Source organism: Hypomesus transpacificus, chromosome 13 (genome assembly GCF_021917145.1).
Source record: "Hypomesus transpacificus isolate Combined female chromosome 13, fHypTra1, whole genome shotgun sequence".
Classification (NCBI taxonomy): Eukaryota; Metazoa; Chordata; class Actinopteri; order Osmeriformes; family Osmeridae; genus Hypomesus; species Hypomesus transpacificus.
In genome coordinates, this window is record NC_061072.1 from 2,549,623 (window position 1) to 2,621,711 (window position 72,089).

General features: G+C 41.8%; 1 protein-coding gene and 1 long non-coding RNA gene across 3 annotated transcripts; both read left to right on the forward strand.

Moving 5' to 3' along the window:
• The first annotated feature begins 22,642 nt into the window (after positions 1-22,642).
• Positions 22,643-23,460, forward strand: LOC124476128. The gene is made up of 3 exons (XR_006957007.1): positions 22,643-22,736; positions 22,902-22,960; positions 23,155-23,460. It is a non-coding gene; the product is annotated as an uncharacterized LOC124476128 (long non-coding RNA).
• A 3,968-nt stretch (positions 23,461-27,428) lies between these two features.
• On the forward strand, positions 27,429-52,529 carry bub3 (BUB3 mitotic checkpoint protein). 2 transcript variants are annotated; one of them, XM_047032721.1, is made up of 7 exons: positions 27,429-27,510; positions 28,630-28,824; positions 28,985-29,054; positions 32,679-32,830; positions 45,136-45,294; positions 45,371-45,548; positions 51,969-52,529. In XM_047032721.1, exons 1-7 carry the CDS (start codon positions 27,472-27,474, stop codon positions 52,187-52,189), a joined length of 1,014 nt encoding a protein of 337 aa, XP_046888677.1. In that variant the 5' UTR covers positions 27,429-27,471; the 3' UTR covers positions 52,190-52,529. The 2 variants fall into 2 exon arrangements, with proteins under 2 accessions (XP_046888677.1, XP_046888678.1); XM_047032722.1 differs by lacking the exon at positions 27,429-27,510 and adding an exon at positions 27,663-27,947.
• Positions 52,530-72,089: the final 19,560 nt, after the last annotated feature.

The following is a 72,089-nucleotide window of genomic DNA, read 5'->3' on the forward strand; positions in this document are numbered from 1 at the left end:
TTGGCGTAGCGGCGTCCATCGTTGCAGACGTTTGGCGTAGCAGCGTCCATCGTTGCAGACGTTTGGCGTAGCGGCGTCCATCATTGCAGACGCTTGGCGTAGCGGCGTCGATGATTGTCAGGCGTAGCGACGGTTGTGTGTTGTTCTGGTGTGTGAGGGCACTTGTCACCCCCCATATACGACGGGCTGCTCTGAAACACAAGGTTGTAGGATCGAATCCAGCCACAGTCGTCAAGCATGTCGTGACACTGGATTATCTGTTTAGCGAAGTCAGGTATGCCACACTAGCTGTCTAGCAGTATAATCATAATGGTAACGAGCACGTTTCATTGTCAGGGGATTTATATTTATACTTAGGACTAGGAGTCTATGGCAGCCCACAGAACAGATTGGTGCGAAGTTTTGAAATTTGCCACACTGATTTGGAACGGTCTCCTGATTATCGTCAGCAAAGTTTCATGTCGATCCCTGAAGCTCTATAGCGCCACCAAGGCGTCAAAGTTGGAGGTGCGTTTACGCCCACAACTTTTGAACCGTGAGACCGTTTTTCTTAATTGAGGTAGCTTTGGATTCCATGGATGCAGACGATTCGATTGAACCCTGTGACGTCATTGTCGTCATGATGGTTTTTCCGTCATTTGTATTTTAAGAAATGCCAACTTTTTCAAACTCCTCCTAGGCCGTTGCTCTGATTTTCATGGAAATTGCAACAGATCATCTACAGAACATGCCGACAAAAACGTATCAAAATGTTATCGATGAGTCAAACCGTTCACGAATAACGCACAAACGATTTTGACAAAGAGGACGCCAAAGCGGACGTGAGGCCTTGACTCTGCGACGGTTTACCGTATGGAGTCGCAACTTTGTAAATGTCATCACGAGCATGTAATCTAATCATCTTCTTACCACAATAACCTTGATATGTCAAAATATGACTGAATTACAGCTGTTTATACTTGGGTCAAATCTGACAAAGCTCGCCACGGGAGAAACGGCTTCCTTTTTTTAAATAATGTAACCGAACACAGCATTCTCCAGCAGCGATAATAGCTCACTGGGATAAGACGAGCTGCTTTGGAACGCAAGGTCGTAGAATCGAATCAAGCCACAGTTGTCAAGCATGTTGTGACACCGGATTATCTGTTTAGCGAAGCCAGGTATGCCACAGTAGCTGTCTAGCAGTATAATCATAATGGTAACGATAAAGTTTTATTGTCAGGGGATTTATAGTCAAGAAGAAGCGGATTTATTGTGCTTGGTAGATATAACGCTGCTACATGTAGCCAGCGCATTTTGTCTCAAAATGACATTAATGTTTTTTATGAAAGGTTTTGCTTTGCTGCTTTAGCTACTGAATTTCCATATCGAATGATGCTTGGCCCTTTTGATTGCTGCTTGCAGCTTTATTTAGGGGCCAAGCAGCAGCGAAGCTGCTGTGGCACCTATTGTTTTTGTTAGTTTTATTGGTGGCCAAGCTGCAAAGCGGCAAAGCCACTTATGTGTTTCTACCTTTTCTTATTATTATTATTGGTGGCCAAGCCGCGAAGCAGCGAAGCCACTTATGTGTTTCTACCTTTTCTTATTAGGATTCCTCCGTAAGGAGGAAACCTATTGTTATTGTTAGTTTTATTCTTTTTTTTTTTTTTTGTCTTGTACCATGGAAGTCAATTGCAGCCCCTAGAACCATTTGGTAACTTTTTGTGAAATTTGGCACACTCATTAAGGACAGTCAATTCTATACTTACACCAAGTTTCATGTCTCCCATTAGACCACTCTAGCGCCACCAACGGGTCAAAGTTGGACTTGTGTTTACACACGTAACTTTTGAACGATAAGACCCATTTTAAAAAATTAGGTACCATTGGATTCCCTGGATCAAGACGAGTTCAACTCACCCTATGGCGTCAATTTCAGGTTGTATAGATTTTCCGCTATTTCCGGTTTTATCAAAAACCTTTGAAAGCCTACTCCTCCTACAATTTTTTCCAATCTTCCCCAGAATTGGCACATATCATTATCAGTGCAACCCTCACTCAGAAATTACTTTTGTATTGGATTTTCAAAACCGTTTGTCCGGTACAGCCAATCAAAATCGTCTACAAAGCAACCAAACAGGAAATTGGATCAAATCTCAGCAAATCTTTGAGATATCAACATCAAACTGGGTAAGATGACTCTGAACCCTCTTCTAAGGATGTCCACACAATTTGGTGTCATGTGATCACTGGGCGTGGCCGCAGGAAGCAAAAATGTGTTTTGGCCAATAACTATTGATTTTTTTGCCGGCAGGATTCTAAGAGACTGTTCCCACCCATCCTTCAGTCTCTTTACCCCGTTGCCTTCTGGCAGGCGTTACCTCAGCATCCGGTCGCGCACACGCAGACTGGACAACAGTTTCTACCCAAGGGCCATCAGGCTTCTGAATGGACACCGATATGGACATTGATTTACTGCACACTAGTCACTTATACACTGTCACTTTCAGCTACTGGTTGCACTATCAGTAACATTGCACTACTGTTCCTCACTGTACCTCGCCACTAGGCTCCTGTATGGTTTTTCCCGTCTTGTGATATTTTCAGGTATTTAGCTTACTCATATTGCATTAATTAATTAATAAAGAACCCCCTTTGAAGCTTATTTTAACGACGATGTTACCAGCAGTAGCTATCTCAGATGGAATCGCGATTCAAACAGTACCATAGGCTAACTGAAAATATGCCCCCAAAAACGTAAATAAGCTTGACATTTATTTAGGGGAAAATCACTCATTCATAAAAATGTCAGTGGTAACGATCATTGTCAGTAACAAGGCAAAATGCGATATAGACCTGCTGTGTGGAGAAGCTGCCCCGGTAAATTGTAGGCTACTACTACTGCTAGACTGTCTTGGTAGCGATTGCGTTCGTTGAATTCGATTTAACATTACTTCCGTTGTACGGTCTAGGCTGAAATTAATTATTTATATGAACAGATAGAAGGTTTAGGCGGTAGCAATGGAGTTCGGGGTAGTAGTGACTAGTCAGATAGTTTCATCTATTGAAATACTTTTTATTTAAGTAAGGTTAGTGGCAAACATGTGCCGCCGTTTAACTTCCTACTACTGTAAACAGCTGTGGAGATGTTTTTGTTAGCTACTAGACTAGGCTACAGCAATGCAGTGAGCTACACTGGTTTGAAACCACAGGTAATGATAATTTCACCCACAATTTCATCGTTTACTTGTAATCTAATGTCATAATAAATCCTACAAAAAAAATGTATTTGTGAGGAATGTTTATTTTAAAGATTGAAAACAGATGCATCATAGACCGCCGTAGTATGTGTTGCCCGGGCAACAGAGGCTAATGTCATGATGCTAATGCTTCAGTGAAATAGTAGACTGCTGTTTACGAAAGTAGATGTACTTCCTTAATGATATTAGCTTGTATTGTACAATACACATTACAATTGTGTGTCATATCAAAGGGACATTCCTAGGCTTACCAGGAGAAGGAGCAGCCTAACCATACGTCGCCGCCAGACCGTGTGGATTTTTTGAATGGAAGTGAATGGGACTGCAAACGAGAGACTGGCGGCGACGTGGCGGCGACGGCATGTAAGGAACGTCTACCGGCGGCGACGTCGCGGCGACGCATGTTCGAAAGTATACAAAATACTTACGCCTACTAAGTACGTCTGAGATAAGTACATTGTCACTAAGCCGTCGTCGCCAAACAACACACCTACTAAGTAGCTACATCGCACACAAACGATTAAAGGTTTTTAGAACATGTTAAAGTGATGTCAGAGTTATATGTTATATCATGGTTTGTTGTACTCTAATGATTAACTATACATAAAGATCCAGTATTCATTTTGAGCATGTTTTAAAACCTAGAATCGACTCTAGCCTGTAGTATGCTAATTGTTTGTAGGCTATTCACATTTTGAACATTTTGACATTTAATAATTATACATTGATATGTGGATATAATCATTTAAACCTTTCAAAGTGCCAATACACACATCTGTATAAGCCCGGCATGAGATGTGTAGCCAACCAGTGCTTGTTTAAAGCTGTCATAACCAAGTTCATATATGAAGGAAGAATAGATAGATACGTAGGCACTTCAGGCAGTGACAAGGCACAGAAAATAAGGATAACAGTGTATTTATTCAATAAAAAGGGCTTACAAAAAAACAGTTGGATGTGAGGGTCATGTAAATTAGTAGTGTAGGGAGTGGATGTGGGATCAGTGCAAGTGTAGAGTGTGTAGAGAATCATTATAAACTGAAAAGCAAACAGTGATGATGTTCCTGCTAGTAATAGAGAGACCAAGCATATTAGGGCACAGCTTATTAAGAACCGAGGCACAGATCCCAGGTGTACCCTTGCAGCAATCACAGCTCCTCTACCTGCCTGCCATCCTGCAACAGAAACAAAGACACAGAAACAGACAGGGAGAAGAGAACCAAACAATGCTCAGAGCCAACAATCTAACATGGTTTATGCCATCATCAGAACAGGCATAACCTCCCGATCACTACAAGTCATTCAGGTAATTGTAATGTCCTATTGACATCTGTGAACATATGCTTTCTCAAGTAGTATTTAGCCAACTGAAGAAGCTGTGCTTTCACTGAACCACAACCTAGAATAGTCTAGGTGACCACAATACAGTGTATTTGGTGCTTGTAAAGTTTGCATTCATTACAATTGTTATATTGCTTGTATTTGGTTATTTCCCAACATGTGGCAACAGTATAGTCTAGTTGTATTGAGTTTGTTTGATGTGTTTGCTAACTTGGTGGTTCTAATAAATTACTATCGAATGTAGCCTATTGCTAATGGAGTTTTAATTGATAATTTTGCCTTCTGACTACACTTTTCTGCTTAGCTCTGGTGTAGAAGTGCAAGACAGCAAATTAAACATATTCAGACCATCAGTGAAGGTTTTCATTTTTTGTGTGGACGCTACACTAACAGAACCTAGCACACTGTTATAACAGGATACCAAAGTTTATTTGTCACTAGCCTATTGATATTGCTTTAAACATGATTCTATACCATTAAATTCACAACTTTCAGGGTTAATACTGAAGATGTATTAGATAGTACCCAATTGCTGTGAAAGTACCAAGTCAATGAAGTGAATCACCAAGTACAAGTTCAAGATAAATTCAACGTATTTATTATAGATCTATACAGTGCAGGTGTCTGCACCTTTAGTACTGGTGTCTTCCAGCTCCTCAGCTCTCTCAATACCTAGATATGTTTCTGTAACTTTTTTATTTACTGGGGCAAAAAAGGCTGCAATGTCCTTTCCACAGTTCATGATGACTACTCGAAGAAGAAAAACAATGTAATGTGTAAAATGACTAGTGAGTGTGTCGACAATGTATCAATATACATATCAATGTGCATTCAGAAGGCAACAGGGGGAAAAGACTGAAGGATGGGTGGTAACAGTCTCTTAGGATCCTGCCAGCTTTCCTGAGGCATCGTGTGTGGTAGGTGTCCTGTAGGGCAGGGAGCATCCTGCCAATGATGAACTTAGCAGGCCGGACCACACTACGTAGGGCCTTGCGAGTGAGTCCCATCAAGCAGAGACTGTCTCCAGATTTTAGAATGAGAGGTGGGGACAGGGTGACACCCAGCCTTACAAGCTCTATAAATTATGATGGTGTCCAACCATCAATGTGCTTTGTAGGTGAGATGAAGGATTTATTATTAGATTCTGTATTTACAGGGAGGCAGTTGAGAGAAGCTATTAATGGAAGAAATATGATCTCTCTTCCTAGTTAAATTTACATGTTTAGCAAAATATTAGCCTAATCGTTTATACAGGTCTATTTTATTATAAGGCCTAGGCTATAAATCAGTTATTCTACTTAGTCCATAGATGTAAAGTGAAGAAAACTTAAGGCCAACTCTAAATGATCTGGCAGGCTAGTTATTAGGCCTATCTAGCAATAGATAGAATAGGCTGTTACTTTCATATGGGCTTCTCCCGCCATCCACTCTTGGAACTGGAGTCCCAATGTTTCTAGTAATAGCACCACAATAGACATTCTCAACCAGTATTTTATCCACTGCCTGTCTTGTCCTTCTGAAGTTGTTAAATTGAATAGGCTAAACATCAACATGTAACATCAAGTATAGCCTAGACATTCCAAACGAATTAGCTTTCAATTTTACGTATGCCTAGGCTACTTGGACCGTGTCCTGGCAATACATATAGAACATTATGTTACATGTTTTGCCAGGATAACTGGGCTAGACCATTGAATGTTCATGATGTTCCTGTGTGTTTATTCCTTTGACTGGGTACAACAACGCGATCAGTCAACCGACTATAAAATGTTTTTAATGTCGGGCTACGACTAGTCATCTTCTGACAATGCCTTTGCTTCGTGTTAAAAGCTCCAAAATGATGAACTGGCAAAAACTTTTTAACTATAAATTTACTCTAAAATGTAGGAAAGTATGGCAACGACGTTATCCACAAGTACGTTATCCACAAGTAGGTGCGACGACGTAGCAACTTAGCTCCAAAATGATGAACTGGCAAAAACGTTATAACTATAAATTTACTCTAAAATGTACTTAAAAGTATGGCGACGACGTTATCCACAAGTACGTAATCCATAAATAGGTCTGACGACGTAGCAATTTATCCAGAAGTAGATGTCAAACGACAGTCTCCTTAGGCAGGTTATCCATGTCCCTTTCCGCTCGCCATATCCGCTCGCCATAATCTTTTGGTCCGTGGGCAACGTTGCCGCGACGTCGTACCTTGGTCGGCTGGTTACGTTATTTTTTGGTCCCATGGACAACGTTGCCGCGACGTCGTACCTTGGTCGGCTGGTTACGTTATTTTTTGGTCCCATGGACAACGTTGCCGCGACGTTGTACCTTGGTCGGCTGGTTACGTTAATTTTGGTCCCGTGGACAACGTTGCCGCGACGTTGTACCTTGGTCGGCTGGTTACCTTATTTTTAGACCCGTGGACAACGTTGCCGCGACGTCGTCCCTTGGTCGGCTGGTTACGTTATTTTTAACGGATCTTGAGTGCAATATAGTGGTTTATATATATAAATGTAGACACTGCATGTAATTCATGTGCTGCTCAACCCCAGCATGTCATTGGTCATCAATTTTCTCATATGCAGACACATAGCGTAAATTAAAAAAAAGACAGAATGTGGAATATAATTTAGTCTTTCATTCTTTACTATAAACATGTACAAAAGCAATCAATGTGTGATGAGTAACATGATTAAGCAAACATTATTTGTATAGCACACCAAAGCTGTATGACACACAATGCAAATTTGTGCTCCAATAGTTTTGTAATACAAAATTGTTAAATGTGACCAAAAGGTAAGCGACTTTTAAGAGTTTCATTTTCAAAGACAAGTCATCACAGAATATTACAATTCTTCCTTAGCAAACCTGCCCCTCAGTCTGCCCCTGAGCAACAACTTTGCGCATGCCCATTTCAACGCATAGCTGAAACTGGGCTTCCTAAACAGTTTTTGCCGGGGTCCTACCGTCTTTCACACAATGGATTTTACCTGGAAATAAGTTACTTCAAAAGGTGAGTTTCTTTACAGACATAGTTTTAAATATATAAACATATTTTCAGAAATTGGATGGGGCATATAGGTTTGAAATTGAGTTGTTTATAGCGTTATATCAGATTCACATTGTTTACGTTAGGATTTCGCTAGCTAGGTTAAACCCTCCAGAAAGTTATTTTGAAATACTGAAAATGCATACATGTTATCAAAGTTTAGCGTCTCACAAATCACCCTCAAAAGAATCAGTGAAAATAAACGTTCAGAACTGTTAGAAGACCTTGTCCCAAAATAGTTTATTTAGCTAGCTAGCTAGCCCTGAATTTTCAAAGACGCTAGCGCGTGGCTGATCACGTTCACAGTCGGTCATGGCATGCACAGCAATGGCGTCTGTAAAAGTATCATGTCACTAATTCTTCCAATCTGTGACATTTGTTTTTGGATAAGTTTATTCATTTTAACCTTTAGATGCGTGAGTTCTAAATATTTCAGACACTTTCACCAGAGTATGTGAGTTATTTTGACAAACGGGAGCTATATAGCTTTAATTAGCTTCCGTTAGCTAGCAACCTAAGATAATACTCGTACCAATGCTACTACTTGCTAGTGTAACTTGTTAGCCTACTAATTGTACATTTTGAAGCCATACTGTAGTGTTTATCATATAGTTTTGCCCATCGGAAAATAGTTGGTTGGAATGTTCAGAATCACACATGAGCGACGCTACGCTGTGGGGCCCTGCTTTCGAACGATCACATATGTGCGATGCTACTCCAATATCAATATACTAATACTATGTACGTAAACTACATTCCACTTTCCTTTCTGTACAGGTGATCCGACCACCATCACAAGTACTGTGTCCCTTGGAAATTATGGTAAAGTAATGAATTTGAGACCGTTTATAACAGTGACAATAATTGTATGAGCCATGGCAACCCTAAAGGCTATGCTTTGAAGCAAAAGTATGACTTAAAACGTTTGCATCACCAGATGCCATACCTCTAGGTGTCAACTCTGGTCTGGTGGAGGAGAACCCATAGAGGGCCCCGGAAAACAGCTGGCAGCCAGGCAAGTGCAAATATAAGGCACTCAAAAAAATACTCAAACCATTGCCATTGTAAGGCATACCTAATTGCAAGCCATACTTAAGTTGTTCTGATCGTGGGGGGAAACATATTTGTCAAAACAACAAATGTTGTCTTACTAATGCTTTGTATACCCCATTCAGCTGTACCATCTTAGGCAAAGGTAACATTTGTTATGTACATCAATGTTACAGCTAATCTAGAAGAACCACAGTGTATGCCAATCATGCAAACTCTTGTAAACTTGTTTTACTTGTCTTTAATTACAGACACATTACAGGTTATGCTCCGGAAGATGGAGACATTGGAAGAGAACCAGCGAGAGGCTCTCCTGTTCAGGCGACCACAGGGTAGACACACTGAAGAGGTGCCAGTGATGGACTTACAGGTGCCCCAAACACAGGCTGAACTCCAAGACCTTGAGGAGCGCTTTAAGGTGCTGGAGTTGCGAAAGAGAGTGGTGTTTGGAGATCCCATAAACTATGGCTTACACGCATTCAACGTTCACATTGGTGCTGACAATAAGTTCATGACTTCTAATTCCAGACGCTGTGATGAAGTGGAAGACAGGACTGGGAGAGAAAGCTGTGGAGCTCTGCATAGAGGAAACACTCAAACACACCCCGGCAGCCCATTCAAAACAAGCCAGGTGAACGAATCATGTTTGCAGCTTCCATATCCAATCTTTCACATGGCTATGACACAAATCTAGAATCACATAATATTTTAATTGATGATGTATATTATTTTAGATGTGCACACTAACTTATTTTGTGCTTCCTTGTCAGGGCCAACAGACAGGACTCGTAGCGGGGACTGGAAGAAGATTTTAATTCATTTTTTGCACTTTGTTAGTTTGGCACTTTTGTTTTGCAGTGTTTTTTTCTTTGCAGTGTTTGTTTTGCAGTGGCACCTTTCATCACGTATGTATATATCTGGGCCATTTTAGTTTTTATTGTAAATGTTACATGCATACTTTGTGCATTGTCATTTTAGCAGACACTCTTATCCAGAGCAACTTACAGTAAGTACAGGGAGATTCCCTGGAGGAAAGTAAGGTTGAGTGCCTTGCCCAAGGACACATCATTTGGCAACCTTCTGATTTAATAGCCTGATTCCCTAACCGCTCAGCCATCTGACTCCCCTTTAGTATAGGTAGACCACATATTTAGGATTCCTATATGTTGAATGTATATACCTTCCTGCCAAAGTAAATTCCTTGTCTGTGCAAACTTTCATGGCGATTAAAACACTTTCTGATTCTGAAATGCTGCCTCGTTTATGATTTAGCTTGAGTCAGGCTACACATCACTCAAACATATTCCTCCTAACATTGGCTATCTATTATACCAAAACAAGTAGCCTTCTGGGCAAATGAGGTCTGCATATGAAATATAGGTTACTTCATAATTAAGTAAATTATTAACGTCGCAGTTACGGACTAGCAACGTCACAAAATTACGTTGCTAGGAGGTCGCGGTTACGGAATGGCAACATCTCAAAACAACATTGCTAGGAGGTCGCGGTTACCGACTGGCAACGTCGGAAAATAACGTTGCCACAACGTCGCGGTTACGGACTGGCAACGTCGGAAAATTAACGTTGCCACAACGTTGCGGTTACGGACTGGCAACGTCACAAGATTACGTTGCGGCAACCTACTGGCGCCCCACAGATGCACGGTCCCGCAACGTCGCCAAAGACGTAGCGGCAACGTATGTTTGGTCATCGCGTGAGGTTGCGACAACGTAAGGGCAACGTAAATGTGTTAGCTGGGTTGCAGTAAAGCAGTTAGCCATCTCCCAGAAGTTAACGAGCTGCTAAACTAATGTTCTGCTAGAGATAGTCACGCGAGTTTTCGTGACGTTAGTGGCGTCAGTGACTGTGGCTAGCAAGTTAGCCACCGTTAGCTTCACTTTTCGCAACAAAAACGTAATTTCTACTTAAACCGTGCAACGGAACGTAAATCCCAATACAAGCAACTAAATTCCTACCAAAACGAAACGTTTGACACTGAGGTTGTCTATGTAGTCAAGTATGTAGTTAAATGTTAACAAAGTTTTAGGTGGGCAAAAATAAATAATAACTAGAAAAGGCTGTTCCTGCGAAACAGCAGTGAGAATGCTGAAAACCTGAATGGGAATAGCTGACCATGCTAAAAAAGCTGAAAATAGTGAACATTTTGTAGAAAGTCATTAGCTGAAGCTTCAAAGCGACCGAAAGGTATTTTAAATAGAGGCTGGAGCTGGACGAAGGTACAAAACTACAGGAAAGAGAAGAAAAATGCAAAACAAAGTGAAAAAAGTCAGAAAGAAGAGAAACAATGCATAAAAATGTGAATTTAGGGAAAAAATATGTCTGTAGTTTCAAAAGGCCTGAAATGTATGTTATAAAGGACCTGCAGCAAGATGAAGGCAGAAAAGTACAGAAAAGAGAAAAAAATATCAAAAGCACTGGCAGTTGGAAGATACTGCTGTGAAAGGTATTTTTGAAAGGACCTGGAGCAAGATGAAGGCAGAAAACAGAAGAAAAGAAGAAGAAAAATGCAAAACAAAAAGGGGAAAATTTCAGAAAGATGAGCTGCAGGAAAATGTGAAAATTGAGCAGAAAACCTGGAGCCGAGTGCACCAGCTGGGCGTAAAAAAGTTGATCTTAACGCTTACGTCGGTCTTAGCTACGTCCGACTTTGTGATTTGAATTTACACCAAGTGCAACAAGCTTGACAGACCAAGGTCGTAGCTACGTCTGGTCTTAAATTGCGCGTCCTTGTGAAAATGCGAAAGCGTCGATCGTTGCCAAGCAACACATTTAAGATCCTATCAGAGCCAGTCCACGGGCTTATTAGACATTCTCTGAGCCTATCCGAAGCGCACTTTATAGCTAGCCTATCTCCCTTCAAAATAAGCCATGGATAAAGAAAAACAAAAGAAAAGGGAAATACATTTTACTGATAGAGAAATTAGAAAACATATAGTTTGTATACTGAGAATAGAAGCGTGTTAACAGGGAAATGTATAATAATATCAACACAAACAAACAGAAACAATCAGCTGGAAATCGATCAACAACAAAATTAACAGTGGATTTCTGCTACCACGGACGACTTTCTCGCCTTAATGCCCTTTCCATGTTGCCTATTAACAAGACGCGCTGCACGTGCGGTCAAACTAGTGTTAGCCCTAATTAGGCTACCATGGATAGGATATTGGTCCGATTTTCCAACTTACGCCTGCTCCCCACTATGCGTAAAATGTACACCCAGGTGCAGCACATAAAGGGCTTTAGTCTAACTGGTTTCACTAGTCGTAACTTTAAGTTATTCGTAACTTTCAATTCTACGTCGGACGTAGCGTACGTCCAGGCGTACGCCCAGCTGGTGCACTCGGCTCCAGTTGCTGAAGTCTGGGTTGAACGAATTTGAAGGTAAAAGGACAACAGTGGAATGACTTGAACTTGCTGGAAAAAGGTAGCAACCGTTGGTCATTGGCAACAGACTGGCAACATTTCTAACCTATCTAGGTTTCAGGTTCAAGACGGAGGAGAAACTAATCATGCGTAACTGCACACCCAGTCCTGTTCAGACACTTTAAGATGACATCAAAATAATAATTCATAGTGCAGGGTTGCCGATGTTGTCGTTGTCTCTGGTGAGTTTTTTATACGTAAATAACAAGATCATGATACATCTAAGCAGCGGATCATTTCTTGCAAGTGTGTCAAAGTGGTATGTATCAACACCGTAGGCTTGAATAATAACCGAAGGCGTGAAGCTAGAGAGGATGCAATGGAAGATTTCCTACATAAGCTAGATGTACAACTTCAAATTGAAAACGGAGAAGATATTTAGAGTAAAGACAAGTTACTTTACATATGTGTTCAATATCATCAAATAACAGTAAAGGGTTTCCAGTTACTTAGCGTTTGTTTGTAGGATTAACGCCAGCAGTGCAGTAAACACTTACCCAAGGCCTGGTTTGGCTGTTCGTGACGGTCAGCTATGACAGTGAGCCTCAATTTTTGCAGATTTCTGTAAAACTTGCTAAAATAAAAACGATCTAGCTAGATTATGTACACTTTAAGCTCAATGTACATATCTTGTTTGGTCGATTGTGGAAAAAAATTCGAACCGTTTTTAGTTATGGAGAGTCATCTCGCTAGCTCGATAATGAGAAATGTAGCTAGAATCCACACCTCAAACAAGTTAACCTAGACGCAAAACTGTACATCCAATCCCAAAAATAAGGATATTTTCCGAGACCCAAGACTCTGCCGAAACCATTGATGTCCTTTATATGTCTGTGCGGTCAGAAATACGACTCTACCGGCAGTTTAAAAACACGTCTACTTTCGAAATTCTCTGACGAATTGTACCCACCTCTCCATTGAAGTTAGTGAGAGAATTTGAAAGACTGCTCTCGCTTCAAGGCTCAAAGCTGAAAATCTATAAATGTGAGCTCTTTAGTAGTTAAATTGGCTGAAAGATGACAAGCTTTCCTACATTTTAAGGTAAAACTTGTTTCTGTAAGTTAAACTAAATGAACGTCAGAGGAATTTGTTTGACAATTTAGTTGAATATCAGAAAAAGAGCAGCCAGCTGAGTGTGCCACCCCAGCTAGCAGGGAGGAGTCGGGCCGATTCCGGTGTTGTATCACCCGATGCATGACTCTCTGGATTGGCACCCCCTCGCGGGAGCGCGCACCATTCAAAGAGTGAAGGATTTCGTCTTGATATCGCATCCGAAAGAAGAAGGGGAGACAGAAGTCTCACATTATACCGTCTTTGTTGTTGAATTCAAGAGAAGGATGTCTGTTATCTGTGTAAATATCAGATGCTATTTTCAACACAAAATCCTTAAAATTCGTCATTCAAACGCTATAGTAACGAACGCGAACCAACATTCTTGCTCCACGACATCGCATTCTGAAGACATATACCCCAGTGTGATCATGATTACTGCTACACAAAATGTATTTTGTGTAGCAGGTTCAGAGTATTTCACATGGCATGGCTCTTTATACTAATGTATAGGTTCAAAGGCATGCGATTTTAATGCAGTTAGCCTGTACGTATAGGGTGGCTTCTTCAGACAGGTCGAAAACAACAGCCTTCTGATCCAGAATAGGTTATCAGCTGTCCTGAAAAGGGACCAAAGGATCACATGCCGAGACTACAAAAGACAAGTACTAAAAACAATGTATCAACCATGTATCAACATCATAAGAACCATCAAATCCTTTTTTAAGATAGGTAATATTATTCTTATTGTTTAAGTCAATGAAATAAATGAAAAAATAAAACATCATACACATGTATTGGTATTCAATTTATGCTATTAAATGTACACCACGATGGCGTAGAAAAGATAGAAACATATGCGGGGGGAGAGCATTTCATGGCAGGTTTTCCACTAGATGTAAGTGCAATGCACCCCCTGCTAACCCTGACTAGGAAAGTGTCACATGCCTGAAACTTGCTGTGCTTACTCATACTAAGGCCCTCAGTGTACATTAAGAATCATTTGATGCTGGGAGATACAGAACAGACAATAGAGGGGGGGTGCATCTCACGACAGGCTTGTTGTATTCCTTCTTGTCACAAAATGCACCCCCCGTTAACCCTGACTAGGAAAGTGTCACATGCCTGAAACTTACTGTGCTTACTCATACTAGTGCCCTCAGTGTACAGTAAGAATCATTTGATGCTGGGATATACAGAACAGACAATACAGGGGGGGTGCATCTCACGACAGGCTTAATGCACCCCCCGCTAACCCTGACTAGGAAAGTTACATGCCTGAAACTTACTGTGCTTACCCATACTAGTGCCCTCAGTGTACAGTAAGAATCATTTGATGCTGGGATATACAGAACAGACAATACAGGGGGGGTGCATCTCACGACAGGCTTGTTGTATTCCTTCTTGTCACAAAATGCACCCCCAGCTAACCCTGACTAGGAAAGTGTTACATGCCTGAAACTTGCTGTGCTTACTCATACTAGTGCCCTCAGTTTACAGTAAGAATCATTTGATGCTGGGATATACAGAACTGCCTTGACATGAAAAAGTACTTTGTGAAGATGTACCTCAAACATTAACAAAGAAAATAACACAAAACGGAGTCACGTATTTATCATACACTAGATTGTATTGTTCAAGTTCAAGTTTTTTTATTTGTCAGGTACACAGAACAACACAAGGTCAGACTGGGCACTGAAATTCTTAAGACAAGACAACGCAAGCACCTGTCATAACATATAAGTACACAGAACATAATTTATATCTATGCTGAGCTTAAAAAAGTGAAACTTCCTAAATATACAGATAGCAATAACTAATTGACTATACTAACCCTAATACTAAAACTTTCTAAATTACAGATTCCAATAAATAATACGCTATACTAACCCTAAATGCACATAAAACCTATTTCAACCCTATAACCTATACTAACCTAAGTGGAGTACAGTACAATAGTGCAAAATTGCAGATCAGTGACTGTCAGTGACCATACAGGAGCCTGGTGGCGAGGTACAGTGAGGTACAGTAGTGCAATGTTACTGGTAGTGCAACCAGTAGCTGAAAGTGACAGTGTATAAGTGACTAGTGTGCAGTAAATCAATGTCCATATCAGTGTCAGTTCAGAAGTCTGATGGCCCTTGGGTAGAAACTGTTGTCCAGTCTGTGTGTGCGCGACCGGATGCTGCGGTAAAGCCTGCCAGAAGGCAACGGGGTAAAGAGACTGAAGGATGGGTGGGAACAGTCTCTTAGAATCTTGCCGGCTTTTCTTAGGCAACGTGTGTGGTAGGTGTCCTGTAGGGCTGGGAGCTTCCTGCCAATGATGAACTCAACAGAACGGACCACACTACGTAGGGCCTTGCGGCCCCTGTCTGTGCAGCTCTCATACCACACTGTAATGCAACCAGTCAGAATGTTCTCTATAGTGCATGTGTAAAAGTTAGTGAGGATGACTGAGTCCATACCAAACTTCTTCAGTCTCCTCAGGAAGAAGAGGCGCTTACGGGCCGATTTGACCACCTTGTCCGTGTGAACAGACCAGGTGAGGTTGTTGCTGATGTTCACCCCGAGGAGCTTGAAGCAGCTGACCTTCTCCACTTCAGATCCATTGATGAGTAGGGGTGCATGCTCCTCCTCCTGCCGCCTCCTACAGTCCACAATCATCTCCTCGGTCTTGCTGATGTTGAGAGAGAGGTTATTGTCCTGACACCATGATGTCAGGGTGTCAACCTCCTCTCTGTAGGCTGACTCGCCACTGTCAGAGATGAGGCCCACGATGGTTTTGTTGTCAGCAAACTTAACAAGGAGGTTGGAGCTGTGTGTTGCTGCACAGTCGTGAGTGAACAAGAACAACAGGAGAGAGCTGAGCACACAGCCCTGGGGGTGCCTGTGTTGGTGATCAGTACAGATGAGGTGCGGTCACCGATTCTCACCACCTGTGGCCTCCCCATCAGGAAGTGGAAGATCCACTTGCATAGGGAGGTGCTTAGTCCCAGGTCCACAAGCTTGGAGACCAGTCTGGAGGGGATGATGGTGTTGAATGCTGAGCTGTAGTCAATGAACAGCATCCTCACATACATATTCCCTTTGTCTAGGTGGGAGAGAGTGGTGTGCATAGTCAGAGCGATGGCATCGTCTGTAGACCTGTTGGACCGGTATGCAAACTGCATAGGGTCCAGTGTGGGGGGCAGCGAGGAGCAGATGAATGATTTGACTAGCCACTCAAAGCACTTCATGATGACAGAGGTCAGTGCTATCGGGCGATAGTCATTCAAACATGTGACCTTGGTGTTCTTGGGCACAGGAACAATGGTGGTCCTCTTGAAGCAGGTGGGGAGTACAGACAGGTTAAGGGAGAGGTTGAAGATGTCACTGAAGACCCCTGCCAGCTGGTCAGCGCAGCCCCTGAGGACCTTACCTGAAATGCCGTCTGGGCCAGGTGCCTTGCGAGTGTTGATCTTCTTAAAGCACATCCTCACCTCAGCTACAGTTAGTGTAGGCACACCACTGGCTTGGCCTTCAGGTAGCTCCACTGCAGGGGGGTCACTGTCCCTCTCAAAGCGAGCGTAGAAGGAGTTCAGCTCATCTGGCAGTAGGACAGAGGACTGGGTCTCATTGTAGCCTCTCCACATGCGCCTGGGGTCAGAACCATTGTTGCTGGACTCCACCTTTGTCCTGTAAGCCCTTTTCGCTGCTTTGATGGCCTTCAGAAGGTCATAATATTGGTTATGCATATAACTACAACAGGAAGGAACTACTGTATCCCAAAATCAAAATACCTACTAGCAGGTAATATGGGACTGCAACTGCATTGCAAATAATAAAAGGTTTATATTACTTAATTTCATTCAATATATTTAATTTTATAGTGTCTGTTATTCACAGAAATGTAACTTTGCCAACAAGTGCATCTTTATAATAAAACATGAAGCAAGACTGATGGGCCTACATTTGTTTTAATGATGTACTTTCTTTTGTAATAAACGCATGTTGAGTTCCAAATGGGCTATTTACAAATATGTAACAGTTTAAGAATCATCACATGGTCTAAAAGGAACGATGACGCGTTGTTTTCCCCTTCTACAATTTGGGGTACAATTAGTTCCTTAAAAAAACGAATTCCATAAAAATTTCCAGCATGGATCCTAGTCTGTACAAACAAATTTTTGAGTATAAGGTAAACGGCAAGTATTCCTCTGGGATTTCCAAAGCGAACAGAAATGAAATTCGCCGAAAGGCTTCGAAATATGATGTCGAAGGTGAGAGACATTTTCTACATTATTCAAGAAAGGTTGTCAGAGTATACTCTGTAGGCTATAGCCTACTCATAGATAGCTAGCTTCAAATGTAGCCTATACAACATCCAAACTGTACGAACTTTCCACACATAATTTCTCACACAATTTTTTCCAATAGGCCCCCAGTAATTGGATTTGGTCGGACACACGCTTCTCGAAAAATTTGTAATTTAAACAAAATTGATTATTATTAATGTATTATATATAATATACATATATTATATTTATATATATCCTACATAATATATATAGCAAATCATACGGATGATTCACAACATTTAGACTGAAAGTGATAGTTTTAGCAAACACAACGTCCGCGCCTGAAGCAGGGCCTAGTCAGCTATATTATTGATAACAATCCCCAAACCATTTATGCACGTGCAGTACAGGCATTTCCCCATTATGACAGGAATTTAATTTCAGTAATAAAGGATTATCATAGGTATATATTTCATTGCTCAAATTTCCCGCATTTGCCGTGAGACTTGCCCATGTTGACAAGTTCACATGATCTCACACAACAATTTACCTATTTTTCACGCTGAGAGGCTAAGGGATCATTTATCCCACTATACGAGGCACAGGCATACGGAGTGAAGTTTTGAACAATGAAAGAAAAATAGGTGGCAGCAATGACTTTATTATGGTTATATATACATGAAGTAACAGAATGATGTCTTTAATTAGTCTTGCAAAATAATGCTGATGGTATGATGGTATTGCAGACTCTGCTACAGCCAGCTGTATCAATATAAAACACAATGTTTATTTGATCATTTAAAACAATTAATGTATTTCTCAGGAGAATTGTTGTACTACATTAAAGGACGTAGTAAAGGTGCCAGCAAACCCAAAGTGGTTTGCGGAAGTGAAGAGGCAAATGAAGTTTTTGTAGACTTTCATGCCAGTTCAACAGGGGCTCACACTGGACAAAAGAAAACCTGGGATGCAATACGCAAAAGGTTTTTCTGGCCCGGAATGGCTCAAGACATTGAGAAATGGGTAAGTACAGTAGGCTTTGCAACTAATTTACTTCTGCCAGTGTACTTCCACAACAATTGATCTGGCCCACTTAGATGTATGAATTGTCATTCGCCAAACATTTGTCAGACGATGGCTAACCTTTTAATGTACGTGTTATACAGGTGTCAGAATGTGTGGTTTGCCAGGCCAGTCAACAAATGATTAAGCAGGAAGTTGTATACACCCCTATAAAGGTATAGATATGGTTGGTTGACATATGCTGTATACCATGCTACTTAAACTTAATTTCTCCCACAAAATATGTACTATACAACCACCTCACCATTGTTTTTTTCACAGTGTTAGGGCAATGAAGCGAGCTCTGAAAACATTTAACTGCAAATTTTAGTTTGTTTATGTAGAAAAATATTTTTAAAAATTCATATTCACAATGAAAGTGGTAGTAATTTTTATCAACACAAACGAATGAAACATAGGACCATAGGGATGTTGCTGCTATTCTAACATTCTTTGTTCTGCTTTTTTGAGGTCACACAGCCATTTGAACTTGTGGGGATGGATTTAATAGGAAAACTTACAGAAACTAAGGACGGACATCAGTACATATGTGTTATGATAGATTACCTGACAAAATGGCCACAGGCCTATCCTCTAAAAACTAAAAGTGCAGCTGAAGTAACAGAGTGCATTATCAGGTTTTTCCACCAATTCGAGGCTCCAAAAAGAATCCTTACGGATCAAGGAAGGGAGTTTGTGAATGCGGTAATTTTGGAAACCTTTACCCTAACGATTTAACCAATTAATTTGAATGTTTTGAAATGTCATATTTTTATACACTTCTGCGGTACAGTTAAAATGCTAGATATCCTGTAAAAGTACATCCTATTTTAAGGATCCTATTTTTCATCTTACAATTTCAAAAGTTGATTAAATCCATATTTCAATGTCTGGAACTTGAGTGTACTTTATATTTACAGATAAACAAGAACGTGTGTGCCAAGCTTGGCATTGAACGAAGCCTTTGCTCTCCTTACCATCCACAGACAAATGGATTAGTGGAGAGGATGAATGGGACTATTCAAAGGTAAAGAAAATGTAGCTTGATAGGTCCTAAGTTTGTGAAGCGTCTAAATATACTTATTGCACATGAACAATCTTGTATTGATTTGTATATAATATAATAAATACAGTGTTTTTCAAAATATGGCAGTTGTGAATAAAAATCTGAATGTGTTTACTTTTCAGAGCACTCAGCAAACTGGTTGGCCATAGAACCGATTCATGGGATCAGTATTTGGATGCTGTTATGTTTGGGCTCCGAACAAAGACGCAGGTTACCTGCAAATTTTCCCCCTACTTCCTCATGTTTGGGAGAGAAGCTCGCTACCCTTCAGAGGTGCCAGAGCACTACTTGGTTGGTGAATTCATTATTCAAAATGTTCAATGTAATGTCAGTTTTGTAAATGCAATGTAATGTCAATGCAATTCTATGCAAACTACATTTTCTATTACAAATGATACACTACTGCTACCTCGTCTAACATACACAATGATGAAGATCATGAATTTGGACTGAAATAACATCATCATTTTTGTTCACAGTTGGACAACAGTGTTGAGGCTGTTGTGGCAGAGGAGGCTGTGTCGGCGGGCATTAAGCGCCTGGATGACATCAAGGACATCGTTGCTGACAACATTTCAAAGCAGCATGAGCGCACTCGCCGGAGACTAAAGTCAGGTGCTCCCAAACCCAATTTCAAAGTTGGAGACCAGGTCTGGAGGCAAAATATAAGGAGCCAGCAGAGAAAGGGTGGCAAGCTCGATGCCAACTTCCTTGGCCCTTACAACATAACGGCAATCCAGGGGAAAAGTGCCGATTTGCAAGGGGAAAATGGTGCTGTTTTCCTAAAAGTGAATGTGGATCACCTGAAAATAGTGAAGATGGAGAGGCCACGCATACCACGTATGATGAACAAAACAGTTACGCCAACCACACCAGCACCAGCACCAGCAGCCACCCCATCACCAGCACCATTAGCCGCCACAGCACCAGCAGCCACCACAGCACCTGCAGCCACCCCAGCACCAACAGCCACCCCAGCACCTTCACTAGCAGCCACCCCAGCACCTGCACCAGCAGCCACCACAGCACCAGCAGCCACCACAGCACCTGCAGCCACCCCAGCACCAGCAGCCACCACAGCACCAGCAGCCACCACAGCACCTGCAGCCACCCCAGCACCAGCAGCCACCACAGCACCAGCAGCCACCACAGCACCTGCAGCCACCACAGCACCAGCAGCCACCCCAGCACCAGCAGCCACCCCAGCACCAGCAGCCACCCCAGCACCTTCACCAGCAGCTACCCCAGCACCAGCAGCCACCCCAGCACCTGCACCAGCAGCTACCCCAGCACCAGCAGCCACCCCAGCACCTGCACCAGCAGCCACCACAGCACCTGCACCAGCAGCCACCACAGCACCTGCACCAGCAGCCGCCACAGCAACTACAATTGACAAATGTATTGATTTTATTATTATTGCATAGCCTACTTACTTTACGTTTTTAAAGGTATGAACATAAGTGTTTTGAAAGTCCTGTAAGCAAGAAAACATAGGCTAAAGTAGATGGTAAGACAATTGATAACCTTGGTACCATTTAAAAAAAAGTTATTTGAATTGATATGTTCCAGTAGTGAATTATTGTTTTACAAAAATTTTAATGGTTACAAAAATGGTTAAATTAATTGATGTTGAATTTCTGCAGATGTGCAGGAGGCCTGGGCGGGGAAACACGCACATGTCATCCTCTCAAAGATTGGGCCATACAAATTGTTTTTTTGGGATATTGCAAGGATTGGTCCCAACCAGGAGCTTGAGAGTGAGGTATTATCTTGTTAATATTTTATAAAAACTGATACATTACTTTCCTCTGGGATCAGTTATGAACTATCTATGCATTTAAACAAGAATCAGTTGTCTATTAACAAATATTATAATGCATTGTAATGCAATACAGTGACCTTCAAGATCATCCAATGACTTATCTTCAATGTTGTATAAATACAATGGGTACAATGTATCAGTAAATATAGAACTGCATATTTCTCACATATGGTTGCTTTATTCTGTAATTTTCAATCTTTCATAGGCAATTAACGCATACTTGACAGCGCTTGTGCGGAACTGCAACAGCCGCAATGCAGATGCAGCTGCTGTCATCGACAGCTTTGCAATGACTTCCATATGGGAAGGGAAACGGTCAAAACTTCGGGTATGTATTGGATTGTTATGCATATGATATTTATTTCTCAAGTAAAGCCTTTACTTTCATAATGTCTTCCCATTTCCAGATAGATCCAATGGCACACCAACTGATTGTGGGAATGGTGAATGCGCACCATCACTGGATGTTGACGGTGAGTGTAAATACAGTGTGTACAGTGTGAAACTTGATTTTTCAAGCTCTGTATGAGCAGTTATGTAGGCCTTCTTTACAGTTCACCTACCTTTCAAATTTAAATGATAAAGTATAAATCTTTTAATGCATAGTCTCTCAGAGTTGCACATTTTCAGTTCTAACAGATACAGTGAGTTGGGCTTAAAGCATTTTATTTTTCAATGTACAATAAGTCTGGTACCCACAAGAAAAAAGATGCCTTTTCTTGGATCCCCTGGGGGAATCTCAAGCTAACCTAAAGAGGTGCCTGGAGACAACCAGGTAAATACATTCAAATTGAGTTTATAGAACAAAAGTATTAACACCATAGTGTCAGACAGAAATAAGTCGTACAAGATGTTCAATCAATGATTGTGCAACAGTTTTCACAAGCAATATTTTTATACTTAAGGGCATTCATGCGGAAGAAAGGCTGCAATGTTTCTCGATGGGCATGCAGCACCCTCCCTCATGCACGTCAGCAAGACAGCACATCGTGTGGTGTCCTTGCCTTAAAGGTGAATATACTGTACTATACATTACTTAAACAATGTGGTCAACCTCAAAGTCCGTAATATCTTTTTTCTTAAGGATAACTACTTTCATGCATGAATGTTTGTATGTATGAATGTTTGAGTATTTACTGTAATGGACCTTTATTTTTGTGGTTTAGGATTTTGGATCTTGTCAGACTATGTATTTATGTGATCATGCTTATCTACTAATCATGTTATCTTTAGTTTGCTGAGAAAATAATGAAGGGAGAGGCAATAAACATCAAAACAACACAGAAGGCAGTGAACAAGCTGAGGCTAGATGTAGCCACTGCCCTCCTCCGAGAAACTGGTGTGTTATTGTTTTAGCTGATCGTTGTCAATCTCCAAGCTCTTGGAAGTGCTTGTTTTTTAATACAGATGAGAGCATACAGTCAGTGAAGTACAATAATGAAAAATGTCATTTAACTGTTAACTTATTTGGTGGAATATTAATGAATACTGATTGTCTTAACAGACAATCTCAGCAACCTGTGCCACTACTGTGGGATGGAGGACAAGGATGAGCCACTATGGGTAATATTTAAAAAAATCTTTACATATTTTTCAGTTTTTAGACTTCAAGATTAGTTTGATTTCTGTGATAATTATAAATTTGTATTTCATTATTACAAGAATGACTAAATCAGAAACAGTACGATTAACACTCAGTTTAATAGAAGTGATGGTGCCCAAATTAAAGGACTTCCATTGTTAATCAATTTTCTAAGATCTGCTGCGACATCTGTGGGAGATGGTACCACCACGAGTGCGTGCAGAGGCCTACACTGGAGGAGGACTACTGGTGCCTTGCATGCACATAATCCCCTAAATAAGAAATGTGTTGTCATAAGTTAATTTGTCTGTATTGTTATATATTAGTTTGTGTGTCAAACAAAGTTTAATTATTATTGATCTATTTTCAAGTCATTTCGTATGACTTTCTGTAAACATGTTTTTTTAAATGTTATTTAATTTGTTTTGGAATTAATCATTGTTAGGCTGGTTTTAAGCTGGTGTTATTAAAATAATAATTTTGTGAAACAAAGGCTTCCTTTATATTTGGGGATTACCTGCATGAGTAAGTTTGGTGAGTGTGTGCATTGCACAAGATGGGGCTAGTATGAGTAAGCACAGTAAGTTTCAGGCATGTAACACTTTCCTAGTCAGGGTTAGCTGGGGGTGCATTTTGTGACAAGAAGGAATACAAACAAGCCTGTCGTGAGATGCACCCCCCCTGTATTGTCTGTTCTGTATATCCCAGCATCAAATGATTCTTACTGTACACTGAGGGCACTAGTATGAGTAAGCACAGTAAGTTTCAGGCATCTAACACTTTCCTAGTCAGGGTTAGCAGGAGGTGTATTAAGCCTGTCGTGAGATGCACCCCCCCTCTATTGTCTGTTCTGTATATCCCAGCATCAAATGATTCTTACTGTACACTGAGGGCACTAGTATGAGTAAGCACAGTAAGTTTCAGGCATGTGACACTTTCCTAGTCAGGGTTAGCGGGGGGTGCATTTTGTGACAAGAAGGAATGAAACAAGCCTGTCGTGAGATGCACCCCCCCTCTATTGTCTGTTCTGTATATCCCAGCATCAAATGATTCTTACTGTACACTGAGGGCACTAGTATGAGTAAGCACAGTAAGTTTCAGGCATGTGACACTTTCCTAGTCAGGGTTAGCGGGGGGTGCATTTTGTGACAAGAAGGAATGAAACAAGCCTGTCGTGAGATGTACCCCCCCTGTATTGTCTGTTCTGTATATCCCAGCATCAAATGATTCTTACTGTACACTGAGGGCACTAGTATGAGTAAGCACAGTAAGTTTCAGGCATGTGACACTTTCCTAGTCAGGGTTAGCGGGGGGTGCATTTTGTGACAAGAAAGAATGAAACAAGCCTGTCGTGAGATGCACCCCCCCTCTATTGTCTGTTCTGTATATCCCAGCATCAAATGATTCTTACTGTACACTGAGGGCACTAGTATGAGTAAGCACAGTAAGTTTCAGGCATGTGACACTTTCCTAGTCAGGGTTAGCGGGGGGTGCATTTTGTGACAAGAAGGAATGAAACAAGCCTGTCGTGAGATGCACCCCCCCTGTATTGTCTGTTCTGTATATCCCAGCATCAAATGATTCTTACTGTACACTGAGGGCACTAGTATGAGTAAGCACAGTAAGTTTCAGGCATGTGACACTTTCCTAGTCAGGGTTAGCGGGGGGTGCATTTTGTGACAAGAAAGAATGAAACAAGCCTGTCGTGAGATGCACCCCCCCTCTATTGTCTGTTCTGTATATCCCAGCATCAAATGATTCTTACTGTACACTGAGGGCACTAGTATGAGTAAGCACAGTAAGTTTCAGGCATGTGACACTTTCCTAGTCAGGGTTAGCGGGGGGTGCATTTTGTGACAAGAAGGAATGAAACAAGCCTGTCGTGAGATGCACCCCCCCTGTATTGTCTGTTCTGTATATCCCAGCATCAAATGATTCTTACTGTACACTGAGGGCACTAGTATGAGTAAGCACAGTAAGTTTCAGGCATGTGACACTTTCCTAGTCAGGGTTAGCGGGGGGTGCATTTTGTGACAAGAAAGAATGAAACAAGCCTGTCGTGAGATGCACCCCCCCTCTATTGTCTGTTCTGTATATCCCAGCATCAAATGATTCTTACTGTACACTGAGGGCACTAGTATGAGTAAGCACAGTAAGTTTCAGGCATGTGACACTTTCCTAGTCAGGGTTAGCGGGGGGTGCATTTTGTGACAAGAAGGAATGAAACAAGCCTGACGTGAGATGCACCCCCCCTGTATTGTCTGTTCTGTATATCCCAGCATCAAATGATTCTTACTGTACACTGAGGGCACTAGTATGAGTAAGCACAGTAAGTTTCAGGCATGTGACACTTTCCTAGTCAGGGTTAACGGGGGGTGCATTAAGCCTGTCGTGAGATGCACCCCCCCTCTATTGTCTGTTCTGTATATCCCAGCATCAAATCATTCATACTGTACACTGAGGGCACTAGTATGAGTAAGCACAGTACGTTTCAGGCATGTCACACTGTCCTAGTCAGGGTTAACAGGGGGTGCATTGCACTTACATCCCATGGAAAACCTGCCATGAAATGCTCTCCCCCCACATACGTTTCTATCCTTCTACGCCAGCATTATGTACATTTAATAGCATAAATTGAATACCAATACATGTGTATGTATAGGGTGGACAGGTCTGAAAACAGAATAGTCCATGGTAGGTGAGGGATTGTAATGTTTTATTTTTTCAATTATTTAATTGACTTAAACAATAAGAATAATATTTCCTATCTTTTTTGATGGTTCTTTTGATGTTGATACATGGCTGATACATTGTTTTTAGTACTTGTCTTTTGTAAGCTAGGCATCTGAACCTTTGGTCCCTTTTCAGGACAGCTGATAGCCCATTCTGGATCAGAAGGCTGTTGTTTTCGACCTGTCTGAGTAACCCACCCTACGCACAGGCTAACTGCATTAAAATCGCATGCCTTTGAACCTATACATTAGTATGAAGAGCCATGCCATGTGAAATACTTTGAACCTGCTACACAAAATACATTTTGTGTAGCAATAATCATGATCATACTGGGGTATATTTCCTCAGAATGCGATGTCGTGGAGCAAGAATGTTGGTTCGCGTATACCGTTTGAATTACGAATTTTAAGGATTTTGTGTTGAAAATAGCATCTGATATTTACACAGATAACAGACATCCTTCTCTTGAATTCAACAACAAAGACGGTGCAAGAATGTTGGTTCGCGTATACCGTTTGAATTACGAATTTTAAGGATTTTGTGTTGAAAATAGCATCTGATATTTACACAGATAACAGACATCCTTCTCTTGAATTCAACAACAAAGACGGTATAATGTGTAGTGATGTGTCGTTCGTGAACGATTCGTTCATTTTGAACGAATCCTTATAAGGACTCGGGAGTAACGAGTCCTCTCAACGAGTGATTCGTTCATTTCCCGACTCGGTCTTTCTACGAGTCTTTGGATCATTTTTCACGTGACCTGCATAGGCTCTGTAGCTAGAGGAAACGAACGATTCGTTCCTTTCCCGACTCGGTCTTTCTACGAGTCTTTGGATCATTTTTCACGTGACCTGTATAGGCTGTAGCAAGAGGAAACAAACGATTCGTTGCTTTCCCGACTCGGTCTTTCTACGAGTCTTTGGATCATTTTTCACGTGACCTGCATAGGCTCTGTAGCTAGAGGAAACGAATGATTAGTTCCTTCCCCGACTCGGTCTTTCTACGAGTCTTTGGATCCTTTTTTCACGTGACCCGCATTGTATTTTTTAGTAGAGGAAACAGTTTCCTTATTCCCTTTTGCGTGGCCGCTGTTTTAGTAAGACGTGAATGAATGATATTCGCTCAAGTCATCATACTGACTGGTTTTGTTATTTTCACTTTACATTTACACTTACAGTTTAGTGCAGTGTAATTGTTTGACGTGATAATTAAATGCTAGTGTGATAATACATGACCAAATCATACAAACTCATGATACATTATTTTAATGCAGGAATTTATTTTGAAATAGTATTTGCTGGTGCACATGTCATGCACTAACCTACAGTGGACGTATAGGGGCTATACGTCCTTTGCAGTGGACGTATAGCCCCCTAGCCCCCAACCCCCCCCCCCCCCCCCCCCCCCTGAAATGAACAAATGACTCGAAAAAAGATTCGTTCATTTTACTGAACGAGATTCAAAGAACCGAATCAGTAAAAAGAACCGAACTTCCCATCACTAATAATGTGAGACTTCTGTCTCCCCTTCTTTTGGATGCGATATCAAGACGAAATACTTCACTCTTTGAATCGCGCGCGCTCCCGCGAAGGGGGTGCCAATCCAGAGAGTCATGCATCGGGTGATACGGCACTGCATGAAGTCGAACGCACCTGCGACAGCTCCCGAGTGCTCTCTGACGTCAGCGTCTGAAATCGCTCACTTATTTCGTTCACTCACTGCGGAAATGCAGTGCACTCACTGCCGTTCATAGTGAATGAGTGAACGAGTTAGCGGTTCCAGACACAGCCAGAAGGTGAGTTCGACATGGACTGCAGCTGCATGAAACTACTGGCGGCGAGAGTAGCCGCTTGCAGTCGGGGAGGAGTTAAAAACGGCTCTGAAGTCGGACATTCCAGCTTCTCGTGGTTTGCTGCGTTGACGTCAGTCATGGCCGATCAAGCGCTGTTTGCTTTGCGGCGCTGCATGAAGTCAGTCATGTCGAACGCACCTAATGTGTTGTATTCGGAAACGGAAGTGTAAGGGAATAACGACGAATCAAAGCTTAGGCGGGAACATGGGTTATTCGTTGTATCCAATCAAATCCCACATATCGCAACAGAGCAACTCCAGGTTAGCAATTGTGCTGTCCACTTCTAACAGCACACGGTAGTGTGAAGCGAGTGCACATAGCAAGTGAATATTGTTTAGAATAAAGATCGTAAGCAAAGTTACATTTCTACAACAAAAACGGTGAGTATAGTTTGCGGCGATGAACATATCCATCTCTTACCAACACTAGTAATGACGTGCTGTTTAGCGCTAGGCGGGAGTAGGTTAAAGATAGCAGGGCTTAGCATGGATTCTGCGGTTGTAGACGGTTTTTAGCTAGTACTAAACAAATTGATTTGAAACATTCCGAAACTCTTATGCACTACCTAGCGTTCTGTTTGTCATTTAATTCAGATGAGCTAACATGTTAAGTTAACATTTTGCTTAGGTAGCTCCAGTACCAGTAGCTCTCCGTCTTTGGTACTGTAGGGAACATTGGTTGCTAGCTAGCATAGCAAGTTAGCTAACTAGCCTCGCAGTCTGTTAGCATCCTAATGTTAGCCACCTTATATGTAGCTAGGTAATAAGCTATCTGTCAAAATAGCTGGAATGTTCCACATTCAGCTACGTATTAGCACTACGTGGGAAAAGTTAACTACCTAAAGCATCAGTATGACCTCTGTTTGAATTTCTGGCCAACGTCACCATGCATGTGACATGTTTTTGTTTATTTTTAACTAAGTTAGCTAGCAAACTTGAGTCGTTCTGGAATTCAACTGCCTCATTAATTGGATATGACTAGATACTAGACTACACGTTTATTGTGTTAGGATACAAGTGGCCTGTCTGATTACTTCAGTGTCATTGTTACCTATTTCCACAGATGACTGGGTCAAACGAGTACAAGCTTAACCAGGGCCCAGAAGACAGCATCTCTGCTGTGAAATTCAGCCCTAGTACAGCCCAATTTCTATTGGTATCCTCCTGGGACTCTACTGTCCGCCTTTATGATGTTGGGGGGAACTCCATGAGGATGAAGTATCAACACTCAGCGCCTGTTCTAGATTGTGCTTTTTATGTAAGCATGAAGACTGTTTATAAGTATACTAAAACAGTACATTGCTATAGTTGCTAAAAGTCTTATTTTAAACCTGGCAACTACTGCAGGTCTGTACACCATCATTATAGTCACACTCTTGAACATGAAGGAACATTTAGACATATCTTCTGTGTTTTAGGATCCTACACATTCCTGGAGTGGAGGTTTAGACACTCAGCTGAAAACCCATGATCTCAACACAGATCAAGGTATGTCTGCCACATCTATTCATTTATTAACCTGACTACGGTCCAGGCCTGCTGCCCTGTCCACCCCCAGTTACTGCGCACCAAATTTTAACAAATGTATTTTTTAGACTGATACACATGTAATACTAACTACTTACTAACCGAACGGTCGAGGTTAGTAAATTGTTTATTCTATGGCATTTTTAGCTCTTTTCATTTTGTAAATGAAAATAAATGATAGGCTAATTGTAGCTAGCTCTCAAGTCTTACATTTACATTTAGTCATTTAGCAGACGCTCTTATCCAGAGCAACTTACAGGGACATTCCCCCCCGAGGCAAGTAGGGTGAAGTGCCTTGCCCAAGGACACAACGTCATTTGGCACAGCGGGGAATCGATCCGGCAACCTTCTGATTACTAGCCCAACTCCCTCACCACTCAGTCATCTGACCCCCTAGTGTCTTCCAGAAGTCTTCTCACAGTGTGTTTCAGGTGTTGCCTAGCACCCAATTACTTTTGATAGAAAGCGGACAACACGGTTCTGCTAAAATGGCTTTAATTCCAACACAAATAAAGACTCTTTTAGAAAGTTAACAATTTCTTTGTCGCTCTTGATGTCTTCATTATCATCTGGATAGTAAAACTCGGCTGAATCCTCTATCGCTCATTTTGAAGATGACGTCAGAGCAGGGCAATAATAATCCGTATCAGACCGCAGACCGGCGATGAGGTCAATACGCGGCTGGCATGATTACCCATTAGCCAATCAGAACGCTTGCACTGTCGTTGCCATATAATAAATCGTTTGAAAGCTACGATTCTTGTGGTTGTACTTATGGAAACCATTTCGAGATCAAGTCGCAACAGCAAGTATTGCCAATGTCTTTGTCCAGTCACAAATATGTAAACGAAGCAAACGCAAACTATTCTACTCACCCTCAAAGGTTCCGCCTGGTCCAGGTATGCAAACAATCCGAACAAAAATGGACTGGTTACATTCCCAAAAGTCCAAACTATCTAACACGTCGACTAGTTTGACATTATATCCAAACATAGCCACAAAGTTGTTGCTTCATTCTGCCTTCCCCATTTCAATTTTCGCACTCTCTCACGCTCATACAAAGAGCTGTGGTTCCAATATTTACAATTGGAGAGTGTGAAGATGGCCGCTACACTCTGCCCTTTCGATTGACACCTTGTTTGAGCCAATAGGAACTTCCATGACCGGTTTACAGCACTCTACAGCCAACTAGATCTGTGTGTCCTGCCCCCCCACACTCTTTCTAAATTAATTTCTCAAACTGGCTTTGACTGGCTCTGAAATGAGCTTGTTAGCCTTGTAGCTAAGGAGATGCTGAAAATGCTAATACCCAACATGCTAGGTATCTGTGGAGCCTTCAAATAAAAGTCCCAGGCGTAATGTGGCTACAGAAGTCAGGTGGCTGAGCGGTGAGGGAGTCGGGCTAGTAATCAGAAGGTTGCCAGATCAATTCCCCGCCATGCCAAATGACGTTGTGTCCTTGGGCAAGGCACTTCACCTTACTTGCCTCGGGGGGAATGTCCCTGTACTTACTGTAAGTCGCTCTGGATAAGAGTGTCTGCTAAATGACTTAATGTAATGTAAATGTAATGTAATATTGATAAAGCACTCCAATGTGTTCATGCTTCAGTTTTTGCGTTGCAGCTATACTAATGGGGGATTTAGCCATTTATATATGATAGTTTTAAGTACCACCTTTCATTAAAGATAACAATTATGAAAAATAATACCTTTTTATCCTAAGTATTTGACCTTGGTTACAAATTGTCATTTTGGAGTCTCCAAAAGGCCCTTTTAGAAAACGCCTGGATTGTACTCTTCTAAAAACGTGTCAATTATGAATATATTGTGGTATTATGTTTGACTTTTGACTTAAATTGGTTAAGGCTTCAAGCTTTGGTCTAATTCTGTCTTCCAGCAAATACCTACCACCTCTAGGCCTCTTCAGGCCTCTGTTTTGAAAACGAATTCTCGGCAGAGATGGAAACGTTCAGTTTCCTTGTGTTTAAGCTTCTATTACTCAACACCAGTAGGACTTACACGGGTCCTGACAACAGGGGAAATAACTTCAGTGTCACCTTTCAAAAGAGACCATTCACATGCATGTACTCCAAATGGTTCAAGAACAGCTTTCAATTTACTTTGGCTACGCTTTTTAGGCGTTTTCAGGCAAATTTAACAGGATGTTTAAAAATGTAAAGGAGACACTGACAGCAGAACCGAATTTACCTTGTCACAGTTGCATAACGGCAAGTGGGTAAAATAGACATACAGTGAACTTTAAAGTCCATTGACACCTCTTTCCTATGCAAATCTCACAATATTTTTTTTTGTTGCTGTAAAACGGTTGGTTTTGAAAGAGCCACCCAACAGAATTACAAACAGAATTACAAAGAACCTTTTTCAAGGATATTGAAAATTGACTGTGGTCGTAAATGCAGTGTTCCAGGCTGTACAGGGAATGCTGACACTTTTCAGAGTCTTCCCAAGGAACCAAACACTCGACGGGCTGTGATGTTTGTCTATGAGAAGATCCCTGTGCAGTTCGACCCCTCAATTACACATTTGCTCGAACCATTTCACCGAGGACAGTTTTGAAAACCTGGGACAATGTAAAGCAGGATTTGCTATGGAGCTGTTGCTGAAGAGGTGCTGTTCCAACCTTATATTCATCACAACCGCAAGCTATAGTATGAATTCATCGCTAACAGTTATTAGCAATGCTAACGTATCCTGTATCTATCGTGGGTAGAATGTGTGATGATTTTGTTTATTGGCAATGGGGCTAACATTATTTCATGTTCCTGACTGTTTCATTTGAATAAATAACCTCTGTATGTAAATCTACATTTCACGATGCATGTTTGTCCAAATATTTGTCAGGTGAAGCTGACAAATCACGACAAGAGTTGAATCACGATAGTTTGGTTGCTAAGCTGTAATGTTACCCACCTAAGTCGATCTTGTTTGCTTCGACAACAGAAGTGGAAACAACTAACGTTATAATTTCAAATGTTATCTCGTCAATCTACATTCCCATTTAGTCATTTAGCAGACGCTCTTATCCAGTACAAGGACATTCTCCCCGAGTTAAGTAGGGTGAAGTGCCTTGCCCAAGGACACAACGTCATTTGGCATGGCTGGGAATCGAACCAACAACCTTCTAATTAATAGACTGACTCCCTAACCACTCAGCCATCTGACCCCAATCTGTTGAAAATAGTGTTGTGTAGGCACAATAGATTTATTTTTACGTTTATATTTCAAGTCTCCACCTTCAATTTGGTTTCAGTGAGTGCTGTTGGTCGTGTTGCGTCTTCACAGCTTCATTCGTTGTAAACCAACCAATCAGTGCGAAGCTCATCTATATATTCACGAGCATACCATAAAAGGGAGAAAACCTCTCGTTTTTTCACAGGGTGCATATGGGCGCATAGAACAGCACCCGGGCCATTTTCATCCCAACCAATGTTACATACCCTATTCGGAGAACTTAAGGAAATACCCCCCAAAAAACTGTCAATGACCCATTTAATGGTACAACACTATGCATGCTGATCTCCTGCACATAATGAGATTGTATTGTACTTTTACCTCCTCAAACAGATACTATAGTTGGGACACATGATGCTCCCATTCGTTGTGTAGAGTACTGCCCAGAGGTCAACGTGATGGTTACAGGAAGTTGGGACAGATCAGTTCGGCTGTGGGACCCTCGGACACCATGTAATGCTGGCACCTTTAGCCAGCCTGAAAAGGTAAGGCAACCGTTACAAGCCTTTCCATCTAACAAGTATAGCAAAATGATAAGGTGAGCTAAACTAATTTTTCATCACTATCAAGAGTTAAAAAAAACAGTTGAAGGCATTGTCTTCTACAATTAACATTTACATTTATGCATTTAGCAGACGCTTTTATCCAAAGCGACTTCCAAGAGTGAGCTTTACAAAAGTGCATAGGTCATTGATCATAACGAGGTAGCCAAAACATGAAGCATACATTGTGAATACCAAATAAGTCCCAAAGGAAAGAACCATAAGAGCAATAACGCTACACTATGTTCATGGCTTGTTTGGTCATTGTAAAGAAGTTGTCAGCCATCCCAAGGTACACATACACCTCATGGTTTTCAGTGTTTCCCCTATGTTGATTTTACCGTGGCGGCCGTGATTGTTAGAGCGCATGTCGGAGAATAGCACAGACGCGCTTCACAGCGCAGTTGAGATTGCGCGTGTGCATCCTTGAGAACTGAAAGTCGTATAATTTATGTTGTCAGTTCATTTAAGCCTGTTAATGTATTAGTCAATAGTTCTTGCAAATTTTAATTAAGTTAACTGGTGATTGTCGTTGTTTGTATTCTTCCCCTGCTAGCGAAATTGCACGTCTGTTGATTCGATAGCGATTGCTGCCCTTGCTCACGTTTGTATTTTAGGTGCATTATTATGCTTAAGTAGCCTAGTTTTAATTAATAAATAGTGGGTATATTGTTATTATTTGCTACAGAATGCTTAGCCTATCAAGATCAAATGAAGCAGACAGTGTACATGCTTCCGAGTGGCCTACCTTAATCTGTAGGCTAGGCCACTGCATTTACAATAAGTTGTTATGTCAATTATTAATTGGCAGCATTTATGCCATTTAGAACATACTGTAAGGTGTCTTTAAGTATGCAAATTTCATTTATTTAGGGGAAATAGGACGAAAACATGTGCAATATTACATTAGCTATTAGATTAAGATGCTACGAAATATAGGGTTAGCACTTTGTTTTGGCCGGGGGGGGGGGGGGTGGTGTTAGACCTGACCTGCCCCCACTGCAAAAAAAAAATCCTAGGGGAAACACTGGTTTAATAGGGGGCTAGTTTGTGCAATAGACTAATGCGTTCTGCAGAGAAGGGAGACTGGCGTTAGTCAAGGTTTGGAATGGAAGGGAGAACAGGACAACAGCGAATATTACCATAACTTTTTTTGGACGCCGTAGTTAAGGTGGCAGGCGTTTCTTTCTTGCTTAACTGAAAAGTGCTGCTAGAAACCCTGCACTTAAATGAGTTAGGCTGAGCATTTCATCAAATGTTTTTCCTTGACCCATCCAATTAAAAAATGTGCTTGTCCTGGACAGGTTGAACAGGGTACCTGCGGATCCTAAGTCTTAAATTCCTTAATGTAAAAATAAGGCCATAATTAGTAGGGGTGGGGGAAAAATCGAATCGCATTTGAATCACGGTTCAGTCTTGTAGCGATTCATATCAATAAAAATAAAAGAAACGCGTAACAATTAGTTTACTGAACAGCAAGAAAACCAATACATTTCAATGTTTTGATGCATTGGGATTTTTTTCTTCAACACTTAACTGCCTATCACAGTCAAATAGGAACAAGTAACACTAACCGGCAAACTGGAATCAAATGTAAGTGTATATATATTAAATCGAAATTAGATAAAAAAATTGAAAGAATCGTGAATCGATTTTTAATCAAATCGTGACCCCAAGAATCGATCCGAATCGTGAGGTGCCAAAAGATTCCCACTCCTAATAATTAGCATTAAAAAGTCTTACATTTGTGTCAAAGGCCTTAAAAGTCCAACTGAGCTGATATAATGAAGATTATTTTATTTTCACTGGTTTCTTTTTGAAATCATGTTACAAAAATGTGTTCCTCTGTTTATATATATTTTAAAGCGGAACCAACAATAGATGATTGGTTGGGGTCACTAGGTGCACAAACTGAATATGACTAGGGCACATCCCAATGTCCACCCTCACAGAATTTGAGGCTCGTTCTCGCTGAGTTAGTAAAGGCTTTGGGCTGTCCCACGGTCAAATCGTCAAGTGCACAAGGGCTCTTTCCCAGAAATGTTTTGCCCTTTACCCACCCTTTTCAAGGGTTACCAGGGGAAGCCCCGAAGCGAAAACAAACCCACCTCATAAGACAAGAAGAACGGTAAACAAACAAGCAACCAACCCTGACGTAAACATTATAAATAAAAGTTAACATGTAACTTTAAACACAAAACTCATTGATGGTTAATATAGCCAAAATAGTGTATATAGTGTGTAGTTTGTCCTTTGATGATAAATTCCAAATATGCTTTCATCAGATTTGATCCAACAAAATTAAACTACTATTTTGCCGTTAATGCAGTAAAGTGCAGTCCCATTCAATGTATAGCATTTTGAGCCCTTGCAACCTCTTGCAATCATTTACTAGGTAATGCCAAGCAAGTCTGTGAGGGTTCAGTGCTTAGGGTTTTGGGGGGACATTGGGATTGGGCTATACGTGAAGAAAAGTTTGTGTTTTAAACCTTGGGGAAGTTCAAATTTACTGAACTGGTTACATAGGCCTAAACCCAGTTTTGCAGTGTGGTTAGAACAAGTGTGTGCAAGTGTACATTTTGTAAGAACATTTTAAAACTCTGAATGATGGGGATTAAAGCTTTCAGTGCAGTCACTACTGCCTAATGTTTAGTCAGTTGCGCAAACACTGGGATATGTTCACGAGTGCTACCAATAGTCTGGATGAACTCAGAACTCAGAGACTGACGTTGTACTTCTGTGAGGACTACTGTATTCCAACACGCACCAGGGTAAACTTCAACAATGACTAGCCTTGGTTCTCTGCAAAACTCATTAAGTTGAGGTTGGTGAAGGAGCAAGCGTTTAGGGGTGGGGATAGATAGATTTAAGGAGTCAAAGAACAGGTTTAGCAAGGCGGCGAGAGAGGCTAAACGGCTGTACTAAGACTGACACCTGAACGAGTTCTACTGCAGATTTGAAAGACAATTGGACTGTCCTGAAATGCACCTCCCCACCCAAGAGGCCCCCCACCACACTGACGACTCTCCATTCAGGAGAGATAAACAAATAGCCTTTTCAAGAGGCAGAACCCCTGCAAAGCAGCTGGACCGGACTCTGTCTCTCCAGCCACTCTCAAGCACTGCACTAACCAGCTGTCTCCGGTGTTCACCACCATCTTCAACACCTCTTTGGAGAAATGCCATGTCTCAAGGCCTGTCTCAAGTCCTCCACCATCATCCCTGTGCTCAAAAAGCCAAGGCCAAACAGGACATAATGACTCCAGACCGGTCGCCCTGACCTCTGTGGTAATTAAGTCTTTTGAGCGCCTGGTGCTGGCACACCTCAAAGCCATCACAGAGCCAACAGGTGTGTGGACGACGCAGTTAACATGGCCCTCCACTTCACCCTACAGCACCTGGACTCCCTAGCATCCTACGCCAGGATCCTGTTTGTGGACTTCAGCTCTGCCTTCAACACCATCATCCCCGCCCTGCTTCAGGACAAGCTTTCCCAGCTGAACATGCCCAACTCCACCTGCAGGTGGATCACAGACTTCCTGTCTGACAGGAAGCAGTGCGTTAAGCTGGGAACACACGTCTCTGACTCACGGTCCATCACCACCGGATCTCCTCAGGGCTGAGTCCTTTCCCCTCTGCTCTTCTCCTTGTACACCAACAGCTGCACCTCCAGTCATCCGTCCGTCTTCTGAAGTTTGCAGACGACACCACCCTCATTGGGCTCATTTCTGACGGGAACAAGTCTTATTACAGGTGGGAAGCTGACAACCTGGTGACCTGGTGCAGCCAGAATAACTTACAGCTCAATGGGCCTCATTCACCAAATGTACAATTGAAAGCTGACATTTTTGTGCAAAATAAGTAGTTCTACCTTTTTCGTCCGTTCTAATTTAAAATGGAATATTTCATAAAATGTTTCAACTAAATATTTCATAATTTTACACATTTCTTTTTTAATTATAAATACACACTACACTTACACATCGTTCATTTGTAAAGCACTTGGAATTTCCATTGTGTGAATTGTGCTGGCCTATATAAAGACAGTATTTTACAATCGCTATTGTCGCGTTTTCCTAGTTTCCTAAACTCTTGACATAGTTAGCACAACATCCGTCTGTGTTGGCTATACAATTAACACATTTTTTTGTTGCTTTGACACAAAATGCATAGAATAAATACAAATCTTAAATACTTGAACTTCTTTTACACACAAGCTCAACCAAGACCAAAACAATTGATTTGTACTGCCCAATTTACCAATGCTTTCACACTGTATGTCGGAACAGATAACATCCTGTTCAGAACCTAAATTATTGGCTAAAGCCAATCAAGTGAACAGTTGTTCATATTGTATATTGAAACACAAACATATCCCCTGTATTTTATTCCATTGCTACTGAGAAACAGCTGGTTGAATTCATGCAAATACTCTAAATCACAGCTGATTCCCAACTAGGAAACACTCAGGTTTTGAGGTTCTTTCTATCGCATTACCATAAGGTGTATATACAGTAAGAGGACCTTTTTGGGCTAATCTTATATGGAAAAAGAATAATACAGAGAAACACGAAGAAAGAATATATAATGCCTGCACGAGGGAGAGGAAGACAAGTACCAGGACAAGGGAGAGGAGTCGGGCAAGGGAGAGGGAGAGGAGTTAAAATGTGTGGTGGTGCTCAGAGAAGGGCCAGAGCTAGGGTAACTGATGAAATATTGTAAATGGCAGCTATGTTGCATATTTCCTGCAGTAATGTCCTGTTGCAACTGAAGCCTTTACTGCAGCATTTGTTTCTGTCCTCATTTTTTCAATACAGTAACCATACATTGTATAAAGCTACTCTGAGATGGGTCATACATTTTTTGTTCTGAATTTCTGCAACAAAAGAAACAAAATGCATGCATTTACTGAACCCAACAAAATGAACATGTAAAGAGGCTTAAAAAAGAAACTGCATTGCAACACAATCCATGATCCATATACTGTGAGACCTGACACATATACTGTATGATAGAATGCAGTTTCTGTAATTTCATTTTATGTTAGTGTTTTTTATAACATTGTGCTATGATTGATTAAATGTTCCTGTTGAAAGCGAATGTGTGTTAGTGTTTTGGTAGACACGAGGGCTGCAACTAACGATTATTTTGGTAATCGTCTATTTTTTCGATTAATCGACTAATCTAATGATTATTTATCATTAGATTAGTCACCCCCCCCCCCCCCCCCCCCCAAAAAAAAAAGAATGACAAATGTTGAAATTTGAATTCAAATGTATTTGAGTCACAAGTTGTGTAAACATAAAAATAGTAATACAAATTAAAGTGCAAAAATGCTTTTAAAAGTGAAGTGCAAACAAGTTTTAATTAATGTTGGCTCATCATATTTTTGTATAATGCTAGAGTAGATCTCTCGTAATTGTGTTAATATGAAATTATGATTTTTCCACAATATTTAGTTTGATGAATGCTAAGTGGAAGAGGTTAACTATTCAGAACGAACGAAAAGACAGGCTACTCTGATAATTCACTGATTAACTAGCGTCACTGTGTCCAATCCCGACCGGTTTTTAGCTAACATTCTGATAAAATGCCACTTCAAATATTGAAAAAAATTATTGTATCACGTTTTCAGCTGATTTTCTGATTTCACGTTAAGCTTTAACTTCTTACCTTTCGAGCTAAATATTGTAAACAAAATTAGAGTTAGCTTATCCTTTACTAGAGCCGGTAAAAAGACCCTGAAGACCCTGGCGCCGGTAAATTAGCTGTGCGCTACCCTTGTCCAAACCCGACTGCACTTATACTCGTACTAAACACTCGCTGCTGCTGTTTTTTGGGGACATTAACTTGATCCAGGGTCACCAAACTGACCATAATGCTGTCAATATATACGGGGACAATAAGGTATCACGCTTCAACATCTCCAAACTATGCGATAAAATCTGAATTTGACTGTTTACCACCACCTGCTGGATGTTTTGTTGAACTCTTCTCATGTCAGAGTAAAAAGCGTCGCCCGAGCGTCGCCTGAGTGGTCTTTTGGCTTTCTCTCATCAATGTAACTTTCCTAAATTATTTAGACATGTAAACGTCCATATATGTATATGAAATTTGACACGTAGATTGTTTGGTATGCCTAAAATAATATTACTTACACTTTGCTAGCGATTGCAAAAGAAAATGGTGGCAAAAAGACCGGAAACTGGGTGTCCAAACACCGTTCGGGTTTGGACAACAGTAGTTTACAGCGGTCGGGATTGGACACAGTGACGTTACATTGCACGTAACATAACTGAAGTTGCGTTAGCAAGCATCCTCCATGAGACGTTCTGATAATTCACTGATTAACTACATTGCACGTAAAATAACTGAAATAGCGTTAGCAAGCATCCTCCATGAGACGTTCTGATAATTCACTGATAAACTACATTGCATGTAAAATAACTGAAATAGCGTTAGCAAGCATCCTCCATGAGACATTCTTATAATTCACTGATTAACTACATTGCACGTAAAATAACTGAAATAGCGTTAGCAAGCATCCTCCATGAGACGTTCTGTTTTCCAACATGTAAGCGTAAATCTTACGATAAGTTAACAAGGCTTCAAATGTTCATGCAATGCCGTGGTGCTTGAATGAAATGCTAATTCCATTTAACAGATGTTGCATTGTACTTTTTTATTTGGTTTGCTGGTAAAATATTCCCTTACTTCCGACTTTTGAAGCTCTCGGTCTAACTTGTTTCGGCTCTCCCACACTCTGTTCCGCCATGATTCAAAAAAGTTATTCTTCTTTGCCTTGGTGTATGAACGTCTATGCCTTGGTGCGACAGTGTAAGCGATACTGCCCCCTGCACTTCCGGTAGGGCAGTGCAATGCTGAGTGAAAATTACCGGCAGCTCTGAATCTTTTTATAATATATATATGTATAATATATGACGCGTCGACGATAAAAATCCACGTCGACAATTTTTCACAAACGACGTAGTCGATTTTGTCGACTATTCGTTGCAGCTCCAGTAGACACATGGTGTATTGTTATGGTATTTTTGTGTTATAAAAATGGGTGTTTGAGTTTAGTTTACAATGTGTGATTTTCAGCATGAAATTAACAGTTTTGCCAATTGTGTGTGGTAGGTGTGTAGGTGCATTAAGAGTGAGAGTAACATGTAAACTTGTTAGTTGCATTGAAAAGATTATCATAGCGATTGTAAAAAAACTGTAAACTAGCCTTGCTTTGCCTTCAATTCAAATCAATTATGTTAACAGGGAACTTTGCCATCAAATATGTGACTTATCACTATTTATAGGCCCAAAGTAGGCTTATTCCGCACACTAGGACTACACCACACATTGGCAGATTTATTGCTGCTGCAAAATGTTGCAGCGTCCTGGCCGTGGAACAGTGGACCAGCTTTATACCCTCCGCGGAGTCCTGGAGGGTACATGGGAGTTCGCCCAACCAGTCTACACATGTTTTGTGGATTTGGAAAAGGCGTTCGACCGTGTCCCTCGGGGGCTCATGTGGGGGGTGCTCCGAGAGTACGGGGTACCGGATTTCCTGATCGGGGCTGTCCGGTCCCTGTACGACCGGTGCCAGAGTTTGGTCCGCATTGCCGGTAGTAAGTCGAACTTGTTTCTGGTGAGGGTTGGACTCCGCCAGGGCTGCCCTATGTCACCGATTCTGTTCATTACCTATATGGACAGAATTTCTAGGCGCAGCCAGGGTGTTGAGGGGGTCCGGTTTGGTGACCTCAGGATCGGGTCGCTGCTTTTTGCGGATGATGTGGTCCTGTTGGCTTCATCGGGCCGTGACCTTCAGCTCTCACTGGAGCGGTTCGCAACTGAATGTGAAGCGGCTGGGATGCGAATCAGCACCTCCAAATCTGAGGCCATGGTAATCGACCGGAAAAGGGTGTAGTGCCATCTCCGGGTCGGGGAGGAGATCCTGAACCAAGCGGAGGAGTTCAAGTATCTCGGGGTCTTGTTCACGAGTGAGGGAAGAATGGAGCGCGAGGTCGACAGGCGGATCGGTGCGGCGTCCGCAGTGATGCGGGCTCTGCATCGGTCCGTCGTGGTGAAGAAGGAGCTGAGTCGAAAGGCGAAGCTCTCTATTTACCAGTCGATCTACGTTCCTACCCTCACCTATGGTCACGAACTATGGGTAGTGACCGAAAGAACGAGATCGCGAATACAAGCGGCCGAAATGAGCTTTCTCCGCAGGGTGTCCGGGCTCTCCCTTAGAGATAGGGTGAGAAGCTCGGTCATCCGGGAGGGGCTCAGAGTAGAACCGCTGCTCCTCCGCGTCGAGAGGAGCCAGCTGAGGTGGCTCGGGCATCTGATTAGGATGCCTCCTGGACGCCTCCCTGGTGAGGTTTTCCGGGTACGTCCCACTGGGAAGAGGCCCCGGGGAAGACCCAGGACACGCTGGAGGGACTATGTCTCTCGGCTGGCCTGGGAACGCCTCGGGGTCCCCCAGGAAGAGCTGGCGGAAGTGGCCGGGGGGAGGGAAGTCTGGGCCTCCCTGCTTAGGTCGCTGCCCCCGCGACCCGATCCCCGGACAAGCGGCAGATGACGGACGGACGGACGGGCAAAATGTTGCAGAGCGTTCCCTGAGGGAACACATCTTCCTTGACCATACCGATTTATTTGCAGAGAGCGACGAGTAGGCTACTTGTTGGAACACTTTAGGCTACCAAGAGCAGTCCTCATAGATATTTGTAACAGTCAACTGATTTCTAGGCTGTTTTTTTGCCAAAGAATTCAGATTAAAGTTAAACCATTAATTTTTTCACTTAATCAGTTTTGCACACTTCTCCAGATACAGCGTTCACTGCATGAATAATTGCATTCCATGCATCGGTTTTATTTACTGCTTTGTATCCATAGCTGACGCTATTAAATATTGTGTCGTTTGTCGCTAACTTTTTGCAGCTGTACCTCCACTTCAGAATTAAGTTTTTCTGTTTTTTGTCGAGGCCTCCACCGTCTTTACCACGTCGTTTTGACATTTATCTGAGTGTGCACACGGCCCTGCCATATCATGCCCTTTTATGGGAATTAACGGGGCGTTTACCTATGGTAAATAGGAGCAACGGGTCACAAGCTTTCAACTTACGAAATATTGGGATTCATCATTTTAATAACACAACTGACAACAATTCTGCTGTTCAAGAACAATTCATGAATCCCACGTAGATTTTCTTAAATAGAAAGTTCCTAAGATAAATTTAAGAAATAATTTAGGAAGATATTGGTGAATGAGGCCCAATGCTCTTAAGACAGTGGAGATGGTTGTGGACTTCAGGAAGAATACAGCCCCTCTCACCCTGTGAGACTCCCCAGTCAACACTGTGGAGTCCTTCCGCTTCTTGGGCACTATCCTCTCCCAGGACCTCAAGTGGGAACTGAACATCAGCTCGCTCACCAAGAAAGCACAACAGAGGATGTACTTCTTACAGCAGCTGAAGAAATTCAACCTGCCACAGACATTGATGGTACACAGCCATCATTGAGTCCATCCTCACCACCTCCATCACCGTCTGGTACGCTGCTGCCAAGGACAAGAGCAGACTACAGCGTATCATCCGCATTGCTGAGAAGGTGATCGGCTGCAATCTGTCTAGCCTCGAGGACCTGCACACCTCGAGGACCCTGAGGCGAGGGAAGAAGATTGTGGCCGACTCCTCCCACACTGGACACACTCTGTTCCAGCTACTCCCCTCCGGCAGAAGGCTGCGGTCCATCAGGACCAAAACCTCACGCCACAAGAACAGTTTCTTTCCATCTGCTACTGGCCTCTTCAACAAGGCCAAGGACTCCTACTGACATTTAACTATCTATTATTAGTCCATCTGACACCTGTTGCACGCACAAGCCACCTTATTTACACTATTGCCCATTCATATTAATATTCTTATTTTTATATATATTTTATTTATATTTGGTGGGGCTGTCCCCACTTAGTCGACTAGTCGATTTTCTGGTCGATATGCTCTTGGTCGACTAAGATTTTTTTTTTTTGTCGAGCTGCCATATGGCAGTGTGAGATCTGATTCCCGCTTGCGTCATCATTGTTGAATTAACGAAATGTTCAACAGAAGTTGTAGATTATATTATTTCAGACAAATAAACAAACTCAAAAAATATAGAATTTAAAAGAAAAGGTGTTACTGTTTTCCCTTTTGTTAATCTGCGCTTTGTTTTGGTTTGGTATTTTTTACACGGCACGAGCACAATTGGCTGCAGAACTACATACTCTGCCATAGCCTACTTTGTCGGTGTTATTAGTCAAAATGGCAAAGAAATCTGTGGTATGGCAGTATTTCATTAAAGTACATGTATAAAGTACCGGGTGACTTGAAAAACGTTGAATGCAAACTCTGCCAACAACGGTTTATTTTTCATAGTTCAACATCGGATATGATGTAGCCTACCACCCGAAAAACGTAAGTTGGCCTAGCCCTACTTCGCTCATGCTAACGCGCTGGGTTGAAAAATGAATATGCCTATTATACGAATCACATTATCTGCTCCGGCCAAGACAATATATCTTTCTATATTGCAACGTTCCCCACTCAGCTTCTACGTAAGTTCACATGCTGCAAGTTTTCAGGCAGTGAAATGATGATTTGCATGTTAAACAAACAATATTTTGTAGTACATTGTAAGAGATACTAAATACCATCGGCATTCAGTTACAACAGGACTGGTGATGCGAGTCTTGTTATTAGTAGGCTATTAGCTGCTGAATCTGCAATGTCCAGCAGCCACTGAGTCAGATTGCGAAAATTCGTTGGTGTGTTTTTGTTGACGTTTTAGTCGAGTTTTGGTCGACCAAAGAAAATCCTAGTCGGGGACAGCCCTAATATTTGGTGGCGAAGCGGCAAAGCCACTTAAGTTTTTCTACCTTTTCTTCTTCTTATTAATCATCCTCTCCCATTGGAGTCTGGCAGCCCCTAGAACTGTATGGTAAAAAGTTTGGCACACTCATTAAGCACAGTCCCCCTTTATTTTCACCAAGTTTCATGTCAACAATGAGGTACCATTGGATTCCCTGGGTCAAGACGAGTTCAATGACGTCAATTTCCGGTTATGTTGATTTTCCGCCATTTAGAAATTTAAGGAAAGGTTTTTTCGCTTCTCCTCCTTACATTTTTGTCAAATCTTCGCCAGAATTGGCACACATCATCATCACAGCAACCCTCACCAAAAATTTAGAAAGTATTTTTGGTTTTTAAAACCGTTTGTCCGGTACAGCCAATCAAAATCGGCAGCTAAGACACCAAACAGGAAGTTGGGTCTTATCTCAGCAAAACCTTGGGAAATCAACACCAAACTTGGTATGATGACTTGGAACCCTCATATGAGGATATCCAAACAATTTGGTGTCATGTGATCACTGGGCGTGGCCTCAGGATGCCAAAATGTGTTTTGGCCAATAACTGTTGATTCCTTTGTCTCATGATATCTTGGGACATCCCATATGTGACACATGATAACTTGTGATAACAGCCGAATTAATGCGGCAGCCATTTTGAATTACAGAAAACTTTTTTTCTTTACTCCTCCTACAAATGTTTTCCAATCTTCACCAAATTTGGCAGAGATCATCTTCAGACCAAGTCTCACCAAAGCCATTATGTTTATGGATTTTCAAAACCGTTTGCCCGGTAAAGCCAATCAAAATATGCCATTCGCCAGCAAACAGGAAGTTGGGTCGTATCTTATCAAATCTTTGATGGATTCACACCAAACTTGTTGTGTGTACTCGTAACCCTCTTCTGAGAATGTCTAACATGTTTTCTCAGTCATATGACTGCTTGGCCACTTTATTGCTGCTTGCAGCTACATTTTATAATTAACATTTTAAATTGTTAGCTGTTAACTGTTAGCTCCTAGGATTAGTTAGACTACTGTACTTTTATACTTTTTGATTGAAGATCCGTATATGTTTTAATGTTTGCACCTTCAGGCCACAGTAAATACCCTGTTTGTGTAAACCCAAATGGCGAATAAAAGCAAATTCTGATTCTGAAGACTTATGTTGCAATTTATTTTTCAATAAACAATGTCCCATAAGGATGGTAACTGGTATTTTGTGCTCAAATTTTGTTTAAATTAAACTAGTCTTAAATGTAATACTGCGTGCTATTAAAAATGTCTTAAATCCAACTGTCCTAAACCTGCAGATACCCTGAGTACCTATGAATGTAATGTGTTATGTGCATCTTTCATTGTGCAAAGGTGTATACTCTATCTGTGGCGGGAGACAGGGTGATTGTGGGGACCGCAGGCAGAAGGGTACTGGTTTGGGACCTCAGGAACATGGGTTATGTCCAGCAGAGGAGAGAGTCCAGTCTCAAGTACCAAACACGTTGCATTCGAGCCTTCCCCAACAAGCAGGTAAACCCCAGTTGTCCCCTGAGTTTGTCTATTCTTAATTGAGCATATCATGAAAAGTCTTCTGCCTTTGCTGTAGGGCTATGTTCTGAGTTCAATCGAAGGCCGTGTGGCCGTGGAGTACCTGGACCCAAGCCAGGAGGTTCAGAAGAAGAAGTATGCCTTTAAGTGCCACAGGCTGAAGGAGAATGGAATTGAACAGGTTTACCCTGTCAATGCAATCTCGTTTCACAGTGTCCACAACACATTTGCCACAGGTACACCGTCTTGCTGGTTGTTCTGAATGTATGTTTCTGATATGGAATGGTTTTGCTTATGCATGCAGCCTTTATTGGCTTCAATTAAGCCATAATTGACTTAATTGCCTTGGGGGAATGTCTCTATACTTATTCTAAGTCGCTCTGGATAAGAGCGTCTGCTAAATGACTAAATGTAATGTAATTGAGTTTAGGGCTGAAACAATTTGTCAACTTTATCGGTAACTAAATAATAAAACATTGTCAACAAATATTTCTGTTGACAAGTTGTTTGATCTCATATGACCTATTTTAAGGGCTTGCAATAAAGCAATTTGATCAATGTGTGACAATATAGCACTAGACTGTAACACTCCCGAATGCAATCCAGTAAAAGACGAGACGACACAGTGCTTATGAGAATGTCGGAGTGCAAACAAAGCCGAACTAGCAGGGTGTGGGAAAGTTTTACAAAACGTCAAACCCAAAAATGCCTTCGTTTTGTAATACATTAAACGTTAAAACATTTTTGCCACTGGCCCCGACACTTACTGGCCCCCCTCCAAAAGATGTAATTTCTAATTGTTACAACAAAACCCAAAGACTTATACGTTTTGTTATTCTGTAAACATGTTTAACCATTTATTATGAACACATCCTGGATATAAAAATAACAAAAATGAAATCACATTTCTAATCATAAAAAATTATAAAAAGGTAGGTCAGCATAACAATTGACTTTTTAACCTCAAACATGATGTGGTCTCTCCCCTGCTGACAGCCATCTCTGCACAACTCTGTCTGGCTGAAACTGTGAAACCTCTTGTCTCAATGCTAATATATAAAAGCTTCCATAGCATTTCATCAGTACGATACTGAGTACCGAAGTCTAAACCATTCTTCTGCTGCAGTTCAATAGCTTGGGGGAACGAGGCGAATGGCTGATCCGTCTTAATTACGTGACATGCCGTTGTTCTAAGTTGTGCAATAATAGGATGGGCATCTGCATTAAAATTCCTGACCAGCATTGTCAACGGCCCGGAAGACGGATGGTCAATCACCCGCTTAGCTGTCATGCAAACCAGGTGCTGTCTGCTATTTGCATGGCTGGTCAGGGATTGTTTTCGAAAATTGTCGGTGCCTGTGTATAAAGGCCCACTTTTGTCTGCTTTAGACGGGAACATATGACAGACGACACGGCATCTTACTTCCATAAAAAAAAGTTGTGTCCGTTTGAGCTTGTAGCTCTCCTTTGCCACCATCTTCACTTTACTGTCTCACGCCAGTCTTGTGCCAGTTAAAAAATGTATTGAGATTAGAGAATTACAATTCTTCACTCTTCAACCACTCTTCACTCACTACTCAACTCTTGATTTACCAACTGTGCACCCAACGAGCTGAAAATTTATTTATGCATTTAGCAGATAGCAAAACATGAAAGATGTTAACTTTAACAATGCGATTTTCTTTTTTTAATCAGTAATTTGCACTGTCCCGACGTTACGTTCTACTGGCCCTGGGCCATCATCGGGCCATCGTTATTGTCGAGCCCTGATGCGGGGCGGAACTTAGCTTTATTTGATTCCATAATCAGGGTTCCCGCGGGGTCTTAAAAAGTCTTAAATTCTGAACTTTAAATTTAAGGCCTTAAAACTTCTTAAAAACTTCCATATTTTCATCCGAGGTCTTAAATTTCATTTAGTGAAATTTCACTCAATTTCATAAAAGGTTTTAGCCTCGTTAGTTTCCAGAAACGCAGGCTGCAGAAAGTTATTAGAAGGTAGCAAAAAAGTATTGAGTCGTAGCCTACAAAGCGAGTCTTTGCTACAAACAAAACCTGCAGAACGCTGGCCTCAGAACGTTGGTTCGGTGTGTTGTATTTCTTTCTGGAGGATAGTCTATTGGTGTTGGTATGTACGCGGTGATAAAACTACAAATCCTGTGATAACTGCAATACCTGAATGCGAAATACGCCGGCGCTGCATGAAGTCGAACGCACCAATGGCTAGATCACAGCGATTTCCGCTGTTGGTTACAAGCAGTACCCTGCTCCAGGTACGAGGCTGCAAACTTTGCCCCCAAAAAATTCAATTCGGTTACTAATGTGATTGCTTTATCTGAATATTAAATTTATGCTTTTTTAATTAATTCCATTCATAGAAATTACATGTTTTTTTCAGAATGTCTTTTGATTGAATTATTTTTGGGGTCATGCGTTGTGTAGGTCTTAAATTTCTATCTTTATGGTCTTAAAATGTCCTAAAAAGGTCTTACATTTGACTTACTGAAACCTGCAAGAACCCTGCATATCCCTATGACATCAGTGTTTTAGTACTCGAGACCAGTCTTGAGACCACATTTTGAAGGTCTCGTCTGAATAATTTTTACTCCCTCTCAGACAGAGGACTCTGGATTTTCTTTCAAGACCACAATTGCGGGAATATCATTTTCCTGTGCATTGATTAATTTAATATCATTATTGTAATTGGATGTAAACACGCTTCAAATGCAACCAAGAACTTACTCATTCTAATTTGAAATTACCCTGATTACCCCCTCGCACCCCAAAAGTGAATGAAGAAGATGGGTGAAACAGTGGCTGTCTGAAGATGTTGGCCAAATAAGCTATAAATAAATGTGGTTACCTGAACCACAAAGAGTTTACAATACCGTCCAAAAGAAAACACACGGCTTGTGTAAAGAGACACTAACTGAGACGACTGGGACTAGGCCTACATCAAACTTTTCCGGCGGTTAGAAAGAAAACATAAAAAAAAGGTAAGCTAGGTTTAAGTCTAGCAAAGCTAGCTACCTAACGTTTTCAATCTGCCTCTGTACCAAAACTCTTCAGAAATCTCTTCCCCCGTTACACAAAGAAATTTAGCGAGTATTAGCTAAACTTTATGTAACATGCTGTATGTTTCAGGGCGTTAGTTTCAGTTGCTTGTCAGATATTGTTTGTGATAAAGAGCCAGGCCACATAAAGCTATGTAGCTAATGATGAATATAAAGTTATGTTACATCGTTAACTCATGTCAGCTGCATACCTCTCCTGACTTAATAATGCTAAGTTAAATGCCGCGGTACCGCGCTCCTTCACTTGGGTGAGAGAGAGATGTAAAAGCAGAGTCCGAGTACTAGCCTAATGCGCCTCTAAGATTTTTATTTATTTAAATAGGCTGTTTTGATTGGCCATAAGCACACAGCACTACTTTATAAGTGCTCATTTGTTGTTCAGATACACAGTTACAGATCCAATCTTAACTTTTTACCTAGTCAAACCCTTGTGTATTTTGAGTGGTCTGGGCTTGACTCGGTCTCGCCCTGTCTTGGTCTTGACTCGGTCTCGCCCCCTCAAAGTCTTGGTCTTGTCTTGGTATCGATACACTCTGGTCTGCAACACTATATGACATACAAAAGGAGACATGGAGAAAATCTCCTTTTGTAAAGTTCTGTTAGCCTGACGTTGTCATACTCATAATTCTAGTCAGAATATGAGTCTGAAAACTCTCCGTTGGGCTGTGACTACGGGCCGTGTTTCAACCGAACTCGTAAAACAAATGCCTCTCGCTCAATTGGATAGACCTACAACCAATCAGAGCAACGTAATATGTTGTTTGTTGAAAACGAATTCAACCCAAGCGCTCTTTCGTGACGTTGTTTATTACGTTACTGTTGATCATCTGTCCATCATCGTATAAAGCCCGCCCTGGCAATTCATTGGTCCGTCCCGATTCTGGTTTTCTGTAGTTGTCCCCAATACGAGACCCTCCAGACCCAACTTCCCGAACACATTTTTTTGTGGCCGGGGAGAAGTTGGGCTGGCAGCCAGGCTAAAGTTCTGTCACTGTAAGTAAAAAATACGTCACGCCGTGTTGCATGTTTTGACGTCGCCGCCATCTTTGCAGGAACACACCCTTTCCAGCCGGACCAGTAGAAATATGGGAACTTAAATTCCCATGGCTCCTGCCTTAATATCTTCGCTTAATATCTAACTTCTTTTAGATACTCATGACAACATAAGCTAAAAGCACCTCTAATTAAGGAGAGTAAAGCCAGTTTATGAATTTTTTTAATGGGGGGGGGGTAATTCAAGTTGTTCCAATAATCACTACAATGGTCACTACTTTTAAACAAAAATATATATTTCTAATAAGGGGTGCTCCAATCATTATCGGCCGATAATCATTTTAAATTCTCAGATGGGTACCCACTATAAAAGCTGATCAAAAGAGCCAATTTTGTATTAATTTTTTACTGTGCACTTTATTGCCCATGGTCCTTTATCTCCTACCTAAATGCAGAGAAAAATGTGAAACAATATTTTGACTGGCCTTTTATGTTGCAGATTTTATAGTTTTACAGTAAAAATGTATAAATACTCTGTTTATTCCGTTTTTGTAATTTATTATTCGGCAGGATGGATACATTTGTTTATTTATAAGCGGTTATCAATAACCCAGCGTAGGGTGCTATGGTTTATGTTGCGGCTCTAAAAAGCGTCTCTAAGAAAGAGAGTGGAATATGTTAAACATGTTTCCTGCCACTAAATAAACAGTTGATTTTAATTATCATCTCTTCATTGTTATAGTTAATATACATTGTTGTTAAGATTAGCTAAATAGATAATGCTACATGATAAATAAAAGACTTCAAATTGACCCCTTATTCAGAATCAGAAAGGGGTTTAATCGCCATGAAAGTTTGCACAGACAAGGAATTTACTTTGACAGGAAGGTGCATACATTCAACATGTAGGGATCATAAATCTTGAATAGTGGTGTACAAGTCCTAACTATACTAACAGTACAAGGTCTAACTAATACTAAGGGGCTGTAAGAATTTGGGATTTAAAATAAATGAATACAAACAGTGCTCGGTATCAACCGATACTGCTTCGAGGGATCGGTGATCGGCCCCCAAAATCCTGATCGGAGCACCCCAAATTTTTTATGTGCTGTTCTACATTCCCCACAGAATTTTGTATATTTCATATGCTCTACGTTTTCCTCTGTTGTAATGAGTGGTTGAAAATTAAGTTGTATGGATGGAGAAGATTATTGTGTAAATTGTTGTTTGAAATCTTCTTGATAAGGGATGATTTTCTCTTAAATAATCATGCATACATTTATATAATTAGTAGAGCTGTCAAACGATTAAAATATTTAATCGCGATTAATCGCATCAATGTCATAGTTAACTCGCGATTAATCTCAATTAATCGCACATTTGTATCTATTTTAAATGTCCCTTGATTTCTTTTTCATCCATTCTTTTTTCTAATTGTAATGCTCTTATCGACATGGAAAAGTGGTTCGGATTGCTTTGTGCAAATGTTTTTTTTTAATTGAAAACAACATTGCAATCGCCTGGCTTTGACGAGCAGGCGGAGAATTCGCATCAGCTGTGTGCTTGGCTGTGTGCCATCAAAATTATATTTTCGACTCCACGACGTGCTGCGATGATAGCTCATTCCCTCCGGCTCAGTTCACAACGACAGAACACACTGATCACTTTGGTCTTGTCAATGGAACCATTTGGCAACCTTTTAAAAGTAAACTTTCCATTCAGAATCTTATTGGCATCCATTTCGGCGTCTGGCGCTGGCAATAAACTCAAAACATAACGTTAGCCTACTACCAGAGAATGTCTAATATCCGTAAACGGGCTCTGCTACGACTGTTTAGCCGGCTCGCAAGCCCAAACAAGTGGTTGTGGCGTGCCTGTTGTTTTGTTTCTGGTCTAGCTAGATCCGGTGTGGTATTGTAGTTTTTCTAACGTCAGTGGTTGTTGCAACAGAATGTGAAAAAAAACTAAAAAGTTTGCTAGGTCAAAAAGAGCGTTAATCGCGCGAAAAAAAAATTGACGCCGTTAATTTGGGTGTGCGTTAATGCCGTTAATAACGCGTTAAACTGACAGCACTAATAATTAGAAAGCCCTTTTCTTCAATATGGTATAAACAGTTCAGGTGTATGAATTAATATGAAAATGTATGAAAATACGAATATGCATGCATGCATGCCTCGATACACAACTGATTCGGGACAACCTTTAGAAAATGGCGCCCCAACAAAACAATGTTGTAATTTACCCAGAATTAAATGCGGCGTGAAGTCAACTTCGCATTCTCTATTTGGCAGAATGCTGTGTCAGCCAGTTACTTGTTAATGCAATTAATTCAGTGGTGGTTGACTAGGGTGGGTGATTAGCCAAATATTTTTTCTAATAATCATTAGAATAGTTGATTATCAAAATAATTGTTTGTTGCTGCCCGATTTAAGGTTCAATCCATAATCATTCTTAACCTATTACTTTCCTTTGCAGATTACTTTCATGTGACCTGTTGCATTTGTGTAGGGAAAGTTATAATAGCTGCTCTCATTATTACTGTTTTTCTTTTAAGAACCAGTGTATTGACCTTAAGCCTCTCCTTGTAATAAGGTGGCTCGGACGGGTTTGTGAACATCTGGGACCCCTTCAACAAGAAGCGTCTGTGCCAGTTCCACCGCTATCCCACCAGCATCGCCTCACTGGCCTTCAGCAATGACGGCTCCACGCTGGCCATTGCCTCCTCCTATATGCAGGAGCAGGGAGACATTAGCCACCCGGAGGACGCCATCTTCATCCGCCAAGTCACAGATGCTGAGACTAAGCCCAAGTAAATTCCAGCAGGACGTCCTCGCGATGGTGTCTAGACTATGCTCTTGCCTCGTGTTTGTGAAACAACAGTCAAGAAGAAATTGTGGCACTCACTGGTCTGTATCTTGCTCCGTTCTGTTTTTTTTCCGATATCCGACAGTTTACAGGCAGATGACCATTTGAGAAAATGCATCCCTACACTGATGATTGTCTTGGAAAGTGTATAATACAACATTCTTGATTTCCTATAATAAATAGTTTGTTTTTAAATGTAGAAGTAAAGTAACATTTCGTAATCTTGTGAATACAATGTATATTTTCTTTTTTTTATGCAACAATGCAATAAATTTGGTTTGAAATACAGCTTAATTATAGTAATTGTTAACGTTATAAACACTGGAGGTTCTCCTTATTGAGGTTTATTGCTCCCACAGATGGAAGACGTTTAAGGTACAATTGTGATGAGACAGAGCTACAGTGAGGGAAATGATTATTTGATCCCCCGCTGATTTTGTTATGTTTGCCCACTGACAAAAAAAAACGATCAGTCTATAATTTAATGCTAGGTTTATTTGAACAATGAGAGACAGAATAACCAAATCAAATCAAATTTATTTGTATAGCCCTTTTTACACGCAAGCATGTCACAGAGGGCTTCACATGCGCCCATAGAACTGCCCCTCAACCAACCTAAACCCTCAAGGAAGACAAGGAAAAACTCCCAGAAAAACTCCCACCGGGAGAAAAAATGGAAGAAACCTTGGGAGGAGCAATTCAGAGAGGGATCCCCTCCTCCAGAGACGGTTGGTAAGAGAGAGGAGCAGAACACAAGCTAAACATAGTCATACAGTGTCAATGGGTTTTGAAACACCAAAATCCATTGTTCGGCTTTATAGACGTTGGATGGGACCGGGAAACTCGCTGTTGGCTGTCATGGAGACTGGATTCCGGGTGACGACCTGGTTCAGCGTAGGCAGACCGACGACCAAGCAGGTCCTGACAGCTCAAACCCCCCACACCACAGGGAATGTGTGGGGGGGGGACAGAGAGGAGAGCAGGGATTAGAGAATGCCAGGAGCAGCTAACAGTTACAGTCATAATAGAATGAGATCCCCACCGGTCAAGTGTGGACTAGTGCAGCAATTTAACAGAGCAAAAAGGGTATTTGATGCAGCCCCACACACCAAAACAACGACAGCCCCCCTCAGTTGGAACATGAAATCTGTTCCAGGGGAAAGAACTCTAAAGTAGGTTATACTTATACGAATAAGGATGAAAACAACCAGTCCCCCGTTGTCTCCAACTAGTAATAAAAACTATAACAGTAACAATATACAGCAACGGAACTATAATAATAATAATACTAACAATATACAGTAACAGGTTTACTTTATTTGTAACATCTAGCTGGGCAATGTGAACATAAGCTATAATTAAAATTTAAAAGTTACATGTGATACACACATAGGCAAGCACACACCCCAGGTTTACATAGAAAGTACACACATACTTCCCTTTAACAATCATAGAATTGACTAAACAAGAACGTTTTTAATCTAGTTTTAAATGTCGAGACAGTATCAGCTTCCTTAATTGAGATGGGTAATTTGTTCCAAAGAAGAGGTGCTCTATATGAGAACGCCCTACCTCCAGCAGTTTTTTTTCTTAACTTTGGGTATTACCAGATAGCCGGCATTTTGAGATCTTAGAGTCCTTGCGGGGCAATAGGGTGCAAGGAGACCGGAGAGGTACAGTGGTGCCAATCCATGCAGAGATTTGTAAGTTAGTAGTAGAACTTTGAAATCAGCTCTGGCTTGGATAGGGAGCCAGTGTAAAGAGATAAGAGTCGATGTTATATGATCAAACTTTCTAGTTTTAGTCAATAGTCTAGCAGCAGCATTTTGCACCCGCTGTAAGTTTTTTAGGTAGGTAATTGGGAGGCCAGAGAACAACACATTGCAGTAGTCCAATCGGGACGTAACAAAAGCATGTATTAGTTTTTCAGCATCATCCTTTGAGAGGAATTTTCGTATTTTGGCAATATTACGTAGATGGAAAAATGCTGTTCTGGTGATTTGCTTAATATGGTACTCAAACGAAAGGTCTGGGTCCATTGTGACTCCCAGATTTTTTACCAGCTGGCTTTGAGATACTTTGACGCCGTCTAAGGTTAGATGGGATAAATTATTTCGGTGTTTTTTCGGACCAAAAATTTGAACCTCGGTTTTATCCGAATTAAGAAGAAGGAAATTTGCAGTCATCCAAGTTTTCAACCCGGAAACACAGGTTTCCATAGCATGTGGAAATTCTCCCGGCTTTATAGACATGTATAGCTGAGTATCATCTGCATAGCAGTGAAAATCTACCCCAAAACTTCTAATTACGTTTCCTAAAGGCAACATATAGAGTGAAAATAACAGAGGGCCTAAAACTGAACCCTGTGGTACTCCGTATTTTACAATGGAGCTCCTGGATGAGCAACCATCATAGTGGACATATTGTGATCTATCAGATAGATACGATCTGAACCACTGAAGTGAAGTACCAGAAATCCCAACATAGTTCTCCATACGTTCCAGGAGAATCTCATGATCTACAGTGTCAAAAGCTGCACTTAGGTCTAGAAGAACAAGGACAGAGCTAAAGCCCGCGTCAGAGGCTAATAATAGATCATTGACTACCTTGGCTAATGCAGTTTCAGTGCTGTGGTGAAGATGAAATCCAGACTGGAGAGGTTCATAGAGCTGATTTGAGGAGAGGTGCTCAGTGAGCTGTTTTGACACAGCTTTTTCCAAAACTTTGGAGAGAGATGGCAAATTTGAAATGGGCCTGTAATTGCTAAGACAACCTGGATCCAGGTTTGGTTTTTTAAGAAGGGGCTTGATAATAGCTTGTTTGAAATCGTCAGGGACTTGTCCAGTTACAAGAGATTCATTAATAATACTAAGCATGGGCGGTCCAATAATATGGAGAAGTTCTCTACAAAGTTTGGCAGGGAGGGGATCGAGAAGGCAGCTAGTGGGTTTCGAGGAATCTATCAGCTTGATGAATGCTTCCATAGAAATAGGGTTAAAGTGAGTGAGAGTCTCAACATGCAGAATGCTGGGTACAGAGGGAAAATCAGTGTTGATGGCCACTCCTCCAGGACTAGTCTGTAGTTTGTCCCTTATTGCATAGATTTTTTGGTCAAAGAAATCTAAGAAATCATTGGGAGAGAGATCTGAACTAACACAGAGTGTACTTTTCTTAGTGAGTTTTGCAACAGTATCAAATAGGAACTTAGTGTTGTGTTTGTTCTTACTAATCAACTTAGAGAAATATTCTGATCTGGACCTGATGAGGACTTGCTTGTACTCTATTTGGCTGTCCTTCCAGGCCAGGCGGAAAACCTCCAATTTAGTGGTACGCCACTTATGCTCTAATTTTCTAGTGGACCTCTTGAGAGAGCGGGTTTCCTCTGAATACCATGGAGCCAGTTTCTTGTCTATTCTTTTCCTTGGTTTGAGTGGAGCAACAGAATCTAGGGATTGCTGAAGAACCAAATTCAGATCCCTTGTTTTAGCATTTAATGATTTATTCGGGACATCAAGTGCTTCTAGTGCAGCGGGTAGAATACTAGCCAGTTCCAGAGCTGTATTTGGGGTTAAGCAGCGGCTAATAGAAATATTCTGGGTGCCTCCAAGGCTCTGGCAGAGATCCATTTTAAAGGTTACCAGGCAGTGGTCTGATAATATAGGATTGTGGGGATGGACAATGACATCACTAATCTTGATTCCCCGCGTGAGAACTAAATCCAATGTATGCGAGTGAAGATGGGTAGGTTTAGAAACCACCTGAGTGAGACCTGTGGAATCCATAAGAGCAGTAAAGGCCTTACTTAAAGGATCTTTTGGGTCATCTACATGAATGTTAAAATCACCCATAATTAAGATATTGTCAGTGTATGTCACAAGATCAGCACTAAAATCAGCAAATTCCTCAAGGAAGAGGGAGTATGGGCCAGGGGGCCGGTATAGAGTAACTATACAAAACGAAGGAGGGGGGGCAACAGTAGTAGAATTAGTCCTTTTTAAAGTAGTTGGTGGTTTCATACAAATTATCTCAAATGATTTAAAGGTATTTACAGATTTTAGGCTGAGGTTGAAGCTAGCTTTATATAACATAGCAACACCACCACCTTTCTTTGAAACACGAGGGATGTGTGAATACGCAAAATCAGGAGGCAATGCTTCATTCAGGGGGAAATATTCATCAGGTTTTAGCCAGGTTTCGGTGAGACCAATCAGGTCCAGGCTGCAGTCAGACATCAGATCATTAATCAAAACAGCCTTTGTGGATAGAGATCTGATGTTTAGGAGCCCAACATTCCAGTATGGGTTTTTGGCAGCTTTAGACGTAGATAATACTTCTGAAAAGGTGGCACTGTTATCAGAAAACTGAGTAGGAGGAGCAACGGGTGAGCAAGGCTGAATATATATTAAATTGGTATAATTCCTAATATTTGAGGGCCGGAATTTGGAAAAAGGGCGGGGGGCCGACACCGTCTCAATGGGAAAAACAACATCAGCAACCACCCTGGCTACACTACAAGCTGAGCTATCGGGGCCCCAACAGCTCACAGCATGCCTATCAACATACCTATCAGACTCTCTAAGAGACTGTAGCCCGGCTTGTTCTAGTGAATGTCAGGTCTGCTTTAGAATAGCTTCAATATTCCTAGACAAAAGAAAAGCACCTCTCCAGCTAGGATGGAGCCCGTCACTTTTCAACAAGCCAGGTTTGGCCCAGAAACGAGACCAATTATCTACAAATCCTAAACCCTGTTCTGAGCAAAAGCGAGCCAACCAGCGGTTGAGAGAGACAACAACAAAATACAGAAAAACACGTCAAAATTGTTATAAATCAGAGGTCAGACATTTCTTGTAGTTGGCCAGCAGGTTTGCACACATCTCAGGAGGGATTTTGTCCCACTCCACTTTGGAGATTTTCTCCAAGTCATTAAGGTTGGCTGACATTTGGCAACTTGAACCTTCAGCTCACTCCACAGATGTTCTATGGGATTAAGGTCTGGAGACTGGCAAAGCCACTCCAGGACCGTAATGTGCTTCTTCTTGAGCCACTCCTTAGTTGCTTTGGCTGTGTGTTTGGGTCATGCTGGAATACCCATCCACGTCCCAATGCCCTGGCTGAGGGAAGGAGGTTCTCACCCTAGATGTGATGGTACATGGCCCCGTCCATCATCCCTTTGATGCAGTGAAGTTGTCCTGGCAGAAAAACACCCACAAAGCATAATGTTTCCACCTCCGTGTTTGACGGTGGGGATGGTGTTCTTCGGGCCATTGACAGCATTCCTCCTCCAAACACGGCGAGTTGAGTTGATGCCAAAGAGCAACATTTTGGTCTCATCTGACCACAAAACTCACCAAGTTCTCCTTTGAATCATTGAGACGTTCATTGGGCGTTCAAACTTCATAAGGGCCTGTGGATGTCCTTTCTTGACCAGGGGGACCTTGCGGGCGCTGCAGGATTTCAGACCTTCATGGCGTAATGGGTTACTAATTGTTTTCTTGGTATGGTCCCAGCTGCCTTGAGATCACATTGACAAGATCCTCCCGTGTAGTTCTGGGCTGATTCCTCACCGTTCTCGTGATCATTGCAACTACACAAGGAGTTGAGCCCCAGAACGAGGGAAATTTACAGTTATTTTGTGTTTCTTCCATCAGCGAATAATCACACCAATAGGCCTGTCGCGATAGTCAATATATTGACTTATGGCACGGTATATGGAAAGGAGCGCAATAATTTTTGGTGCTGCGATATATTGCAACTGATCTTTTTTATAATAAAAAATTATGATTATATTAATTTTTACAAACGAACGAATGTCACAAACGTTTTAGTCGATCCCGCTGCCTCAGTCATCTTGTCTGCTTTCTGTGTCGAAAGCGCAGGCGGGACTAACGTCTCCACAAACACAGAGCAGACACCGACAGGTGAAGAGAAGGCGTGAACTCACTGTTATAAAGTGTTCTGTTTCGTGACATCTACAGCTAGTTAGGAAGAACAAGTAAAAATGGACTTGGTTTCAAAGCCGCAATCTTCAGCTCCGGTGTGGGAACATTTTGTCTTTAAGCCGAATGAGATGAGAGCCAATTAACATGAACGAGTCGGTATGTTGACTTTGTTTAAAAACAGTGGAAACGAAAAGAGGCAACTAACCTAACATCCCACCTAGCAATATATGGGCCATTCTACCGAATTGGTTCAAAGTGCGGTCCCACAACAAGAAAAACTATTTAACAAAACCATTAAGTATTCAGACAGATATTTACAAACAATATGTTATGGTCTATTTAAACCCAAGGCATTAAATTAGATAGTGATAAGCTAAACATATACAAAATCATCCTTTATAGAGTACTTTCAATTGGGAAATAGCTGTCCCAAACCCTTACATCAACATTTTCATGTCTGTAAATTACACTTAACTTTTTTTTTATTTTTTTCAATGGTGTAATCTCAAAGACCTGAATGATTAAGTTTAAACAGAAGATGTAAGATTTAGATTTATTGTGGGTTTAATTTGTAAATTAGAAAACTATACCCCCAAAATCATGTCCCCAGTTTTCATGTCACTACTGAAACACAAGGATTTTAGTCTATTGGCTGAGCCTGGTTTTTAGCCACACCCCTACATTTTTGACCAGGCAGTGACACTGCATCTTTGTCCCTCATGGCTGAATGGTAATTAGGTTAATCCCATACTTTTGATATAAATGTGTTCCAAAGTCAGAAAATTGGCTTGTAACCTTAAGAATTGTAACTACCGAACACATATTTTGATCAATAAAGTAAACATTTTGTGGTTTTATGCAAAGTATTATGTTTCTGTGTGTGCACACCTCTTCAAATATGTGTATGCTAGCCATGTGCTTGCTAGCTTTGTTTAGTTATGCTCAGTTAGCTAGAATTGTCACTACCGAAACATATGGTAAAGTTTCGGTAGTGACAAAATGCAATGTTGAGTAGTTCCATCCCATTATTTTGAAATAAATGTGTTATGTGGACTCAATGGTAAACATGTAGATAATGCTGATTTCTATCTGAAATTGTTCATGTGAGAAAGAACCATACCAAAACGCCAAAAGGAATTAGAAAAAGTGGAGCAGAGAGACTGAGAGAATACAGACAAAGAGTGAGGGATGACCCAGTGAAACACCAAGAATATTTATTGAAGGAAAGAGAAAGAAATAAGAAACGAAAGGAAGAAGGAAAGTTTAAATGTATTAACGATTTATCCAACAGGGAGCAAAGGAAAGTCAGAAAAACATGGAGGGAAAGACAGCAAAAGCACAGGGTGTTGGTAAAAAGACAGAGCGAGATGGAGACATTGCAGGGCTTCCACACCACCTAGCACTTCTAGCGAGGCTGATCAGACACCAGAGCATAGACCTGCAGACAAGAAAGGGAGAAGGTCAAAAATCTACATACAACTACAAATAACTACAGAAAATTACAGAAGCTAGAGCAGAAGATCAAAGACATGCAGCGGAGGGAAGCCAAATATAAAAAAAGATGCCAGAGGTCAATGTTGAAGTTGACATCAGACAAGTCAAATTGTTCCCCAAGAACGAAAACTCAGAAGGATCTACAGAAGCACAGAGTTCCTGCTCATATAGACTAATTATCACCCTACGTCACACAACTGTCAAGCAGGCTCAACTGCGCATGTCGGTTGCAAAAGACGAACTTCCCGGTTTATTACACTGAGTGTCGATCAGGTCATCATATATCTCCGGCCACTGGATTGCAGGGCTTGTTATTAACTTTTTGAGGCTTTTGGATAGGGCTGGGCGATATGGGTAAAACATCGATATAGATATGTATATTTACATTCGATAACGATAATTAAACGATAGACCACAGATCTGTAGTAGTAGCTAAATAAGTCTCCTCAACTTTTTCCCTACACTCGGCATAAGGTTTAGGCAGAGCAGTGTGAGAAATGTTGCGGCCAGGGAGCACGTACCTGGGGTAAAGTAACTTGAGCTTTTTAAAACCTTGCTTTTTATCAATAGCCTACTTATCAATACCTTGGCGCAAACTCACACTTTCTGCATGTTCCAACGAGTGATTTTGCTTCAGGTGGTAAAAAAGGTTTCTTATATATTAGTATTCTAATTGGACCAAAACGCTGTTCTTATATGTCCAGAGACGTTATAAGAAATCCGCAAAACCGTTTGCGGACCTATCAAGCGGTTGCCTTGGAGATGTTGACAACATGGCGTCTGCTCCAGATTCATCGTGTTTGATTTGGGATTTTCCTACGTGTTGTTATATTATATAAAAAAAACGAATATGGACTTTCGACAGATCTACTAACACCTTTGTAAGCAGAGATTTGTTAAAACGTTTGTTACCCGAGACCGTAGGTCGAGGTCAACAAGAAGTCCACATTTGCAGTTTGTTGTATTACCAGACTTGGTAACCACCTGTTTGTTTACTACACCAATTTGCACCGAACATTGCTGTGCTCTTTGTCGGATTTCAAAAAGCCTAACAACTTCCAAATAACTGAAGCCGAACCCTTTTTATCAATAATTTCTTCATTGGAAGTTGCTCCCTTGCCATGGCTATCGCTGCCACTGTTTTCGGCAATTAGACAAATTTTCCGCGGTTAACATTAGTTACTCCACTCGACGTGCTCAGTATATTTTAGTGAGCGTAGGCTACCATTTCTCCTCAACTTCCTGCTGCATCACATAAATTAAATGGACTGCTGTTCCTAATTATTCTCTATCGATATTATTGAAAATGAATTAATGTTACGATATCTTTATCGAGGGAAGTCATTACTTCGATAGTTATTTTTATCGATTTCGCCCAGCCCTACTCTTGGCCTTTGGACAAATACATTTACGTTTCACTTGTCTAGGCACAAAAGTCACTTGACCCTGATACCCTTAAATAGCCTGACTAAGTGATCGGGCAAAACTAGCCTGGCTAACGGAGGTCGCTTTCTCAGGCAATTGTCGATTGAAACAGGCTCGGTTAAAGAAATCCGAGATGCTGGCTATCTTCATCAGGCTCGTATCTACATTAGGCAGTCCTCCCTGAAGTTTCTGGTGTAGAATGGAGTGAAATACTACAACATTGTGCACAATGCCAGTGAGTGAGTCTGACTGAGGCCAACGTCAAAATGGTGTAACGGGGACGCAGTCTGACTCAGATTGCCAGTTAAAAGGGGCGATTGATTGCAAAACCGATTTTACCTTGTCATAGTTGAATAACGACAGTTCGGTGGGTAAAATGAACATACAGTGAATATCAAAGTCCATTGACACCTCTTTCCTATGCAAATCTAAAAAAGACGCTAAAACGCTAACTTTTCAACAAAGCCACCGGTAGAACGGGGGACCGCCCTTTTTGGCTCTGGTCTGTATCTTTGTCACGCCCCTAAATGTACATCCAGACCAGCCCGAGGTAGCGTCTATATCCGATACTAGTTTAGCTGCATGCTGCTCTGTGTAGGCTACTTATAAGGAATTACAAATAAGAACGTTTTGAATTATAACAAGGATATTGAAAATGGACCACGGTCGTAAATGCTGTGTTCCAGGCTGTACAGGGAAGGCTAACACTCACTGTCTTCCCAAGGAGCCAAACATTCGACAGGCATGTCTACTGTTGTCTATAAGATCCCGGCGAAGTTCGACACTCAATCATTCATTTGTTCTGAACATTTCACCCAAGACAGTTTTGACAACCTTGGACAATTTCAAGCAGGATTTGCTAGGAAGCTGAACCTGGAAAGAGGTGCTGTTCCGACCATATGCTCATTGCAACCGCAAGCTATTAGAACAGAATGATGTTGTGCTAACAGTTATTAGCAATGCTAACGTGTCCTGTATATAGCATACCAGGTAGAATGCTAAATACGTTTCTACACACATCAAATGACTCTAGCTAGACTAGCTGTAGTCGGCATTAGAAGGGAAGCTTCCGAAAAAAAAGCCAGAAAACGAACAGCAGTCTGGCTTATTGCTAACGCCTGTCTAGATGATCTATTTGAAAAAACTGGAGAAAGGCAGGTGCTACATACAGGATACGTTAGCATTGCTAGTAACTGTTACTAGTAACACCCAGACTGTAGGCATATAAAGTAGTTTAGCTTGCTAACGCAAGAGCATAGGTAGAATGTGTGATAAATTTAGCCTAGTTTATTGGCAATGGGGCTCACGTTGTTTCATGTTCCTGACTGTGTTTCATTCAAATAAATAACCTGTGTTTTGTAAATCTACAATTCACGATGCATGTTTGTCCAGATCTTTGTCATGTTATTTTTCATCAAGATATCTAAAGCTAGCTAACTGAAGCCGTGTAGAATCACGATGTGGTTTGGTTGCTAACGTTGTAGCCTAACGTTCTACCCACCTAAGTCAATCCAGTTTGCTTCAACAACAGAAGTGGAAACAAGTAATGTTATCATTTCAAATGATATGTAGTCATTCTGTTGAAAACAGTGTTGTGAAACACAATAGATTTATTTGCGCGTTTTTATTTCAAGTCTCCACCTTCTAGTGATGTCGTTCGTGAACGATTCGTTCATTTTGAACGAATCCTTATAAGGACTCGGGAGTAACGAGTCCTCTCAATGAGTGGTTTGTTCATTTCCCGACTCGGTCTTTCTACGAGTCTTTGGATAATTTTTCACGTGACCTGTATAAGCTCTGTACTGGTAGCTAGAGGAAACGAACGATTCATTCATTTCCGACTCGGTCTTTCTACGAGTCTTTGGATCATTTTTCACGTGACCTGCATAGGCTCTGTAGCTAGAGGAAACAAACGATTAGTTCATTTCCCGACTCGGTCTTTCTACGAGTCTTTGGATCATTTTTCAAGTGACCAGCATAGGCTCTGTAGCTAAAGGAAACAAGCGATTCGTTCATTTCCCGACTCGAGGGAAGTCTCGAGTCTTTGTATCCTTTTTTCACGTGACCCACATTGTATTTTTTTGTAGAGGAAACTGTTTCCTTATTCCCTTTCGCGTGGCTGCTGTTTTAGTAAGACGTGAATGATATTCGCTCAAGTCATCAAACTGACTGGTTTTGTTATTTTCACTTTACATTTACACTCACAGTTTAGTGCAGTGTAATTGTTTGACGTGATAATTAAATGCTAGTGTGTTGATACATGACCAAATCATACAAACTCATGATGCATTATTTTAATGCAGGAATCTCTTTTGAAATAGTATCTGCTGCACATGTCATGCACTAACCTACATGAGAATATCATACGTGTTTGCATAGCCCCCCCCCCCCCCCCCCCTCCCCGTTGAAATGAACGAATGACTCGAAAAAAGATTTGTTCATTTTACTGAACGAGATTCAAAGAACCGAATCTGTAAAATGAACCGAACTTCCCATCACTACCACCTTTGGTGTTTCAGTGAGTGCTGCTGTTGGCCGTGTTGCGTTTTTGCTCCCCAGCTTTACTAGTTGAAAACCAACCAATCAGCGCACAGCTTATCTAAATATAAATGAGCATATCATAAAAGGAGAAAAGCTAGTGTTTTTTCCTGGGAACATTTCAGAGGATCCATCAGGGGGCATAGAACAGCACCTGGGCCATTTTCAACCCAACCAATGTTACATACCCCATTCGGAGACCTTAAGGAACAGTGTAAAATACCCAAAAAACCCAGTCAATCGCCCCTTTAAAACAAATCAGAAAAATAATCGGACCAGCTGGCTAAAAGCAGAATCCCATATCTCTTGAAAGCTGCCCTGCTAGACTTTTAGATGTAGAATTGACTGTAAAACTGTAAAATGATTAACTTTGTGACATGACATGAAGACATGGTTGCCGCTCGACTATACGGTCTGTACCGGGCGACATTCTCACTCAAATTTCAAGACTTTCGTGACCCAAATCTAAATTCTGATGCGACAGATCAATGGGTAACCGCTTTCTCTCTTATAGTCTGTCCTCGACTTTTTTGGTCTTTTTAAATTTAACTATTTGTATTATCCGTGTGGTCCTTTTGCCATTTTAAATGCTATCCTTTCCCGGTTTTCTGCAACCACATTGCGGGTGCATCCCGAATGATAACAAACAAATAATTGTTTTATTAGAAAGACCCTTCTTTTTCACAATACACCAAATGAAAACAAAAAAGTCTGTCAGCTATAAAGAGAAAAATGCATTCAGAAGAGCTGTCTCAGACAGGTTGCTTAGAAAATACAAACTAGTTTATTTGCTCAGAAAAACAGTAGGTATCTCCCACAAAGTCTACAACAAGACTGTAGACAAGCCACAGCTGAGGTTTACCTACCAATGAACTGGTACTAAAAATACCTTGGACATAGTCAAAATGTTCTTAAGTTGAGATGACAATAGTCGGGCATCAGCGGGGAAGAATGAAACAATCACAAGATTCAAAAAGAAGAAACAAGAGGTTCCTCTGACATAATGCTGAATTTGCATCAGATGCTGGAGATGCCTCATCTGAAGCTGTCCTATTTGCTTTTCTGCAGGACAAAACCTTTTTGGATTGTTGCCCCAAACACAAACAACAGGGAGACATGTGTCTGCAAACTGCATGACAATGCCCAAATGAAAGCCGACAGGCTCAAGCGCCTTGGCATTATCAACTCACCGAGCTTGAGCAAAGTCGCTGAAGAGTTGTGCTGTGACACTCAGGCTAAAGCTTGCACGTACAGGGAATGTCTCTTATGTAAAAATAAGTCTCTCAAACACACCACAAGTACTGGTACATCAGGAACAGAAGCCACATGGTGGTACCAGTGGCTCACGAAAAAAGAAGATTATGAAAAAGAGAAGGATGGAAAAAGAGAGAAGATCACTGTGACAAAAACGACCTTCTGTTCTCATATTCCCATTCCCTTTGAATCAAACTGTATTTCATAGTCTTATAAGATTCCAAATACAAGCAATACTTATTATATCTCGCCCAATGTCCTTTTATCTTACCCAGGGGCGGTTTTAGGCACAGGCAGACCGGGCAGCCGCCCGGGGCAGCATTTTTTCATGTCAGGTGGGGGGCGCACAAGCATTTTAAAAAAGAAATCTCTGCGCGGTTTTCTTTTGTCGATCATTTCAGTTTGTGGGGAATTGGCATATTGGCGCCCCATTCAGGCAGCTGCAGGCACCCCTGCTTGCCGCGCAGCAGTTTCGCTTTCGTTTGTCGCAGCCAGGTAGTAGCGGTGCTCGTTCTGAGGGCGCTGTCGGGGGGAACCAGAACCGCCACTGATTTTACCCGTTATCTGTCTACAGGTGCCCTTGAGGTCAAATCATGCACAACATTGGGCAAAACCGCTTTTATTGGCTAGAGGACAAGATCTGGTACACAGTGGACAAGGTCGTCACCTTAATCCCTCCACCAGAAAATGTTACACAGCGTTATGTTCAGATCAACCCAAGAGAGCACCGCAGTTTGTGAAAAACTAAATTTGTGAAGCAATTTGTGATGGTGTCTGTAAATACAATTATTCTATAGACCTACAAAACATTTGTGTTTGTAATATTCCCAACCTAACGCATTTTATGAGTTAAGATTAAGCAATAAGGTTGAGGAAATATGATACAACCTTGCGAACAAAATACTTAGGTCACAACCGAACAGTGCAGTCACGACCGAAACACTGGATGTTTTGTAAAAAATCTGGTGTATTGAGTTACGTAAAATGTTATGATACTGATCGGTTTAATGTATGTTCAATTGTATCAATCATCAACTGTGGAATCAATATGATAAGTATTATGCATTTTACCAAAAAATATTGCATTTAGATTTTGATGAATTGTATAAATTGTATTTAGAAATTAGGTAAAAATGACATTTTTATTGACTTAATTGTGAACCTTAAATAAATATTTGTAATAATACTTTTCAGAGAAGGGAAGGAAACACAATCTTAACAGGTTAATAATAATACTTTTTACTATAGTGCATTACTATATTTCGGTAGTGACAATTTTTGGGAGAAGAAAAACATTCCAACATATTGTCTGGAGATACAGTATAAAAATTGACGGTTCTTTTACTAGATATGTATACTTTAGATATGGTACAATATATATAAGGACAAAGTTTTAGGGAAAAAAACATACAGCATTTTAAAATATTTCCAACCTGACTTTGAACCAATTCGGTAGAATGGCCCATATAACTATCCCACCCAGTTTTTCAACCTGTGAACAACAACTGCAGCTTGAGCTGTTAAGGAGTCTTCCATACAGTTCTGTTACAGATGCCTTTTCTGGACAGTGCAAATATAAACGTGACAGCGCGAAATGGCGCACACTCACGGATAGCATAATTTGCTATATAGCCAAAGAGATGCAGCCATTAAAGACTGTCAAAAAACCAGCATTTACAAATATGCTGCAAACTTTTGACAAACACAGGGCTGCCAACTCTCACGTATTAGCCGTGACACACACGCATTTCAACCATTTCACACGCTCTCACGCCACACCTTGTATATCTCAAGCTGAAAAGGCAACGCCAACCTAGAAGCCCTGTAAACGTTGTAAACGATAAGGGATGATGAAGTGAAGCGACATAGACGCGCGAACAGCCGTGAAAACTCGCCTTGGGGGGGTGCAATAATATTGTTTATCGCAATAAATGTTTCTGCAATATATCGCACAAGAAAAAGTTGTTATCGTGACACCCCTGCACACCAACTGTTGTCGACTTCTCACCAAGGCCACGTTTACACATAGCCGGGGAATTTACAGAAACGAATATTTTTGCCCCTCCGTTTTCAAAAATAACGTTGTACACACAAGTACGTTTAAAAAAATGTTTCTGTTTACATGAACCCGCATATAGGCCCCCGTGTGCCATCATAACTATGCCAAACCTGTAGGCGGCAGTGTAATGTGAAGGATAAAGCCATGCAAACCAATCTGAATTTTCAAAATCAATAACTACGAATAACACAACCGACTTCCTTTACCTTTCAGGCGCGAGGTTCATTTGTTTGAATGATTCACAAATGCGATGCACAAATGTATTTCGTGATTCAGAAATTTAACGCAATTCACAAATAAATGACCCCATTGTGCTAGTTGTGTTCGACTTCATGCAGCACCGGCGGTGCCGACAGCCGGCTCCGTTGAAGCTGAGAAAGCCATTGGCTGCTTCAAGTCAGCCGGGCTGCAGGCGACGCCGGTGAAGTCGAACGCACCTATTACTATAAACAGGACGCTCACATGACGTGATTCTGTTTTAGTCCCATAGCTTACTGTGACGTTTGAGAACTTAAAACTCTGTTTAAGCTAGTGCACACGCAAACACAAAAACTGAGTTTTCAGAAATCTTCACTTTGGCCGGAGTTTTTAGAAATGATCGTTTTCCGTGATAAAAACTCAGTTTTCGTGTAATTGAAAGGCCAAACCGCATGAAAATATATGCGTTTTTCTTCCGTGTAAACTGGGCCCAAGTCGCTTGGCGATGGTCTTGTAGCTCTTGTAGATCTTTCTGATTGAGGGGGGTCAAATACTTATTTCACTCATTAAAATGCAAATCAATTTATAACAATTTTGACATCCGCTTTTTATGGATTTTGTTGTTGTTATTCTGTCTGTCACTCTTCAAATAAATCTAGCATTAATTATTATAATTTCTTTGTCATTGGGCAGACATACAAAATCAGCAGGGGATCAAATAATTATTTCCCTCGCTGTATGAGGAAAAGCTGCAATGCATTTGGAAATTGTAACTGGATAGTGTAAGCAGAAGCTGTAAAGCAATTGGAAATCTTAAGTCAACTCTCTGGACCTGTTTTCTCTAAAAGTAAATTGTACATGGTAGTAATGTTTTGTCCCTGTCTGGTGATTTAACAGATGGGACCCTTCATTCAAAAATGTAAAAGCTGAATTGAACCAGGAACTGTGTTCAAAGTTGCCTGGTTTACATCAGTGGAAAAACTAAGCAGTTGAGGGAAGATGAATATTCAGACTTACCAACCTCAGATCAGTCACTCATTTTCATTCTACCTAATTTGTTTTATTCAAAGAGGTAGGTTTTCCATATTCATATTAGCTGAAATTCTGATGGAAGTTAAATCGTAAGTGTGTTACGTTTAGTATGAGTAAACTTAAGTCTTACTATGAGATATCACTCATAGTTCGACAGGCTGCTCAGCGCTCATGTTTTTGCGTGTACTGGACAGCCAAAGTCTCCAATAGAATGAATTCCCCTGTATTTGTGCTCCCTGAAGTATGGGTAATACAGGGAACCAATGTGGCAGTTGTATTAACTACTTACTAACCGAGAGTGAAGTCATGCCTGGAAATATCAAACTGAGGCTTCATATTTCCAGGCATGACCGAACGGTCGAGGTTAGTAAGTTGTTTGTATATGGCATTTTTAGCTCTTTTTATTTTGTAAATGAAAATAAAGGTAGGCTGATTGTAGCTAGCTCCCAAGTCTTCTCATGGTGTGTTTCAAGTGTTGCCTAGCAACCAATTACTTTTGATAGAAAGGGGACAACACGGTTCTGCTAAAATGGCTTTAATTCCAACATAAATAACGACTCTTAGAAAGTTACCAATTTTGTCGCTGTTGTCTTCAGTATCGTCTGGACAGTAAAACTCAGCTGACTCCTGATATCGCTCATTTTGAAGATGACGTCAGAGGAGGGCAATAATAATCCGTATCAGACCGCGGACCAGCGATGAGGTCAATGCGGCTGGCATGACTACCCATTAGCCAATCAGAACGCTCGTACTGTCGTTGCCATATAATAATACTGCTTACTGTATTCAGGTTTTATTCTTACTTTGAAATAACTTTTGATCCTTAAAATTCCTAATTTCTTTTCGAAGGAGTTTGCCAAACTGATCCCAGGGTTTCCCGCAACACTTTTCAATTCAGGCGGCCGCCTAAGCAACACACGCCTGCCGCCTTAACTACGTAGTTTTTTTTTGCGATATCTGCCGTTGTCCTGTTTTCTGTTTTCTCCCTTCCATTCCAAACCGTGACCAACGCCAGTCTCCCTTCTCTGCAGAATGCATTAGTCTATCGCACAAACTTAAGTAATTAATACATAAAACACTCAGAGACTGTAGGTAGGTCTGTTCTGATATCTGCAATTAATGAAGGTACCGTTGCTGTTTTTGCTAAATTCCCAAAATTCGATGGGGTGGAGATTCAGCTCTTTCAAGCAACACGCCCCCCCCCCCCCCCCCAGTCTCAAGTAGAGAAGACTGCTGATTTTCTCACAATTTCAGCCTAATTTAAAATGCTTGTTTTTTCCCATTTGGATGGGTAGTTAGGGATGTGGAACGTCACCTCGCTGGCGGGAAAGGAGCCTGAGCTGGTGCGCGAGGTAGAGAGTTTCCGGCTAGATATAGTCGGCCTCGCCTTGACGCACAGCATAGGCTCCGGAACCAGTCTCCTTGAGAGGGGCTGGACTCTCTTCCACTCTTGAGTTGCCCTTGGTGAGAGGCGTCGAGCTGGGGTGGGAATACTGGTTTCCCCTCGGTTCGGCGCCTGTACATTGGGGTTCACCCTGGTGGACGAGAGGGTAGCCTCCCTCCGCCTTCGGGTGGGGGGACGGGTCCTCACTGTCGTTTGTGCTTATGCACCAAACGGCAGCTCAGAGTACCCACCCTTTTTGGAGTCTCTGGGGGGGTTGCTGGAAAGCGCTCCTCACGGGGATTCCCTCGTCTTCCTGGGGGACTTCAATGCTCATGTGGGCAATGACAGTGAGACCTGGAGGGGCGTGATTGGGAGGAACGGCCCCCCCGATCTGAACCCGAGTGGTGTTTTGTTGTTGGACTTCTGTGCTAGACAAGGCTTGTCCATAACGAACACCATGTTCAAGCATAAGGGTGTCCATATGTGCACTTGGCACCAGGATACCCGAGGTCTCAGTTTGATGATCGACTTTGTAGTCGTGTCGTCGGACTTGGGGCTGCATGTCTTGGACACTCGGGTGAGGAGAGGGGCGGAGCTGTCAACTGATCACCACCTGGTGGTGAGTTGGCTTCGATGGTGGGGGAGGACGCCGGTCAGGCCTGGCAGGCCCAAACGTAATGTGAGGGTCTGCTGGGAACGGCTGGCAGAACCCTCTGTCAGAAGGAGCTTCAACTCCCACCTCCGGGAGAGCTTCGATCATGTCTCGGGGGGAACCGGGGACATTGAGTCCGAATGGGCCATGTTCCGGGCCTCCATTGTTGAAGCGGCTGACCGGAGCTGCGGCCGCAAGGCGGTCGGTGCATGTCGCGGCGGTAACCCTCAAACCCGGTGGTGGACTCCGGAGGTGAGGGATGCCGTCAAGCTGAAGAAGGAGGCCTATCGGACTTTATTGGCTGGTAGGACTCCAGAGGCAGCTGATGTGTACAGGCAGGCTTTGGCAGTCGCGGACGCAAAAACCCGGGCATGGGAGGAGTTTGACGAGGCCATGGAGAATGACTTCCGAACGGCTTCAAAAAGGTTCTGGACCACCATCCGGCGGCTCAGGAGGGGGAAGCAGTTCTCTGTCAACACTGTATACGGTGGGGATGGTGCGCTGCTGACCTAGACGGGGGACGTCCTGGATTGGTGGAAGGAATACTTCGAAGACCTCCTTAATTCCACCAACACGGTTTCCGAAGTGGAGGCAGTCTGGGGACATCGGGGGGGGCCCTTCTATCTCTGTGGCTGAGGTCGCCGAGGTGGTTGAAAAGCTCCGCGGTGGCAGGGCCCCTGGGGTGGATGAGGTCCGCCCGGAGTTCCTTAAGGCTCTGGATGTTGTAGGGCTGTCTTGGTTGACACGACTCTGCAACATCGCGTGGACATCGGGGACAGTGACTCTGGACTGGCAGACCGGGGTGGTGGTTCCCCTCTTTAAAAAGGGGGACCGGAGGGTGTGCTCCAACTTTGGGGGATCACACTCCTCAGCCTCCCTGGGAAAGTCTATTCATGGGTCCTGGAGAGGAGGGTCCGTCGGATTGTCAAACCTCGGATTCAGGAGGAGCAATGTGGTTTTCGTCCTGGCCGTGGAACAGTGGACCAGCTTTATACCCTCCGCGGAGTCCTGGAGGGTACCTGGGAGTTCGCCCAACCAGTCTACACATGTTTTGTGGATTTGGAAAAGGTGTTCGACCGTGTCCCTCGGGGGCTCATGTTGGGGGTGCTCCGAGAGTACGGGGTACCGGATTCCCTGATCGGGGCTGTCCGATCCCTGTACAACCGGTGCCAGAGTTTGGTCCGCATTGCCGGTAGTAAGTCGAACTTGTTTCCGGTGAGGGTTGGACTCCGCCAGGGCAGCCCTATGTCACCGATTCTGTTCATTACCTATATGAACAGAATTTCTAGGCGCAGCCAGGGTGTTGAGGGGGTCCGGTTTGGTGACCTCAGGATCGGGTCGCTGCTTTTTGCGGATGATGTGGTCCTGTTGGCTTCATCGGGCCGTGACCTTCAGCTCTCACTGGAGCGGTTCGCAACCAAATGTGAAGCGGCTGGGATGCGAAATCAGCACCTCCAAATCTGAGGCCATGGTAATCGACCGGAAAAGGGTGGAGTGCCATCTTCACGAGTGAGGGAAGAATGGAGCGCGAGGTCGACAGGCGGATCAGTGCGGCGTCCGCAGTGATGCGGGCTCTGCATCGGTCCGTCGTGGTGAAGAAGGAGCTGAGTCGAAAGGCGAAGCTCTATATTTACCAGTCGATCTACGTTCCTACCCTCACCTATGGTCAAGAACTATGGGTAATGACCGAAAGAACGAGATTGCGAATACAAGCGGCCGAAATGAGCTTTCTCTGCAGGGTGTCCGGGCTCTCCCTTAAAGATAGGGTGAAAAGCTCGGTCATCCGGGAGGGGCTCAGAGTAGAACCGCTGCTCCTCCGCGTCGAGAGGAGCCAGCTGAAGTGGCTCGGGCATCTGATTAGGATGCCTCCTGG

Bases quoted from the DNA above. Each gene is read 5' to 3' on its own strand.
- bub3 (XM_047032721.1), top strand. From the start codon at position 27,472: ATGAGTGAACGAGTTAGCGGTTCCAGACACAGCCAGAAG. The intron at 27,511-28,629 runs GTGAGTTCGACA...CTATTTCCACAG, and splicing joins GTTCCAGACACAGCCAGAAG to ATGACTGGGTCAAACGAGTA. The intron at 45,549-51,968 runs GTACACCGTCTT...CCTTGTAATAAG, and splicing joins CCACAACACATTTGCCACAG to GTGGCTCGGACGGGTTTGTG.